Below are 72,089 nucleotides of genomic sequence, written 5' to 3'. Positions count from 1 at the left end.
TTATAGGATTACTCTATATAAAAAAAGCACTTTTGGCTTGAACTTTACAGATGGAGATAAGAGACGTCTTCTATAAACACAAACACAGCCACGCGTAATAGATGCCATGGCTCTGGACTCACAATCTCACTTCACCTATACTCATCAATCATAGAAAATAAAATAATACAAAAATTTACATTCAAACACACACACTGCCTAAAAATATACATTCAAACACACACACTGCCTAAATGGTATAACTATAAACTATCAAAGTAAATAAATATATAGTGTTAAAATCAAGTAATATTTATGCTTTTAGCTCATGCATATCTGTCCTTAAATACTACAGCATGTAATAGAGGGTTTTTTTATCAGAAGACTTACCCTTGAGAGTGTCTTTGGTCTAAACCCTTGCTCTTCAGATCAGCTAGCTTGTGTGTTTACGATAACGAGCTCAGTGGAAATGAGTTTAAGTGCATGGGTTGGACAATGCCTAAACAAACAAGAAAAAAATTCTTTGTTGAAAACTTGCCCGGCAAGTTGGCAGGTGACATCGATATAAAAAATTAGGATGCAAGCAGGAAGTTATAGGAAAGGCAAAGAAAGACTTGAAATGAATCATCATGATATGTAATAGAACTTCCTTGATTAAGTCAGTTGGGACTGTGCATGTGCTCAGCAATTTTTTTATAAAGTGTGTTAAAAATAGCACATGAGGAAATAAAATGGACGAAAAAAAGCTTGGGGAATGATTGACAGGGTACAGCATTTGTTGAAGGAAGATTTTCTACCTGGATAGCCAAGCTACCGAACGAGTTTGGCATTCATGTTTAATTGTTTGCAAACTTTCTTTACAAGAAAAATGGACAAGGTGCAACTGACCATTTTGGTTTTGTTGCCTCAAAGATTTCTTTAGCTATGCGTTTGACAATAATTTGTCTCTTTTAAATTTACTCTGTCCAAACATTATGTATTGTTGTGTTAGAGAAATTTAGATTTTTCTTTTGATTTATGCTGCTTTATTAAAACAACGAGTATTTATATAGCGCCTTTCTCCTATTTGATGGTACTCAGGTACTCATTTTATCCACCTTGGAAGGATGAAGGGCTGAACTGAGGCTTGAACAGGCTATGTCATCGAAGATCTATCAACTGAGCCATCTTAGCAGCCACAGAAAACAAGACCACCCTACAAAAGTATATGTTATGAAAATAGACAACTTTTTATGCAGCCATTTCCCCAGCAATCTCTGTCACAATTTGGTGAGGGGACGTGTCCACCCCAGGTACAGAGATGCTCCCCATACATTGGTGTGTCATGTCACGGGGAAGCTACAGGGTCTAAAAAGTAATATCTACAAAACCAAAAGAGGTTTACTGGGCTTATGTATCATTTGAGGCAGTTCAACATCCCCCAAATTAAAACAGCTAGAATATGTTTCTGAAAAACAAACACGCCAGATATATTTTAGTAGGGTCATTTTCTCCCAGCCATTTCACCACAAATTTCTTCCGACGTTTGAGACAAAACATGTGTTTTGCTTTTTGATATGAGCTTCCTATTAAGGGTTAAATGGATGAGGCATATAAAGCCTAACCCTTGCCTAGCATAGATATGTGGTTTCGAAGGCCAGTTGTTTAGTCCTAGCTTTGTAACACTGATTTTTACCCTCTCATCGTGCTTAGCTTATGTGATTTGGCCAAAATAAAGTACTAAAACCTTATTTATTTAAATTTTATATTTGCAGGTTTGGATTTGGGTGCTGCTGATTTGTTGTTCCTAAAATATGGCAAAATTCCTTTGTTACAACCAAGCACAATGTGATGCATAGATGTGATGCATATTCTGTCCATATGCAATGATTTAGATTACTGAAAGCACTGAGCCATGTAACTCTACATGGTGGTGACTCAATTAATGGTTTGAAACTTTTCATTAATGATAATTTTAAATCATGTATTTCTTCAGTCCGAGATGATTCATATTTTTTTAACACGAGGAGCATCTCTCTAAAGCAACAAATTAGCTGAACAACTGCGTGGGAGAACTTTTTGGTATAACCTCATATACAATTATGTCTTAATGCAATTTTACCTTAAATGAACCAACTGTCTACGTTGAAATTATTCAAACATTTATGTTGTTTATTATTATTATTTATTGTTTTATATAGTGCCATCAGATTCTGTAGTTTAATTAAATAGTATTAATAAAGTACTGGATTTCAAGAAATCGATGATAATAATGATATACATTTTAAAAAAACCTGCTCTGATCCAGACAGCATCATAACTACATCATCCAGTTTGGATGGCATTTTCATATGTTTGGATAGTAATTTCTATTTGCCATTTTATCTTTAAGCTAACGTCAGCAGGCTATATTACTATACTTAACAGGACAGTTTAAGAACCCCTGATACCACCTTTATAGTTTGCAAACACATCTCCTGCAAGCCAAGGAGCTAGGGGACAAGGAAAGAAGCAAATGCATGGATGGGATGTAGGGTATTCTACTGAATATCTCCATACACTTTTCTATCATGCATTATAGTGAATATTTTGGCTGCAGTGTCTATTTAATAAGGCAGGTTAATTTATCAACATAGAGAAGATGGATAAGAGTTATGAAAGCATCGGACTAAATATGCATATGCCATAAATAACTACTCTATAGAGTAAACATGTTTTGGCAAAGCATACAAGTGGCTTGACTGGTGCATTAAAGAAAAATTTTGCATTGCATAGCTCCTACCAATACTCCATATACCGTATTTGCTCGATTATAAGACGACCCTGATTATAAGACGACCCCCCAAATCTGAATATTAATTTAGGGAAAAAAAGAAAATGCCTGAATATAAGACGACCCTATAGGAAAAAAGTTTTACCAGTAAATGTTAATTCATTTAAACTATTTTTTTAATAAAAGCTATGATTGAGAAAAATATTTTGGTTTTATTTCCTTCTATTTTCCAACCTACCCCCCAGTTATGCACATCTGCCCCAGAAATGCCTTATACCCCCTATATGCCACTGTGCCCCATGATATGCCTTTTAACCCTCTAAATGCCACTGTGCCCCATGATATGCCTTTTAACCCTATATGCCACTGTGCCCCATGATATGCCTTTTAACCCTATATGCCACTCTGGCACTTAGAGGGTTAAAAGGCATATTATGGGGAAGAGTGGCATATAGGGAGGTTTAAGGCATTTCAGGTGGCAGAGTGGCGTATAGAGGGTTAAAAAGGCATTTCTGGAGGCAGAGTGGCATTAGGGGGGTTAAAAGGAATTTCACAGAGCACCCTGCCTCCAGAAATGCCTTATGCCCCCCATTTGACACTCCCCCTCCCCGTCCCACTTACCGGTACTTCTGAGTCTCCTGTCATGTAGCTGGGGCAGCGTGTAGACTCACGCTGCAGCCGGAAGGAGGTGTGGCTAGCAGCGGGGGTTGTCTGCGTGCATCGCGCATTCATTCCCCGGCTGTCAGAGATCAGAGTTCCCTGTGCCGGCGCTGGTGCCGCACCTGTGCGGGGAACTCTGATCTTTGACAGCCGGGGAAGGTCTGGGCGATGCACGCAGACAACCCCAGCTGCTAGCCACACCTCCTTCTGGCTGCAGCGTGAGTCTACACGCTGCCCCAGCTACATGACAGGAGACTCAGAAGTACCAGTAAGTGGGACGGGGGAGGGGGAGTGTCAAATGGGGGGGCATAAGGCATCCGTAGGTTCACCGTCAGGAGTTAAAGACCTCGCGGGAGACAAGCCAAGTTCCCAATTGGTTGATGCCAGAGGAGGCCCTTTAACTTCTGGCGGCGGAGTATTCTCTATTTGGTCGTTCGTATGGACCTTTAACTCTGGGAGCTGGGAGACCAGTCTCCCGCGGCAGTGGTCTCCCCTGGCCAAGTTGCGGCACCAGGATTTTAAAAGTCTGTACAAGCGACTCTATTGGTCGCCAGCAGGGGGCTCTTCTGTCGTCAATTAAGTGCAGGTACGGATGGACCTTTAAAATCCTGGCGCCAAAGCTGCTGCTGCAGAGTCAACTCCATTGATTCCAGAGTTCACAGGCAAATTCTGGAGAGTTCCCAGATATATTACTAACATTATGTACCACTGCTTCTTGTAACATTTTTCTGTTAGATCAATTCATAATCCACATATATTCTGTCATAATCTGTTGTTGGAGGTATGAGGGCAGTCCTACTATTTTATGTATGTTACATTACAGCATGCCCCCAGCTGTCCAGATTTAGGCAGGACAGTCCCGATTTTGGGTCTCTGTCCCGCCGTCCCGCCTATCCCTTCCTTTGCAGGGGCAGAGGAAGGGCGAGGCCAGGGCCGCACTGGCCCACCGGGATACCGGTGAAATTTCCCAGTGGGCCAACAGGTCCGTGGACCGGGCGCCCGGCAGACCAACATTCAAAACAGCCGCTGAACGGCTCTGAGCGGAATTGAAAGCCTCTTCCGGCCGCCGGCGTCTAATGAAATTAAAGGGGCTGGCGTGCACTCCCAATAGCCGTGCCTCAACTCTTCATCCCACCCCTTTTAAGACGTGGGACGAAGTGTTGAGGCACGGCCATTGGGCGGCGCGGTGTGTGGACGCCAGCCCCTTTAATTTCATGAACGCCGGCCTCCACCTGCTGCCCCCACCAGACACCAGGGAGTCAGAAGCAGTGGTACATCGGGGAGGGGGGTTTATATGGAGGGTATAAGGCTTTTATGGAGGCAGAGTGCCCCACGATATGCCTTTCAACCCCCTTTATGCCACTCTGCCTCCAGAAATGCCTTTTAACCCCCTAAATGCCACTCTGCCTCTAGAAATGCCTTTTAACCCCGTATATGCCACTCTGCCTCCAGAAATGCCTTATAACCCCTATATGCCACTCTGTCCCATGATATGCCTTTTAACAACTTATATATATAAGGCATTTCTGGAGGCAGAGTGGCATATAGGGGGTTAAAAGGCATATCATGGGGCAGAGTGGCATAAAAATGTGCAAAATAAGAAGTATAAATACACTCCTATATGCCACTCTGCCTCCAGAAATGCCTTATACCCCCTATATGCCACTCTTTGTAAAGGCAGTGTGTAGGGGTCCTGGGGGGAGGCTAACATTAGCCTTTTTTAATTAAAAAAAAAACTCTGTTGCTGTGGACTACTCTACAATGATGCTCAGCCAGCATTATGGTGGAAACCTGGCTGGCTGAGAATCATAGGAATTTTAGTTCACAGCTAGCATCTGCAGCTTTACTGTTGCTGCACTTCCCATGACACTCAGCCAGCATCATGGGAGTAGGCTGTCTGGCTGAGCCTTATGGAAATTCAATTCAATGTGTAGAAAGCCCCAGGCGAGAGCATGGAGCAAGAAGGGCGCATGACTGAGGGGACGACAGGCAGCCCTCTCCCCCTCCCGTTTTCCTGTTTTTAGTAAATTTGCTGAGTCAGCTAGGGGGGCCGGCGGGCAATGTTGATTGACGGCCCTGAGCTGACGATTGATAGGTGTGCATCACCTTACTGTGCTTGGGGGTGGGGGTCACTATATATATGGGAGCCCACCCCGTTTAGGTCACTTTTTCGATTGACCAGGAAAGCTTTCCCTCCCTCCCACCCCTCTTTTTCTGTTTCTTGGCGGTTGGTTATCAAGCTGGCATAGCGCAAGGGTTAACCACCTTAGGTGTGGTTTGACCCGTGGTGCACAGGCCCTTGGCCTAAGTGCAGGACACTCCTTGGGCTTGTGCCTTGGTGAATCCTAGCCGTGACAATGGCTGCCGTGCAGGGGACGCCGGTGGTCTCTACGTTTTTATGGTTTTACGCCTGTGCCAGCCGGTTCGGTTGTTTACAATTTAGGGTTACGATTTGTAGCCTTTATATTTGGTTTACAATTGTTAGTTTTAAGGCTTGCACGTGTCATAAGTAAGTCGGGTGGTGCGGCACGTGCATTGCTATATTATATACTATGTTATATGTGTTTACAAATAAAGTTAATTTTACTATGAATAAAGTTATTTATATCTGTGTCACGGTGTGGAAGGCGTAAAGCGGACTGCACCGTGGCCTTATTTTTCCATAGTTGACTATAATAAAGCATTATATTATTTACTTTGTGTTTGTGTATTTATTGTGGGAAGGGGGGTAAAGAGGGCGTCGCATTGGCGCTACCTCAGTCATGGTTATTTTCAATATGCATGACTGTGCTGATAAAAATGAAGCGTTTTTTAAGTGCATGCAAGCTCGACATTTTAAAGTGCATTTGCTTGTATTGGTGAGTTCTGCAAGATTTAAATAAAGTGTCCCTCTTCCACATTTTGAAATGTTGGAAGGTATGTTACAGTATTCAGGATTGCAGAGGCTAATGCATTAAACATGTATGGGTTATGCTTCTTTAGGCACTTAAAGCACCTGTTGGGTGTCAGCTTTTTACACTGGTTTACATTCCAGGCATTGCTAGGCATCCACAACACTGTAAAAATAACCACAATTTAAAATAGATGTATGCTTGAAAAAGAACACATAAGCAAGAATATGTGGTCCATTGGTGGAAAATTGGCAGTTTTTTTCCTTTCTTTAACAGAATGCCTTCAAGATCTTTTATTTGTCTTTATATATATATATATATATATATATATATATATATATATATATATATATATATACACATTACAATTATTTTGTGGGACATTTGTACCTTTGCCTCATTAGCATAAGGTTTAATATGATGTGCTATATATGTGGGCACAATGCCATCGTTTAGTACCCGATAAATCAATCAGACATTCCACAACGTAAACACAAATAATGCTAGGGTAATTTGAATACAATCTTAGGTGATTATTATGTACTGAGCATTCAAATTATAAAGTAAAATATTTGTTAAAATGTACTAATTATTTCACAGCCGCCTATAGTTTATCCTAGGGCATTGTAACAACTTAAAGAAGACATTCTTATCAAAATGTTTATCTAGATCCTCCAAATAACCTAGAACTTCCGATGACCCAGTGGAGCAATACCACATGCACTCTTGACCATACCTGGCAACTCTCCATATTTCATCCAGAGTTTCCCATGGGTCTGAGGGTAACTCTGCTCCTTTTGCCACTCCCATATATCTCTAAGCTATGAGGGGCTAGCCCCCATGTACACGAATAGGCCTTCCCCTCAACCAGTACCCTGAAAAGTTATCACATGTATGTTCATGGCCCTAATTGTGTGGGTTTTGGCTTACTAGGCAAGCCCAGCCAAGTAGCCCAGTAAAAGCCAATCCAAATATAACCAACAAGAAGTAGCTCAGGACAAGTATTCAACTGAGTTTCACGGCCATTCTTATAGCATGAGAGCACATTCTCGCAGTTCCTTCTTTCGGTTATCGGCCGTTTCATCACACAGATCCCCTGATTCTACTTAACAGGAAGTGAAATCACATCCTGGTGTTCAATACAGCGAAGGCAGAGTAAGGTCCCTGGTGCAACATTTTAACAAGCACACCAAGTTTTTAGAGCCCTGACCTGGAACCACTTCTCTCTGCTAAAACATTTCCACTTACATAATACAATTTTTTTTTTTAGATTTGTTATGGTAGGTTTTTAATTCTACTCCATTTAATTAACACATGAAAGTAAATTGCAGTTATGAGTTCAGATTTATTACTTAAGGATTGGGAAATAAGTGTATGACTTTGCAAAAAAATGTGTTAATATATCTGCTTCTTTTTCCTTTTGGTAAATGAGAATTGCAAAATCATATACAGATATTTCAACATCTTGGGAAACCTAACTTTGACCAAACTGCATGACTAAAATACTTATCAGACAAAAATAATATATGTGAATATACAGTGGGCATATAATATACGTGGATTATTTGGGGCACAGCATCATACATTACATTAATTAGATTATCTCTCAAGACTCAACAGTGGTAAGTATTTATATTCCATGGTTTATAATCACATGGAATATAAATACTTAATTATATAAACATGGTTTCGTAACTATTAGCCATGCCAACTGGTATGAGCCTGGATCTTTGTAACACGCAAGTTGGGGAGTAATTATTCTACTAGTCATTACCTTCCATGTCCCTACCACTGGTGTGAATAAACAAAATTATCTTTTTTTTTTTTTACAAGCAAATGTCATATAAAAAATAAATAGAAAGCAACTCTAACATAAAAGTAATTAGATCTGCATAAGTATAGCTGGTGATATGATCTATGATAGGATATGATGCCAAATTTACCACCTTCACCTGTTGTTTCAGAACTGTTTCAGCGATATGTGCCGTTTTAGGACCAGATTTTTTTAGTTCCTTACATTGAATGATCAAGGTGGATGGTTTAATGTGGCATCAGCAAACAGCACAATCTTTGACTCCTATAACCATGTCAATACCTTCTAATAATATAATAATGTAATAATGTAATACAATTCTAATAATATAATGTAAGCTATTTTATCATCACCAATGAAAAAAGCCAATGGATTGTGTGGGCAGTAATTCACCTAGAAATCCTCCTGGTTATAACCAATGTTCCATCTAATTTTTCTTAGTTGGCGTGCGCAGAAAATTTCTGTTGTGCAAAAAGTTTCACAGAGCAACAGTACGCACAATATCCGCGCCGCATAAAGTTTCCAATATATGGAAATTTTTTTCTTTTTCGGGGAAAAACTGTTGTGCGCACAATTTTTGGACATGTGCGCTCTCTATAAAAGCTATGTGCGCACGTACAAGCGCACAGCTTAGAGGGAACACTGGTTATAACCAAACCTTACTGTCGTAATGTTTTCATCTTACATGTCACCCTGGCATTTCTAATACCTGCTATATCTGGAACACCCAATCTGCATGCACTTGCTTGATGATATCAAGATCTTGGTCTTCCCCCAACAATGCAAGATTTTAAACAGCTGCCTCGACAAAAAGTATGATGACTCCCGACCATCACACTTACATGAGGTTGTTGGACATCTAATTCTAAAACCATTAATATGTAGTTTGGTCCCGCTTTGCTGCTATAATAGCCTCCACTTTTCTGGGAAGGCTTTCCAGAAGATTTTGAAGTGTGTCTGTGGGTATTTGTGCCCATTTAACCAAAAGAAAGGCCTAGCCGAAACCATGCAAATTAGCCCCAGACCATTATCACTCCTCCACCAAACTTTATAGCAGTCACTATGCATTCTGGTAGGTCACTTTCTCCAGGCATCTGTCAAACCCACATTTTATGTCCATCAGACTTACAGATATGTATGTGTGATTCTGCTTGTGTGTAGCTGGTAGGCCAATTTTTTTCAGCTCCTGCTTTTAGAGGCAGTTTGAAACTCTGTAATGTGAGTAATTCTACAGAAGGCAGGCAGTTTTTATGTGCTACATACATCAGCACTTGGCATTACCACTTCCATTATAGTGCAGTGGGTAGGGGCAGATTTAGCAGTAGGAGAGAATCCAAGGCAGTTACAGATCTCCCTGATGCTTAAAAAGGCTATATAAGTCCTAATGGACATCTTGACCCTGTTTTTCAGGACATATATGTAAGTCTGTTAAGGGGTTAAGGTATCAAGCCTAAATCCCATAGGTAGTACTGTATTTCATTATTAAGTCTTCCCACCGGAGTAAGCGCCAATGACGGCACTGGAATGTGAGGAAACAAAATGCTTTATTTACCTGATCCTAACCTGTTGTATACAACAGAGTTGAAAATATACACTGTATTTGGCAAAATGAAAAATAATTGTATAAATATACACTGTACAGCTATAATTTGCTAACACTTTGAATAGGACTAGTTCTATTTTAAGGGTAGTGTTCAATAACCAAACTAAGCAAACTAAAGAATTTTCCTTCTATATGGGACAAAAGAAAAGGGAGGTGACTCAAAACAGGAACAAATAGCTGTTCTAGCATTTGTTACAGTAGTGGCAGTCCCTAAGCAATACATGCAACTAAAGCTTATTTGTAATATTTGTATAGAGTAGAAGTTTGTAGGAAATCAATCCTAAGTATGAATTGCAACCATAACATTAATAGTACAAATATTCCCTGGCTGCACCCAACATGAGTTTCGCCTTATGAGTCTTCATCAGCGTCAAACCTGGGTTTATTTGGCTCCAAAGGATGATGTAATATGAACATATTAAATTGATCTGACATCTAGAGAGTAATAATATATAGGATTACACCTGGAGGGGAATAAGGCCACAAATATAAGTTACAGTTATAACCTTTTTATTCATAGTGATACATTGAAATGTATAAAAATAAATATAGTAAAATAAGTAAGGAAATATACAGTAAAAAGTAAAAGTCAAAGTTTAACTATGAGTGCACTGTGCAAACACAAATGACGAGAATAAATGTCACATAAAAAGAAAACATGTACCGTTAAGTAAATCTCTTAATTGGTTTAGTGATTGTATTGAGTAATGGAAATGATATCAGAATTAGAATAGGCTGTCTTCAGTGGTAAAGCATAAGAAAACGAATTAACTAACTACAGTAGAACAAGAAACACATTACACAATATAGTATTCTCATCCACAGGGAAGAGAACAACCATATGACTTACATTTTGAAATGCATTGAAGATGATGGTTATAGTTACATATGTGATAAATTATTTGGTGTATTCTGGCCTAAGGTGGCAGATCTAGGGGAGCAGCCCATGTTTATGGTTTGTGTTTATGCTAAACCAGGGGTAGATCTCCTTGTTTGGCAATCAAAAATTGTAAACTTGATTTTAATAGAAATCTCCATACTTATCAATTTGCATGAAAATATGTCAATACACTTTATAAAATCCAGTAACATAAAGTAAGGTTTTAGCATTAAGACTACCAACTACTTGTTAAATAATTGAGGATAGGGAAATAAAGTCACTTAGAAATGTCTCATGTGTACATTCAAACAACCCAAGACCTTTGATGATAACAAGGCGTGGTACTGCTTATTGGGTGCTCTCCATTTTTTCCATGATCACAGTGGACATACCTACCAAGTGTGCAGTTTTAAGTAGAACAGTCACCTTGCCCCTTAACAGAGGTGTAGCAGTTTTGGCATCTGATGTTTCTGCACTATGACAGTGTGTCCCATCTTGTCCTATTTTGCCACATATTTCATGCACCGTTGGCAGGTGTGAAAAATCCTTGTAAAATAGGGTGATTATATTTTATAATTGTGACGCAGGGACAGTGAAAGCAGCCTCAGTGGGTATGGTTGTGTATGCGTATGTGTATGCGTATTCTCCTATACATAAAACCTTCAAATATACATAAAAGTTTTTCATATTGTTTCAACATATCTTCAGAGGAGGATTCACTTGTTGAGCAGGCAGAGAGATCCGAGGGCAACTCACATGCTCCAGGAAGTTGCCTAAGAGTCCTCCCCGCCACATTGAGCTGCTTGCAGGGGTCATGGTTGAAATTAGAGCTTGACTCGGGCACTATCTATAACATACAGCTGAATACATAAATAAAACACGTGAGACATGAGGTCGTTGGAAAAAGTGTAAGGCCACAGCGCTTTATTACTGTGACAAATGCAAGAAATAAAAGAAGATATGAGATAGGTTATGCATACATCACATTTTAAAACCCAATAAAATTTTGTAGGGATATCCCGCCAAATACCATGCGGAGACCGCTGGGTCGGAACACCCTACCCTTTAAAGTTCCCCCAGGGACTGAACCCGTGGAGAAACTGAAATACACATAACTGGTGGTATAACAACCAATAAAACACAGCATACCTATCCCAAAACATCCGCCATAACTAAAAATAAAATTAAGAAAGACAATTAAAACAGGGGAGGGAGGGCGGGGATTCACTGCTTTAAGCGCTGGTCAAAGTATCTGACCAGTGGCGGGAAAAAGGGTCACCTAAATAGACACCCAAAAAACCCCACCCAACCAGCCGAGGAAACCCATAGGGTGTCCTTTATCTGACCCCCTAAGACCTGGCAACAAGCTTTCTGTTAGTCTAGGCCCAGTCATGCAGCCCTTCCTCCTAGTATCCAGGGCTTGACTTACTGAGCAATGGAATCTTAACTGCCAAGTGTCACGGTCAGGACTACTTGCCAAGCCGTGACTGTGTGGAGGGCGTGGGCATGAAGGGGTTAATAGCACCAGGCCTCTGGATTTACTAACTTCACCCCTTAACAAGGCATCAGTTATACCAAATTTACCCCCAAATCCTGCCTGTATCCCCCCCAGGTAGTCTGCCACCACTCACGATTTTGATACCGGATTCGTGAGAAATCCGAATTAGAACCTTTATCTCTATATATATATCAACCCACCCTGGGCAACCAACATATATATATATATATATATATATATATATCCTGTAGAACTTAATAACAATATGGTAACGTGTTATCCTCTCTTAGGGTTCGTGGATATCAATACTAGAGCCCAAAGACAGACTTAGATTTTGAATATTTTAATAACAAAAAGACAAAGATTACACAGTGCCACAATTACAAAAAACAAGACATACAAAAGAAAAATAAAACGGCAAACAGTTCTTAAAAGCAATAGGACTTGAACACAGGACCCTCACTCACGAGTTTCTCCAATAAGTAGGCCTGTGGGAACTCCTTAAGTCCAGATGGTTTCTTATGATGTTGTTCCGATCAGGGTATATCATGGAGTTCTGCTTTGCGGTCGCTGCATTGCCCCTAAATCAGATTCTGTTTCAAGAAAACACCCCTCTGACCACATGACCGATTATATGACACCATCCCCAAGAATCGGGTCCCATCTTTCATGTGCCAATAAGTTATGGTGGAGTAAAGGTGATGGAAACCCCTCCACTTAAGATAGGAATGGAATTCCTATAACTCAGGATCCTTATCTGTTAGGCCATGAATCACCACAGGGGTCCTTTGGGAAGATGACACCTCTAGTTAGAACAGACACAGAGGGCATGCACAAAGAAACACATTCAATCAACATCAGATTAACTCATTGAATGCTTAAACAAAGAAACTAACCACCTCTGCTGGGTTACCCTTCCATGCATCCACTACATTATATGAGTTAATCATGACACCAAGATTTACCCATGTCAATGTCATCTGCCTGCCCCCAGCAAAGGACAGCCTACACTCCCTTTATTTTATTCCCGGCTACAAGGTTGCCTAGGACACAAAACACCTCTTTTGATTTAGGGATGGTCCAAGATAATTCTGGACATGTTGTCACCTTATTTACCCTAAATGTATCTTAGATCCTAACAGAGTTTCAGGGGGAAAAAACAGACAAAAAGAAAGCAAGGACACAAGTCTTAATCAATGAGACAAAATATAATTAGCAAAATGTATAGATCTGATACAGATACAATCTAGAAATGATAAAGTTAAGTGTGCATTACATAAATTAATTTACAGAAAAGGTAAAACCTTTCCCTTCTTCTGCTCACGCCTTCAATTTTTGTGTCAAAGAGTAACAACTAAGCTGTTAAAACATTGCCTGACTAGGGTCACCTGTTAATCTTGTTGTTCTATATTGTACAGTTGTCCACGTGTTGTAACTGGAGATTAAGGTGCTATGTAAAGAACACAGGACTTTCAAAGCTGTGTGACCATGGTTCATATAGACAATTGGTCTGAAGTTGACAACAAAAAAGCATTGAAATACTAACATTTAAATGACATTTATTCTATTGTCAAAGGAATACCATGACAAGTCATATGAAGAAAAATCCATTGTGAAGCTCAGAACCATACAACTACCCACTCATTGTCCTGGAAAGAACCACGGCTATGCTGTGTGAATTTCAATGTAAGGTAATAACCAATTAATTCTGGTATTTTTTGGAGGGTTTTTCCTTTAAGACCTGACAATTATGAATAAGGGATACTGTAGGATTAAAAACAACTGTAGAATAAAACACAGGTCTACCTTGTAAATGCACTATCACAGACTGACAGTAGCATACCTAAGGGAGGGGCGGGAGGGCAGTCCGTCCGAGGTGGCACTCATCAGGGGGTGCCTGGTGGGTTGGGGCAGAGCAGATGTCTATGTGGCCCGACTGCAGCCTAATACGGGCCCACAGCTTACTACTATATGAGGATACTCTCTTTTTCCGCCCAGCTTCCTGATTCCCCTGGGCAGGAAAAGAGCATACAGGGATGATTTGGGGGTCTGGGAAATGTTTTTGAGGGAACATAATGGAAAAACTCTGCGGATAAAGGGCATGGTGTCTAACACGAAATTTAACGCTTCTGGGTCTATTGGATTTGGAGGTTATGTTTAGTGTGCGTGGTTTGCTGGGTTTTGGCCGGCAAAGTAGCGTGAATAAGGCAATACAAAAGAACTGTTTCTGATTGTTTTGGATACTGAAATATGGGGGGGACCGACTTTGCAACAAAAAGGTCACTTTTCACTGTAAACTACCTGGCAGTGGTTCAAGTGATCGATAGTCTATCCACCTCTTCCCCTCAGGTTATTGCCCTATTTCGGCACTTGGCGCTCTTGAGCTTACAAAGGAATGGTGGGAGTTTCCTTGTCTTGGACTCAGACCGCATTAAGGTCAGATGGTTTGGGTTTCCATGGTTTGTGCTGGATGGATTTTTACCCAGAGGCTGCTCACTGTGATGCTCATAAGCCGTCCCTAGTGTGTTTCTCCTACATGCTGGGGGGAATAAGTTATGCGTGACCCCCGTGAGAAAATTGATAAAGGATATAAAATGTCTTATATTTTTCCCTGAATGGTATGGAGTGGGCCATATCTTATCATGCCCTAAATCATGCACCGGTTAAACTGAACAAAGTAATTTCAAAATTGATTGTAAAATTTGGAGGTATGGTTGTTCTTTTAGAGGAGCTTGAGGATCATCTGAATGATGTGGGCTTAGACATACGGTGCCTCAAAGTTAGAGAAGCCTTGGAGAGGGCCATTATGGTATGGAGGGGGTCCAGTGCGCTGCCCAGTGGCGGGTGGCTCTCTGAAAAAAAGGTTATTTTGGGGGATCAGATTAGCCCACCTGGGGTGCAGGCAACTTTGATCTAAGAAGGGTTGTAGTTTGTTAGTTTGGTATGTAGTACTATGGATAATTACCCATGGTATGATGTAATGAAAAGTGTTCCTGACCCACCGTGTTTGATATATGGGTACAGAGGGTGATATTTGGCAGGACACCGAATAAAAACATTTTATTATTGTAACATGATGCAATTTTGGATAATTTTTTTTACCAAAGTTTGTTACTAAATTTGTTACTAAGTTATTAGTATCAATTTGAAAATGTCTTTGTTAATACTAAAATCATGTAGTGACATTTGTGAAGGTCCCGCGGACTTTATAATCCAGCTCACGGATAAATATTTTATTGTGTTTTTCTCCTATCATCAGTGGGGAGGTCATGCAATTAAAGAATAGGAGAAACTGCCAACAGACAGGTGCAAAAAGCTTATAGACAGTGTGCTAACTTTGCAGGATCTTCTTTTCTATCCATGTGCTTTTATTTAATAGGGCTTGTTTCATACCAACAAAATAAACCAAAAAACGAAATCCTAGCTCACACTTGAGGACTGATTAAACAATAGGTTTTGCTATCTACCCTAGTGGGACAACTTGTCTGTTCCAAACCACGTAATTTTGCTTCCCATTTTTTTACCATATGCTGGTTTAGTCAAGATTATTCATGTTTGTACTCACACAAATTATACACCCCTTTTTCAGGAATAATAGGGCTTTTGTTTGTAACTATAGAAATATTTAAAAAAGTACAAGTATGTAAAAAACAATTATACTAATATACTTTTTCGCAATTTTTCTTAGAATTTCTGCTACACAGTAGGTGCCATTGATGAACAGTGACACAATTTATGTTCTGCAACATTCCCTGATTACAGACATAACTTGCATACATTGTTTTTATGTTCTAGAGGGCCACACCCATCCCTTACAAAGTACCCTATAGGATTTTTAACCCCTTAATGACAAGACTGTTTCTTTTTCGTAGTACACTGTGGGACAAAGGCTCTTTTAACATTTTTCAGTGTTGCTGTTTAGCTGTAATTTTCCTCTCATTTTGTGCACCCACACATATTATATATATTTCTTTCAGGACAAGCAGGGCTTTCTTTAGATACCATTATTTTTATCATATCATCTAATTTACTTTAAAAATGATAAAATATGGTGATTTTTCTTTGAAAAATCTTTTACTCATCTGCAAAAAAATAATGAAAAAAATGCTAAATAGATTATACTATTTGTCCTGAGTTTAGAAATACCCATTTTTTTTTTTTTTGCTTTTTTCTTCAAGTTATTGGGCAATACTTACAAGTAGTGTTTTGCTACTTCAAGACCATTTTTTCCCGAAATCTGGTCATTCTGCCTCATGTTCTATTTTGGGGTATCTTTGAAGCCTGCCAATGCAATTTACCCCATCAAACCATATATTTTTTAGCATTTGGACATCTGGTCAGTCTGTGCCCATGTCCCATATTTGGGACATCCTTGAAGCCGGCCAATTTGTTTTACCCCATCAAATCATAATTTTTTTTTATTTCCATGCGACAAGTTTTGTGACGATAGTGAAGATATAGCGCTATTTGTAGGACGTGCTCATAAAACACTTTTTTGTGTATATATATATATATATATATATATATATATATATGGACTTTTTGTGACAGTGAGGGATTATTTTGACATGTTACCGTTTATTTTTTTTTTAAATGAATTTGTTTATTTTAATTTACTAATCGCATTGTGATTAGTGAGCTGGGATCCATTGACCTGCATGGTTGAATGCAGTAATTGCTTGAGAGTTCTCAAGAGGGTCTGGATATCCCCTCTGTCAACTCTGACTTTTGTTGTGACATTTGGCATCGCCATCTTGCGAATGGCAGCAGTGATGGTCCTTGTGGTTGCTCTTCGGAGCATAGTGTAGTCTTGCCACAGCTTATGTGGACATACCTGTACATCTATAGGGTAGTTAAGGGGTGAATTAGCTGCAGGTGAGGCTAATGGACACAGCCCTAAAAACATGCTGAATCCAAAATACCTTCCTTTTTTTGTATACCTTTGAACGTCCAATTACAATATTCAGATAATGCAAAGTAGCTATATTTCCAATTATTTGTTAATATATAGTGCATAATGTCCAATCTTGGTTTCCAATAATGTTTGCCCGGCGTTCTTGTGATATATTTGTATGTACAAGCAGCAATGGTAATAAAATGAAAGAACAGTGTTTAAAAAACGTAACAAAACTAAATATAATCTATTTAGGATTGGTCAAAAAGAAAGATAAACAAATCTGGATCTGGATTTACTGGATGCCAAGGACGTTTATGTTGCCAAAGCCTTAAAAGTAATTGCAGCTGTAGGTTGTTCCTGAGACAGGAACTCCCTCTAGTGGTAAGCCATTTGACAAAGCATACAAATAATGTGAATATAGAATTCTCGAAGTAGGTTGGTGTCCTCCTAATTACACTAGAAACAAACTCTAAAGGAGTAAAGACAATGAAGGAACTCGACCAAGCAATGGACACGGCAGAAAAGACTCCAACTGCAAGAGAAAATAAATTGACTACAGCAACAAGTCTTGAAAACTTAAATAAATATAATAAATAAATATATACTGTGAATAGTTAAATCAAAACAGATGTCACTTAAGTATATTACAATTTCATAAAGATGAATTTTGTAAGAAATATTGAGTTTAGGTGTTTCAGCCACACATTTTGCAAACAGGTGCATAAAATCAAGCAAGTAAAATGGGCCATACCGAAGAGCTCAGTGACATGGCACTGTTAAAGGCTACCTTTGCCTCGAGTCAGTTGGTGAAATTTCCACCTTGCTAGATCTGCCCTATAAGTGCTATTATTGGTAAGTGGAAGTTTACCAATGGAGTAACAACAGCTTAGCCACAAAGCGATAGACCGCACATGCATAGAGTGGGTCCTGTAGAGTAAAAATCACCTGTGCTGTGTAGCATAACAAAGTTCCAAATTTGCTATGGAAGCAACATAACCACAATCACTGTGTATCAGGAGCTTCATGGCCGAGCAGCTGCACACAAGCTGAAGATCATTATGCACAATGCTAAGCTTCGTCCAACCACTGGACTCTGGAGCAGTGGAAATGTGTTCTTTGGAGTGATGAATCATGCTTCACTATATGGAAGTCTGGTGGACTAATATAAGTTGGCTGATGCCATGAGAATGCACAGTGCCTAGAGTAAAGTGTTTTGGAGGATTGATAATGGTCAAGGACCTTTAGTTCCATTGAAGGGTAAGGTTAATTCTGCAGCATACAAATAGATTTTAGACAATTTTAAGCTTCCAGCTTTGTGGCACCAGTTTGGGAAAGGCCTGTTCCAGCATGCCCTATAAAGACATGGTTTAATGAGTTTGGTGTGGAGGAACTTAAGTGGCTTGCACAGAGTCCCAACCTTAACCCGTGGAACACTTTTGTGATTAATTGGAATGACGATTAAGAGCCAGGCCTTCTTGTCACAACTACTAAATGGGTGCAAATTCCCACACACAAAACACACTCAAAAATGTGGGAAGCCTCCCCAGAAGAGTGGAGGTTATTATAGCCACAAAGTGTCGGGGTGCATCTCCATATTGATGCCCATGATTTTCAATATAATATAATTATAACATACATGTATAATTATTGTATGTATATTTAATGGTGGGTACTAAATGTATTAGTGCTTCAATATTTTCACTTATGAAAGTCTGCAACCTTAAATTCTTTTTTTTAAGTTTTCAGGTGGGGGCATGTTGGGGAATGCATTAAACTTACAAAAATAAAAAAAAACAGCGGCCCCAGGACCCTGATGATTAACCAGCCTCCCTGCATCCTGTGCAAGGTGAGACGGGAGGTACCTTCAATCCCATTCTCTGTTCAGAGGGGTGTGACGGTTGTTTTAAAATGTTTTCAAATACCCTAGGTAAGGATTAAAGATAAGTAAAATACCCTTTGGGGACATATATCAAAGCCATCTATCACCTTTCCAGAGGGGTAAGGGGGTTCAAATATGAGAAGAAAAAAAAACGTTGGGAAAGGCATGGGTCTCATCCTCATTCAAAGGGAGCATAGTCTGTTGGAATGAAGAGCATCACTTATTCTTTAAGGGCCCATTCAAGCCATCATTCCTCGGTTTTGGCAATCCGAAAATAAACAAGAAATAAGTACCAGATGATAAGGAAACAAAAACATGCAAAAATAAAATCAGTCTGTTCTGTACCCAATGGCACTAGATTGGATGCTGGTTGCACGGACACATGTGTGTATATATTTGTTGGCTCAGGAGAGGGGTTTTCTGGTGGGAGGCAATTGTTAGTTACCCATTAATAAGAAAAATTATATGACCACAGTGGTAGTGACTAACAGACCGCATGTACCTGCGCAACGCAAGAACTTTACAATAGCTAGGGTGGTAAAGATTAGCCCAGTCTACAATTCCTATGGTGTTCATTCAATAAAGGCTGACTGTAAATCATAGGAGCTGCAGTAAACAACAACAAAAATTAGTATGTAGTGTAGGCCACCACAATCCTAGTCTAGACTACACTTCCCGTGAAGTTCAGCTAGTGTTATGGCTGGCTGAATATTATTGTAGATGCAGTCAACAAAAATTGGTCTTTGGACTGTGTGTAGCCCCAATCCACAGTTACTAGCTACTATTCCCATAATAATCAACTAGCAATGTTTCTTGCTTAACTTCATAGGAGTTGCAGTCAAGAAAAGTTAATGTTGTGTAGTGTAGCTCTGAGGTGCAGAAGTGGCACAGGCAGGCTAATTGGGGGGCAGAGGTGGTACAGGCACACTGATTGGGGCAGAGGTGGGATATGCAGGCTGATTAAGGGGCAGATGTGGCACAGACAGGTTGTTTCAGGGGCAGACTTGGCCCAGGCAGGTTGTTTCAGGGGCAGATTTGGCCCAGGCAGACTGTTTCAGGGGCAGAGGTGGCCCAGGCAGGCTCTTTCAAGGGCAGAGATGGCCCAGGCAGGCTGTTTCAAGGGCAGAGGTGGCACAGACAGGTTGTTTCAGGGGCAGACTTGGCACAGACAGGTTGTTTCAGGGGCAGATTTGGCCCAGGCAGACTGCTTCAGGGGCAGTGGTGACAGAGGCGGGCTGCTTCAGGGTCAGCAGTGGCACAGTTAGGCTTCTAAAGGTGCAGCGGTGGCACATGCAGGCTGTTTTAGGGGCAGAGACCTACCACATCAATGTCTAGCTTAGTATATAGTAATAGGGGTTATGCTGCCCTATCGTCAATGTCTGGCTCAGTATATAGTGGTGGGAATTATGGTGTAACATATCTGTTCAGTAAATGTTATTTATTTAAATTAATAATTTAATTAATAATTTATTTTTCCAGTTGACATATAGTAAAAAAATCAGTGAAATAAATATTCTTGCCAACATTATTTTTTTTTTGTGAGGGGCCGCTACATACAGGATTCGCCCCGGGTGCCAAATACTGCGTGCACAAGTCTATTATATATTGTATGGTACAGTTTATCCCCCCCCAAAAAAATGTTCCAAGTTATTACAAAAATGGGTAATTGGAGGGCGGTAAAAAAGCGACATAAAGTCTTCGCGCCACAATAACCTACATGTTTGAAATAAACTTGTGTCTGCAGTGTGCCAACTGTGTCTCTGCCCAATGTGTGAGCAGCGATAAAGGAAATCTATGGTCTAGCAAGGTAAGGGTGTGAAGTGTGATGTGCGGTAACGTGTCATAGAGTGAGGTGTGATTGAGAACTTTGCTTTGTTGTGTGTTTTAGAGTGAGTGTGTATCTGTGTGTCTGCATGTGTAAGAATGTGTATTTAAGTATTTAACAGCACCAGCCCTCCCCTGACAAAGGTCTGTGCCAAAGGACACTAGCCAGACTAAATGTAGCAAAGTCCCCTCATATAGATCGCCCTAAGGTACCACAGGTACCACCCTCCATCTAGTGTTACCTCACAAACTTTATTAAATGTAGGTAAACCCAGGGTGTATTCCAGTTTTTAAGGATGAAGTTGTCTCCCCAGAAGGGGAGCAATTAAAGTGATACACAGAGTTCCCGACAGAGCTATTTCCAGTGTCAGTCAGAGTTTTACGCACACGCAACCAAAACCAAATAACCAAAAGTTGGTATATCAGAAAATCCTTTGCCACTTTTGGGTTCATGCACATAACTGTGCACTTTCCACTTTGTGATTTTGACTGCCACATATCTAATGGATACTATGGATTCAGTTATTTTAAATATAGAAAACCATCAAGAAATACAAATAGACACTTCTATTAATTTCTTTCATGGGAATAGTGAATATAAATAAACAGTTAATTAGCATAACAAGATGCACCAGAGGCTACCGTTCACTTTGTTCACTTTCTATTCATTGTTCTGTCCTTCATTTGCATTAAATCTACATATATCCATGTTTTACATTTCTTTATACCTTTTGTTATGTGAATTGTGATATATATCAGGAAATTCAAAGGAGCCCTGTTTTCCCCTGATGATGTATAATGAATGTTGTTTGTGATTAGATTATTTCTCACTTGTTTTGAGGGACTTACTTTTATATGCTTTTTTCATGCATAGCGACTGTATGTGTACACATTTGACAGATACTTGAGAATTCATGATGTGAAACAAATTCATGTTAATACTGTACTTTTAATCTCACAGGTTTTTTTAACCGATTTTATGTAAATACTGTAGCTGTTTATGTTTATTCTTCAGATACCTTTTTGTCTTTTTTTTCTTTGCAATTTTCCTCTGACAATAATGCATCAGCACTATTAGAAATCCTAGTTGATAAAGTGTTTAAACATATTCTTTATTATACTTTGCCATTTTTTTTCCCACTGAACCTATGCTATCTTCCACCCTCCAACCTTACAAGAGAAATCTCTGACCCCTCAACCTGCCTATGGAGCAGTGGTGCACAGAGGACTCTAATCCTCATTGGCCTAGGCTAGAGCACACCGCTTGGCAAGTCATTATAAAAACAAATAAAATATTTCTGTTCTGTGTGGATAACATAATACACACAACAAAGCTATGATGTAGGGAAATACCACAGTACTAGGCAAATGTAAAAAAACATTTATTTACATAAAAATATTAATTAACTATTATTTCCTTTGTTCTGACAATCTGTGAATCTCACAGCACCACTTGAGCAAGCCACAACTGCAATATGAACTACCCCAGATGCTCATGTCTTCAGAGTCAGTGTTGTGTTCTGCGTAACTTTCATTAGAATAGGTTAGTTGTCCATTTGAGGAGAATGCCACATTTGTGAAATACCCACCCATTCTGTTAGGTAGTGAATCAGAATAAAATCTATGGCGGTTGCAGTACCATTTCAATAACCCACAGCTACAGTAGGAGCTACCCCACGTGTCAGTCTGTCCACAGCAACATAATCTTCCAAAACAATGTTCCTGCTCTTGGAATTCATCATTGATGATGTTGTATGGAGACATGAATAGAATGTCCTGTGACAGTTGATTCCACTGGAGGTGGTCCATCTCTTCCCCATAGGTAATTAAATTATTCCTTATTTCAAATTCCTGCTGACAATACTCACTGTTGGGTTCCTCGAATGTCTCTGTCTCGGTAAAGCATTCATCTGAAATGACAAAATTCATTAATACTTATGTTATAAAATGTATATATTTCAAAACAATTTATTTATATTTAAACATTGAAATTGTACGTGAACTAAATGACACTTACCTCTTGACATTTGACCCTCATATGGTTTGTCCTCAGGTTGCTGGTTTACATTGTTTGCTTCAGTAGATGTGGAAGGATTGATTTCTGGACTTTCATCATCAATGTAAGGGTTTTCCTGACACAGTATATGCTCCTGTGAAGAAAGTATATGCTCCTTGTCTTCACAGGAGTCGTCACTGGATTGATACCAAGAACCAGAAGACAAGAAATCATAAGATGGAAGAGCAAAATCCTTTTCAAAATCTGAAGACTCTCTCTCATATGTTAACCCCAGTTTTAAGATGGAATATTCATCCAGTTCATCCTCATTCTCTTCCATTCCTTGAAAAGCAAACCCCCCTGTGCTCAAATAGATTTGCTGTTCTTCATTCACTACACAAATAATGAATTCTGGAAAAATAAATAAGAAAATAGAAATTTTTCTATTATCTGCTAAAATAATGGTTTTCTCCATGATTTGTTTCTTATCAAGCAAAAAATGAACTGTGGTTTAGACAGGTTACCAACTCCTTTTATTTCGCAAAAGTGGGTGGAGACCTCAGGTATAGCCAATCAGATAAATAATTACAGATGCATTCTTTTATTATGTTAATTTTGGTTTTAAAAGTGAGCTTCTCTTTTGAGATACTTTAAGATCTTCAAATCTTTTGAGATTGAACTAGTTTTTCCTATTCTAGTTTTTTTCCAATCTTTAAGTCATCATTTGATTTTTTTAGAGTAGAAAAAAATAAAAAAAATAATTAAAAAAAAAATATATATATATATATATATATATCTTATACTTACTATCTTTTTTTCTGGTCATACCCATCTAATCTGTTACCATTCTTTAAATATTCATTATATTATTTTGCATAAAAAAACTAAACATTATTAAATGTAAAATTAGGCTACAGTTTAGAGGGTATTAAATGGTATATATGTGTTGTATTAATTACCTAATGTACACAGCTCCTTGCATTTATTTTTTAATTTAATAAAATCACTGTTTGTATTTTTTTTTTTTTTTATTAGTGTACTTGTTTGTGGCATATTTGGTTTAAAAGTGAAGGAATATGTTCTCTGTGGATAGCAAAGTTCAATGGGAAAAATAGGGAACAAAATAGAAAAATATTAGTTTCTTGCTGGAAGCTCTCCTAATTCTTGTCCCCCATTTTTATAATGGCTGCTAGAAACTATGTAAGAACTATGGAAAGGAAGGTCACTGCTGTCATAAACTGGTTCTAATATGTATATTGTAAGAACATTAAACATAGATTCATTACGCATACTAAAGATGGCAGCAATTAATTCATATATGTAGAGTTGAGACATTAGGAAACTCGAAATTAGTTACCAAAACAAATGATGTTTATGATTATGGTGAATCATAATCATATTTAGCTATGCTGAACAATGTAAAAAGAAGGAATTTTATATCTAATTAAAAGTGGCATTGTATGTTTTTTTACCTTAACTAGCTCCTCATAGGAGGATTCTAGCATTACAGCAGGAGAACCTCAGGGTCATTCAAAATATAGGGTGTGTTTGACACCGTTGTTTGTTTGTTTTTTGAGGATTAAAACCCAACAAACAGGAGGAAGACGGGATTAGAAGGGATTAATTAAATATTTTAAAAACAGGAACAGACATTAGCATTGCAAAATGTACAGAACATAGACACTAGCTACAAAGTGACTCGTAACCTTATCTAACTTGAGTTTGTATTAATTCTATCTATATACTACCTATATACTATGTACTTGTTTTATGTTGGATGGGTATTTATCATGTGCAAGGTTACATAGTTACTTAGTTAGGCTGAAAAAAGACATGTCCATCAAGTTCGGCCTTTCCCATATCTGTTTATTTCTTGCTGTTGATCCAAAAGAAGACGAAAAAACAGTTGGAGAACTAGGGAAAAAATCCTTCTTGACCCCAGAATGCCAGTCAGATCTCTCCTTGGATCCTGAAGCTGTTTCCCCATAATTTAAAAATGATATCTCTGAATATTATGTTTTTGCAAGTATACATCCAATTGTTGTTTAAATGTCTCTACAGACTCTGATAAAACTACCTCTGCAGGCAGAGAATTCCACAGCCTTATTGTCCAAACTGTAAAAAACCCTTTCCTCTGCTTTAGACTAAATCTCCTTTCTTCCAGTCTGAACGCATGACCGCGTGTCCTATGCATAGTCCTGTTTATGAACAGATTTCCACACAATGGTTTGTATTGGCCCCGAATATATTTATATCATATGCCCTCTGAGGTGCCGTTTTTTTCTAAACTAAACAGATTTACATTAATTAACCTTTCTTCATAACTAAAGTGTTCCATTTCTTTTATTAATATTGTAGCCTGTCCCTGCACTTTTTTTTCAGTGCTATAATATCCTTCTTTAGAATACGTGCCCAAAATTGCACAGCATATTCAAGGTGCGGTCTTACCATTGATTTATACAGAGGCAAAATTAATTAATAATTGATGCCCCTTTTTATACATGACAATACCTTACGGGCCTTAGCAACTGCTGACTGACATTGCACATTCCTAGTTTGTTGTCTATAACAATTCCCAAATCCTTCTCATTTGTTGTTATCCCTAATTCACTACCATTTAGGGTATACATTGCTTGTGCATTCCTTACCCTGAAGTGCATTACTTTGCATTTATCTACAAGAAGCCATGTTATAAACATATAAATATAGCAATAATATTTTATTTCCTATGCCAAGAATCTAACCCTATAAGTTTAGAATGTGGCCTAAATCCATATTGTTCCTTTTAAAATATGCATCATGGTAGCCCAAACCAGGGGTGTTGAACTCCTAGACTGGACATCCAAAAACAAACCAGGATTGGGGTTAATTTTTGCTTTGAAGTAAGAGTTGGGGTTTAATCTTGTTTGAATTTACGATGAATAGTACATAGTTCAACCGGTGAAGTTCAAGAATCTCACTGATTAAGTTATGTTTGATATGGGTCATCCAAGCTTTTCTTGGAGCACTGTGGTTGACTTTTCATAATGTATAGTGAAGTCAGTAATATGAAGCTGCAACTCTCCTTCAAAACCTCATGTTAATTCCATAATCAGTGAATATACCCATTTGCCACTAGGTGGTTTCAAGTATAGGTAGGCTGCTGAGCACTTAATGCTGCTGTACGGTTTGAGGTAGGATTAAGTACATTAATCTTCATTATCTGCTTTCCTGTAATATCCATGGATGTCCTTGTCTGGCAACCTATATTGTCTTTTATCTTGTGTAGTTATTATTTGTTGAATTATATAGCGCCACCCATATTCCTCTGTACAATGGGTAAAAAAGAACATTAAAAATAGTGCAGCACATAACACTTTGGATTTACAGAAACAAAAGGTAAGGCAGGCCCTATTTATACAATCTTACAGTCTAGATGGAGGTGAATGTAAATTACACAAAAGAAGAAAGTTCAAATTAATGAGATGGCCTAGCCACACAAAAGTAACTTGGCATAAACACAGATTAACCTGTTGGTTGATAGACGTTTCCAAATAAGTATTAAAGAATTGGAGACACAGGGGGAATTAGATAAAGTGGAGTAGAACCATAGGACCATTGTCCACATTGAGCACCAGGAGGCAGCAATCACACTTTATTCCAGTATTTGTCGCTGCTTAAACAACATGTGCATAGTCAGTTTGGAAGCTGAGAATTATTTGAGAGAAAGAAATAGGGTCATATTGTATGTGGCTATTTTTGAGTTTGTAGCATAATACACATAGGATTCTAAGGTAGAACTGATCACCATCATTTTACAGACTTGGTATGTGGCCTTAATCTTTCATATGACTACATTGTGAAATAAATCTGGTGTCTGTTTGGGAAGTGCAAATAGGAATGTTTAATAAACAATTACTTAAATGAATAAATTAGAATTCAATACTGTATTGTATCATATGTCATATCTAAGCTTTTTTATCTCAATATTAGTCACCCCTTTATTAGTCTTATCTTACATGTCTGTGCTCTCCCATTTTATTTTTACACAAAGTATAGAAATGTTATGTATGTAGATCTCCAAATTTAAATAAATATGACATCATTTGCATTCATTTAAGAACAGAATGTTTCTCTTCTGTACAAATTTGGTAATACAAATACACATGCTACAATTTAGACTATAATTTAGACTACTACAATTTATACTACCCCCCAGGTTGGTTCAACTTGGATTGGGGCACATGTGGAGGCAGGAGAACGGTGGGGTCATAGAATGGACCATTATGTGAACCTGCAGTAATAGTACAGGTGTTCGCACAGTGTGGGAGCAGCTTTGAAGAAATACTCCAAGCAAGTTAAAGGTGTGATTGAGTATATGTAAGAGTCTGTGTTAAGAGTCAGTGCGTGAGTGCACATATTAGTTACAGGGGGAAGCAATGGCCTGGGGGGACTACTCAGCTTTACCTGCCCCGGGTCAGAAAGTGAGAGCCCATCCCTGATACTACCATCCAAAAAAAACACTTCCAATCTACTTACATGAAATCAGTTTATTAAACACTATTTTTAATTAGTTTGCTCTCACCACATGGGACTCTAACAGCACCACAACTGGAATATGAACTACCCCAAAGGTCTATGTTTTCAGTGAATTCTGGATACCAGTTTGATGCAGATAATCAGTCTATGTGTCATCATAGTGGGTAGCCATCCCACACACAATTTTTTTAGCGGAAGTCTCTGCTATCATGTAATAATTTTGATTTCATTTTCCTATCACATAGTTTTTTTTCTCTGGCCAATGCATTTGTTTCCTTTATAAGTATACTATACAGTATGTTTTTACTATTAGATGTGTGCATGAAAAAGCAAGAAATGTTGTTAATATAGCTATTAAATTGGAGGAAGATAACAATCTGACAACAGCTTGTTGATATTAAAATAAATATAAAATGTCAATATATTGCATATATTCTATTCATGAATGGAAATCCTTGAATATTTTGGAAAACTCTATGGGTTTACAACTCAGCTAGAAATAATCACAGATGTGTCTTTTTCTGTAGAATTTTATGGCACATCAACTAATATTTAAACACCTTTATTATTGGTATGAGTATTGGAACCTGAATAAACTGGTAAACTAGGTAAATTAATCCATGCAAAATTATGCCTTATTTACCGTATTGGCTCGGATATAGGCCGCCCCCGTATATAGGTCGCACCCTAAAAGTTTGGTGCTTTTTTAAAGAAAAAGTTTTTTTCTTTAAAAAAGCACCATAAAAACATGCTGCCACTCTGTCTCCCCCCCCCCGAGATATGCTGCCACTCTGTCTCTCCCCCCCGAGATATGCTGCCACTGTCCTCCCCCCCAAGATATGCTGCCACTGTCCTCCTCCCCCCTCGAGATATGCTGCCACTGTCCTCCTCCTCCCCCCCCGAGATATGCTGCCACTCTGCCCCCCCGACTTACCAGAGGAGACTCCCGGGTGTCTTGTGGGGCCGGCAGGGGACATCTACGCAATACGCGTACACAACTTCCGGTGCCGGCACTCAGCTGATGTGCCGGCACCGGAAGTTGTATATGCGTATTGCGTAGATGTCCCCCGCCGGCCCCGCAAGACACCCGGGAGTCTCCTCTGGTAAGTCTTGGGGGAAGAGGTAAAACGCATCGTGCGGACGGTCACCGGCTGCGGCGATGCGGGTAAACAACCTTCGCAGCTGGTGACCGTCCGCACGATGCGCTTAGACAACCTCCTGTGCCCGCACCCCCCCCCCCCGTGGAAAGTGCTGGCAGGGGAGGCTGTCTAAGCGTATCGGGGAGTAGGATGCAGGTCCCGGGCGTCGGGCGCTAGACCCCGAATATAGGCCGCACCCCCACTTTAAAGACTTAAAGTGGGGGGGAAAAGTGCGGCCTATATTCGAGCCAATACGGTACTTTTAAGCGGTATTCTGGATATTGATATTTTTTATCAAAAGAGTAGCTCTAATGAAATATCTGGTTTCCGAAAACACAAAACAACCTGATGGACAGCTTCACTGTATTTCCAAGAGTGTAAAGAGTAGTTTTTTAATACATATATTGTGAAATTGTCACCCCGTTCATTCTACTAGTCAAAATAGTGATTACGTTAAATTTATTTATAAAGCGCTGGCAGATTCCGCAGCGCTGTTACAGTCAGTAGAACAATTTCACATATAAAAACACATATAATAACAAACTGGTGAAAAAGAGGGCCCTGCTCTTGCGAGCTTACAATCTAGTCGGTGGTTGAGGGGGAAGTGGGACAATAGGAGAGGACTGCTGGGATGGGGATGAGTTGATCTGGTTCCGATAAATGACAATGAAACGGAGAACAGAATGTGTGACTAGACTGATTTACCCATTCATCCAGTAAAATAGCCCTCATTTGCATTAAAATGGATTCTTGCATGTTTAATGTTAGTGAATCAAATGTTTTGTGAATTGTGATTTAATTCAGGAAATCCCCCAAAAAATCTCAAGTGAAACTTTTCTTCATGCTTTCCACTGCTGATTTCTGAGGAACACTTCCTGTAGTTTCATTATTTTGGTAATATTAGAATTGTTTGTGAATCATGTAAGATAAACAAGTAAATTACACTCAAGGGCACATAATATTGTTCTGAGATATAGCTAGTGAGGGAATATATAGGTTTGGTGGGCCTCAGTTTAGATGTGCAAAAAAAACCACACGCTGACCTGGATCAGCATGTTTGTTCAGTGAGACCAAGGAAAGAATAGTGAAAGTTACTGTATGTGTCACATACATAATGAGCAACTAAAAAAGCCGCTATGCCATGAGGAGGCAGGTAAGTGACACTTTTCCCCACTAGTCGCAGAGAGGGCAGTTTGCTAAGGTAACCCCTATGAACATTGGCATAGAAGAAGCATGGAAATCCTACACGTTTTATTATCCAAAGCCACTCCAGTCCAAAAGGCTATCTCAAATACCTTGTGTTCCTGAAAGAAAATGGGATTACAAGTCCAAGCAGAGGAGAAAAAAACCCACAAAACAATTAACCACAAAACACTAGCTGCACATTTTCTGTGATTGTGACACAGATCCAGTCAGGTTTAGTATTATGTGCACCAGGTTTAAACATCATAACATAATTTTTTTTTTTGACTGGGTAACTAAAATCATAGAATAGGAAAGATCAGTAGATGCTCTATCTAGACCGAGCCCTGGCCAAAAGAGACTGGAGACACTGAAAGGAGACCGTTGTGGGTGCAATCTTTGTGCTGGGTAAATACTGTGGATGCAATCTGGGCAAATCTTGTGGGTGTAATCTGAGTGCTGGGGCTAGTCCATATGTACATATTATATTGAAAAAATGGGAAGTCTAAAGCAGATAGACTTGGTTACATATTTCACAAAGGCTGCTGGAAATAAAGTTGGGGTACCCCAAGGATCTGTTTTAGGACCCCTTCTGTTCTCTCTTTACACTTCCTCACTTGGCAAGCTAATCTCATCCTTTAGCTTTCAATACCATCTGTATGCTGATGACTCCCAGATCTATCTATCCCCTCCCTCTAACTGTCTCGCCTCTGTCTCTACCTGGATGTCCGCACGTTTCCTGAAACTCAATCTCTCCAAAACTGAACTTTTCATCTTTCCTCCCTCCAGTGCTAAGATTCCCTCATCAGTTTCCCTCAATGTTAATGGTGCTATCATCTCCCCGTCTCCTCATGCCCGCTGTCTTAGTGTCACCCTTGACTCCGACCTTTCGTTCACCGCCCCACTTTCAGTCTGTCTGTAAAAACTGCTGTCTCCATCTTAAAAACATTGCCCGCATCAGCCCCTTCCTAACACAGCATGCCACTAATGCTCTTGTCCATGGCCTTATTAGCTGGTCTCCCTCTCAACCGTCTCACCGCTCTACAGTCCTCCATGAATGCTGCTGCCAGACTTATCTTCCTCTCCCATCACTTCACTAACACCTCTCTTCACTGTCTGCCTGTGTGCTTCAGGATTCATTTCAAAATCCTGACTCTTACTTTCAAAGCCCTTCACAGCAGTTCCCCTACCTATATTTCCTAACTCATCTCTAAATACACTTCTCATCGGTCTCACCGCTCATCCAATGACTTTCTTCTATCTTCTGGAATGCCCTCCCCCGGCCTATCTGTCTTTCCCTTGCCCACTTCTTTAAGGACGCTTACAACATTGCACATTAACGCCCTCCCATATTCCTTTAGCTCACCTTTCCTAGTCCCTCTCATGCAATATATATATTAGTGTGGCTGGTCCATCCCTAACAATGGCACTTTACCTATTGTGTAATACACCCTAAATCCCTCTAGATTGTAAAATCGTTTGAGCAGGGCCCTCCTCACCTGTTGTTTCTGTAAGTCAAATTGTTATGTTACATACTACTTGTTATGTCCTGTCCACCCATTGTACAGTGCTACTGAATTTGATGGCACTATATAAAACAATAAATAATAATAATATATATACACACACACATATCGATCAGCATTTTGTTCTCAAAATTTGATGTGTTAGGAGCAGGAAAAATGTGCCTCGGTCCACAAACAGTTCCCCCCTGTACACCTGTTGAAACATCAGCTGAGGGCACACTGTAGCTTTTACTAGCACCCACCAAATGGCAAGAGATAGCCCTCTCTCCTTGTTCCTCTATCAGACTTCTAGCCCAGCTCATCCTCTGGTCCTTTCTGTCAGCCTAGGCGGGAAGAGAATGAATGACAAGTTCAGAACACCAAGCGGTTCAACAGACGTGAGCAGATCCAAGATGGCCACTCTGCCATACTCCACACCGTGCCTGGGCCAGGTCAGTCACCCACCCTGGGCACTTATCATGCATTCGTGCTCCTTTCATGAAGCCCAAACCATAAGCCGTTTTTGTTTCCATAATTTGTATGCAATCACACAGCATTGGTTGTTTTTTTTATCAAGGCTTTGAAACACTACACGCTATAAATGTTCTCAAAGTTACTTAACATCATACTTTACTTAACTGATTGGTTTGTGTCTCCTAAACTGAATAGAACAGCTGTGCTTGGTACTAAGATTTCATCTGGCCATGAACGCTCCACATTATGTATACCTGCCATGGAAAAGTCACAGTGACACAAGGCTCATGGTCATAAGACTGACGTCAGAAAGATGATTAAGGACTTTTTTGCATTTTAGGGCAAAATTACTTCAGCTGATAGAAACAGAATCCACAACTAGAATTATAATTCAAATCGATTTGTTTAGTCAAAATGGGACACAACACTAATTGTTGCATTATGTTCAATAACAGTCTTGTCTTGAACATAGGTGCTCCTGATATCCCTTGCCTGACTGTTTCAGGCAAAATTAGAGCATGCATAACTTTCCTGTTATTTTTTGTTTCTGCCATTTTAAATGGGTCTTTTCTGTTAAAGCTACAGCGAAGACAAGCGAAACATGGAAAGAAATCATCAAAAATGAAAATCCTTCTGAAGAATTTGATGCTGGCCAACATGTTGGAGACCCTGGTGATCATGCCCTTGGATGGGGCCTGGAACCTTACAATTCAATGGCATGCTGGGAACGTCCTCTGCAAGGTTCTCAGTTTCTTCAAACTCTTTTCCATGTATGCTGCTGCATTCATTGTGGTTGTCATCAGCCTCGATCGCTGCATAGCTGTTACTTTGCCTCTGTCTATGAAGAAAAATTCTAGTCTTGGAAAGTACATGTTGTGTTTGGTCTGGATTCTTAGCATGCTCTTTGCGGTACCACAGGTAAATTAAACTATACGATTATTCAATTTCTTTCTACGTTAAATACTGCATAATGTTTTTTTTAAAAAAAAGCTTAAATGCACTATAATATTATAACAATTCTTAAAATGTGTTTTTTTCATAAATACTATTTGGGAATTTAGTAGGTAAGCAAATTATCAATTTCCAGATATAATGAAATAACAATTCTGTCATAAACTGCGATGAATCTAAAGAAAAATACATAACAAAACAGATATTTGGGCCCAGATTCATTAACTGAGATAATATACTCTATCACTTTTTTTATCTCTTTTTGTTCTGAAAATATTGTGAAATATTTTATCTATGGCTATTAGGAGTTATCTTCACAGCACATTGGGGAGTTGAAAGTTGGATCTCTCCAATTAAAATATGATTTATGAAAGTTTTTCATTGATAAATTAATCTTGCATGAAGGAATAATTTTGCCTTGTATAATGTATAGTTAAAGCTGCGTGCTAAGTCAGTGAGATGAAAGGAAAGTTAACCCAACTAATACAATCAATAATTTACTCTTTACTAGTATATTTTGTTATATAATAAATCAAAAAATGACCTAAATTCCAAGTGTTAAATTTACAATACTTTTCTTAAGGTACTGGCAGACTAAAGTTTCAAGACTAGAGATTGATGATATCCTGAAGGCCACCAGAAAAGTAATTCAGTTAACCTCAGCCTCATCATACCATAGAGACAGCACTAAAGATTGAGCTCGTTGCCCACTGGTCCCCAGACGACAGGCTGAAGCCCAATTATAGGTGCCCAAAATGTGGGACTGGGGAAGCAGACTTGTGGCACTGTCTATGGAAAGCTAATTCAATTCCGTTAAGGGGCGCTCATGCAAGATAAGGGAAGAAAACAAACAAACAATAATAGTGTAGAGTGTTTACAAAAAAACATAAATATACGGTGTTGATTGCACTCACAATAATGCCATAACTATTTTCGTGTTTCTTGAAATGTGTTATAGCTGAATATATATATATATATATATATATATATAATATTGTAAAGTAAGAGCTTATAAAATGAGAAACAGATTGCACTCACAGGATTCCATGCACATCCATATATGTGAAAAATGTGTTCAGGGAGGGACGCTCAGGGACGTCCAGGAGTGGTCTTCCCAATGTAGAGTTTCCAAAAGTCTACTGCAGCTTAATATATATAGACTTCAAAGGTAATAGTGGTACAAATTTATTGGGGGAACTAGCCCCTAAAAAGATCAAATTACGCTATTAAAACGTTAAAAATATCTGAAAATATAATAAAATAAAAGTCCTTCCTCAAAAAAGGTAAAAGTCCTTCCTTGACGTGTTTCGCCTCTATTGGCTTCCTCAGGAGGTGAAAAAGTTCTATGGAAAGCTATACAGGGAGACAAACCACATTTGTAGACCGCCACAACTGCAACTGCAGACGTGCATAACAAGCCATTAGACTTTGCAATGGGATGGCAGAGTTAGGATAGCTTTAAGTTTTCTTTGTGGTTGGGGGTTAATGCATTGCATCACAGGCACGCCGCATGCTTTTGTTGTTGTGGCATAAATATGGGTTGTCTGTTGAGAGCCACACGTTTTGGATCTTGGTTGATAAATATGCGGTTTGATGTGGCTTGTGATGGTTGCAACAAACTAGTTAGAAGAAGAGAGCGTGCTGGAAGAGTCAAGGAAGGAAATGAGTTAAATTAATAAGACCTCAAGGTCTTCAATTCTTTCATGGGCTTGATGTGACTCATCTTGTAAAGAAAACAAGTAAATGTGTACATGTATGAGAGTTTCTATTGTACACTCAATCTACGTATGTAATTTACGTTGGAAAATTTGAATTAACAACTTTAAAATGTAAATGGCTAAAATTAATTGTAACAGAACTTATTACGGTATTGTTATTTAACCCCTGAAGGACTAAGAGTATTGTTTTGTGCTTGTTTTGAAGCATAATTTTCCTCTCTCTCTCCTTTAATTAGTTTAACCACACAAATTATATATATATATATATATATATTTTATTTTATTTTTTTTATACCTTATAAACTATAATTTACTATGAATAAAATATTATTGTGAAAATGTAGAAAATAATTCCTAAAATTTACATGGATGTACATAAAAAATTATACATAGGCAGTGTAGATGAAAAACTTTTGTCAGCAGAGTTGTAGTTTTCAGTTTTCCTTGTCATTATGAAGGGCCAACACTGGCAAGTTTCACATGCAAGAAGGACTGAGCTGACCCTTTATAATGCATAATCAATTGGGTGAGCAGACTTGTTTGATGTAACTATGCATTATACGGGGCCAGACAAGGTCTCTTGCAAATCTACCTTTGATGAATACACCACAATGACCTTGTCCTCTATTTATTCACAGATCTTAAACCATCTAGTCGTATTGATAAATAGTCAACAAACACTTCACTTCATTCCTACCTTCGCTTTATCTTTTATCACTGTTGATTTATATTAGTTGAGTCAGTTTCTTTATTATGAAATTGCACTCTTGTCTATAGAAATCTGTGTTGCTGATGATGTCATCAGCATGACAACAACATTTTGGATCCAATGGGTATTGGTTACCAGACAGTGAAGTGACATGTAGTAAAGTGAAATATACACCCCACTGATTGTGGAGCAAACAATATGGTGCAAATATTGTGGTACAAACTCAACTCCAATAAAATCAGCCGTATCACTATAACAACCATTTCACTGGATTTTTTTAGCGAGAAAACCCCTTTTTTAAACTTTGCATCCTAATCACTTGTTATACGTAATTCTGTAGCACTTAGCCTGTTGCTGACATGTTCAAATTCTTTTAAAATGACTGGAATTGGTAGTTCTACAAATGCTGGACAGGTAATTGTTGCATATCACAGTTTAATATAGATAAGATATGAATATTTAAACAATATAAATATTTGATAACTCCAGACTCAGTTATTTATTTTCAGGGTGATATCCATCGATGATGCAGCAAGTGTAGGAGGATCCTTTTCGCAGTGTGTCACGCATGGAAGCTTCCCAAAATGGTGGCAACAGACTGTATACAACTTGTTCACTTTTGGCTGCCTTTTTATTATTCCTCTAGTCCTCATGCTGGTATGCAACACCATCATTATTCTCACAATGACACAAGTGTTACAACACGACAATAAAAGTGAGTATCAATAGAAATTGCACAAATAAATAGATTTGTCCCATTTTGTCATCTCTAATTTGGACCTTTAGTATCTGTTAACATTTTTGTATCAGTTTCTCTCATTTTTATATGGGGCTATTGGATTTTACCTTTGTGATTGTTTTAATGTAATGAAATTCATTTCATATTGACAGCTTAATAAGGAAAATGGATAAAGCTATATTAGCTCAAGAGAACATTAAGTGTTTAATGATACTTTATCGGGCCAACATAGAAAAATACGTTAGGTAACATATGGACTTGGAATGCACAAATACCAAAAACTAAATTTATGTCACCATACATGAGATTAACAACATATGATACAATCAAATAATATTTTGTTAGCATTATTAAGTCAGGGCCCAAATTGAAGGCATCAGTGGACCTACTGTAAGTACTGTAATGTAGATTTTTTACGCCAGGACCGGACTGGAAATAAAACCAAAAAACCAGTCCTGGCACTTTTAGGCCAGTAACCAATAAAATACAGATGTCTCCCTACCTTCTGGATACACAAAACGCATGCTCAGGGCCGGCCTTAGGGGTGTGCGACCTGTGCGACCGCACAGGGCGCCATGGTAGCAGGGGCGTCTGCCTGGGACTTAACCCCTTAACAACAATCCACGTACATGTACGGGGATGCCGTGCAACGAGATAACGACAATGCCCGTACATGTACGGGCTGCCGTTAAATAGCTGCATCGCCGAGATCGTGGCATTTCCGCCGCGATCGGCGGCTTTGCAGCATCCACGGAAGCCTCACAAGTGAGGTTGACCGTGGATCCGGGGAGGAAAGCCCTCCCCGGAAGAAAAATGGCCGCCGCCGCACCGCTCATCAAAGATCGCGGCGGCGCCCGGCTAAAACAGCTTAGGAAGCAATCGGAATCGCTTCCTAAGCATAAACTGTGTTGCTGACATGCCTCGATATCGAGGCATGCAGCAACACAACCCCCCTACCCCGATAGCCTTGTGATTGCTCCGTGGAGCAACCACAAGTGCCATCCTGTAAATGACGTTGCCGTCATTCACAGGATGGCATTAACAATAGAAAATTAGTTCACAGAGGGTCTATACAGACCCTCTTGAGAACTCTCCAGCTCCTCCTGCAGGTTGAATGTAGGTACTGCATCCAACCATGCAAGGTCAATGGAGCCCAGCTCAATAATGAGAGTAAAAAAAAAAAAAAAAAAAAAATTAAAAATAAATTATTGTTCAAAAATGTTTAAAAAATAAAATAAAATATGGTAACATGTAAAAAGCCCCACTGTCACCAAAAAAATTAAATAAATTAATAAGTCCTAAAAATTCTTTATCTTTACAAAAATTCCAGCATGGAAAGAGTTAAAATATTGGCATTGGTGTCTCGTATTAAAAAATGCATGAGTGGATGGGGTAAATTGAATTGGCCGGGTTCAAAAATGTCCCAAATATGGGACATGGGGGCAGTAGGATCAGATGTCTAAATGGCATAAAAATACACACCTCACAAAGGCGGCCTTTTACCTCCCAAATAACCCAACAAACCCATGCATGGGGGGTATCACTGCGCTCAGGAGATGTTACTGAACACATATTGGGGTGTTGTTTGACACAGACATATACCAGGAGCGATAAATTTATACCTGAAGTACAACATGTGTGAAAAAAATTAAAAAAAAATGTACTACCATAAAGTTTCACAAAGGCTGGTGGTAAAATTAGTGCATGGAAAGGGTTAAAATACCAGCATTTCAAATACCTTGGGGTGTCTAGTTTTTAAAAATATATGATTTGATGGGGTAAATTGCATTGGCCGGCTTCAAAGATACCCGAAATGGCACATGGGGGGAAGAATTACCAGATTTGGAAAAAAAGTTTTGAAATAGCAAAACGCTACCTGTACTTATTGCCCCATAATGTGCATAAAAAAGCAAAAAAACATAAAAACATTGGGTATTTCTAAACTCAAGACAAATAGTAGAATCTATTTAGCAGGTTTTTTCATTACCTTTTATAGATGAGTAAAAGATTTTTCAACTAAAGGTTAGAAACATTTTTTTCAAAATGTTTCACCATATTTTATACTTTTTTAATAGTCTAATGTGTGTGGGTTCAGTAAACGGGAAAGAAGAAAATTACAGCTAAACACGAGCAGCGCAGAAATGTTAAAAAGGCCATTGTCACGAAGGGTACAAAAAGTAAAATCAGCCTTTGTCACGAAGGGGTTAATGTAGTTGTGCTAGCTGTAAATTGGGCAGGCTATTTTCTCCTTGGTTCACCTGCCGTACATTTTTACATGGATTTACAATCTACCACACAAAGGCAGTATGAGTGCTACTATTATAGTAGACAGCAAAATTTAATGTTAGTTAGTGAATACACCTAATATTAAATACCGTATTTCCCCCATGTATAAGACCATGTATGCAATCTACAGTCTACAACCACTGTATAAGACGCACCCAGTTCTTAGACCACAAATTTTTCGAACAAAGGTGCGTCTTATACATGGGGATATACGGTACCTCTTATATTCTTTAACATGAGTCGATTAACACTCATTAGAAAACATGCTCTATGTATTGGTAATGATCTTTTTTTTTTTTTAGAGCTGGAACTGAATCGCACAAAGAACAACATTCCTCAAGCTCGTCTTAAAACCTTAAAAATGACTGTAGCTTTTGCAACTTTGTTCATCGTTTGTTGGACGCCGTACTACGTCCTAGGTATTTGGTACTGGTTTGAGCCAGAGATGATGAGCAGAGTGTCAGAGCCTGTCAACCATTTCCTCTACCTATTTGGTTTGTTGAACCCTTGCTTGGATCCATTAATATATGGTTATTTCTCCTTATGATATGGAAATGCTAAGGAACTGGTAAATAAAATACCACAATGAAAGACTATATATATATACATAAATACATAATCCATTTATTACAAGAAAAGTATGTGGTAGACTATGTATAAAATACTGGGTCACCAGTTATCACTATGTAGTTAACATCCAATGTCTGCTGCAACAGAAGATCCAGAGAACATAAAGCTAAAATGGCTGCTTTAATGGTATACATATAAGGTATATTTTTAATATGTATGTAAATTGCTATTTTTTTTTTTAAAATACCATTACATAGGCTTATTTAGTTTATAGCAGTACAACACCCGAGCAATTATGTTAGCACAGCTAGAAAGTCACTTATTTTTAATGAAAACAGCTTTGTGACCCCAAACATTTGAACTGTAGTGTATAGATATATCATATATAAACGCCAACTTGTTATTAAACCGACATGCACTTTTTCCTTTCTTTTTTTCCTCTTCTTTCTTCCACTTATTTTTGATCCGACACATTATCCAACAGCCCTCACCCGCCACCCAACCGTATTCAACAGCCCCTCACACATCCTCATACACATAACACTATACAGCAGCCCAATACACCTCTACCCTACATGCAGCAGCATCCAGCAGCCCCTTACACCCCCCACACAACACTATCCAACAGTCCTCCCACCTGCACACAACACTATACAGCAACCACTTACACTGACACACAACACAGCCTCTCGCAGCCCTCCCCTCAAACTACTGGGCAGTCCCAGCCCCACATGTACAACACTATCAAGCACCCCCTCACTCCCTCCACAGCACACATCACTAAATTGACGCCCTTTACTCCCAACACAACAACATTGTAAGGAAGCTCCTTTGCAGTGCACACGGAAGCTTTTTACCACACCAAACTACATAATATTCCGTTCTTTACCCTAGCATACAAGACAATATCCTCATTTTTCTCATCAGCAATTGCTAGTCAGAGTAGGTGGACTCCAAACACCAGACTCTGCATCACCTGCATTTTGATATGGCTCTGTGAAAGAATTGCTCTTGAATAAAAAATTTTGTTAATTTTATATTGTGATACAGTTTGGCATTACTTCCTGTAATTATATAAATGTTTATATTGAAAGAAAAGTGGTTCTTAATGTTACTGTTATATAGAAATATATATATATTTCAATCCAGCTGTTGTATTAGTTATTTTTTCTAGTAGTAGTCATTTTAAGTATATTCTTCGATGTCCTGCCAAAGTGATAACTTTCATTGGGTAAAAGATACAGTCAGATAAGCTTTCGGGAGCTCAGAGGTCTCTTATTCAGATGTAACAGCAGACTAAGGAGAAGGAAATCTTTAACCCACAACCCAAGTCACACACAAGATAACTATAAACATTTATGGATCATTCACTTCAAAACCAACAACGGTATACCCCATACTCTGCAGTATAAATATGTGGAGGGGGGCATGAAATCTTGCCAAAAAAGACACAACAACCCATTGATATTCTATATTTAACCCAGATAGAGGAACTGACATTTATCTGTGGTAGGTTACACCAAAGGCAACTGCATTAAAACTTTAGCTTGTAAGCTTGCGAGCAGGGCCTTCTTAACCTAATGTATCGGTTTCTCTTAGTCTATAAATCTTAGTTTTGGGTATATTGAATAATAATGAGAGTTTTAGAGCCACTTGGCATGAGTAATAGAACACAGTTTCTTCTTTTGTGTTTTTTCTTTTAGAATGTAATAGCTTCAATGCAGAGTAAAGAACCTTCAACCTAGGAGACAATCCCAGCTAAGTGTCCTTGATAAATTGTGGGCCAAAGGTATCTATCTATGTGTTACATCATTTACCATTAAACTTCATAAAATGATTATAGGAAGGATTCCCCTCCTCCCTTTACCAAAACCTTCATTGAAGTGCAGAGAAGGGATTTTCACAGGTATGAACTGGCCTAAAGAAATGGTTTCAATTGCAGAAAAAATAGCAGTAAGGAGAATTAAGGTTTCTACGCCACCTATTGTTACCTATAAGGAAAATGTATTTTACTGCATGCAAACCAGTGCTCCCTCTAATTAAAGTAGATGGCATAAGTAGGAAGTGTAGTTCCTGCACATGCTCAGTAGTAATCTCACTAAAGTCATTGACCTAGTGTATTTCTGTTCACCCAGCATGCACACAGTTGGCTGCATCTATTCCGATTCATTTCAGTGGGAGCTCATGTCCCATTGAGCAGAATAGGAGTGCTGCTGAGTATGGGCAGGAAGCATATACAAGTACTCCTCCGCCTTTCAATAGATGCTGCCAGAACCGTAGCTAGCTCCTTTTGCGCCTGAGGCAAGAATGGAAAATTATGCCCCCCAGTTATTTTTTTTTTACAGAGGTTATTTTATTTGCACTCCCCTTACACATTGCCTTTACACACACCCATCAATAAACACACATATGCACATACACACTGCCTTTACACACACCTGCCCATTAACACTCATATACGCCGGGTAACAGCGGAGGTTGCGCCCAGACATTCACCGGCTGCCAGAAAGGAGGATCCAGGTCCCAAGGAAGAGATGGCAGGCATGGATGAATATAATCCAAAAAAAGATTAAAGATATGGCAGTCATGGAGGAATTTAAGACCTAAAGGGGAAAGTGATGGAAAGCATTGAGGAATATAATACATAAAAGGAAAAAAAAGATGGCAGGCATGGAGGAAGATAAAACAGTCTTATATACAGTACCTCCACACCTGCCATCTCTTTCAGACCTTTATGTCTTATATTAACCGGGGCTTAACCGCCGGGGCTACCTCTGCTGCTTCTCGCCACTTCCTCCGGGGCTTCTATGCCAACGATCAGTCAAAGAAGCCCCGGCGCAAGTGCCAGCAGCAGTGGAGGCTGTCTGAGCGCAGACGTTCACCGACTGGCACCGCAGCCGGTGAACGTCTGTGTGATACGAGCAGATAACCTCCGCTGCTGCCGGCACTTCCGCCGGGGCTTCTTTGACTGAGCGTCGGCATAGAAGCCCCGTAGGAAGTGGCGAGAAGCAGCAGAGGTTGTCGAGGCGCATCGTGCAGACGTCCACAGGCTGCCCGCGCTAGACACCATGGAGTCTGGGGATGCATTGGTAGGCCTGGGGGAGGGGGCAGAGCAGTATATCAAGGTGCTTTATGAATTAAGGGGAGGACCTTAAAATGGTTATCGGCTTCCCAAATTTCTGTTCGTATATAACCATACCTGGGAACTTCTGGGCTCCGGCTACCCGGAGCCTTCCCTTGTGGGATGCGGCCAGGGCTGTCCGCTGACGTCAGGGGGCGGTCCCGTGAGGTCGGTGGGAAAGACGTGTCAAGACCCTGCTTCCACGACCTGGTCAAACCCGGAGAGTTCCCAGGTATGTATATAACCTATGCTGACTAACGGCATAATAGAGACTAAAAATGATAAAATACATGTATTACTGTTCATTAAAGAAAATATAATTTTTTGTGATTAAATCACGATTTCATCTGAAATTCCTTGTATTACTAAAAAAATCTATCAACTTTACTAATATAACCCTTTTTTAAAGACACAAACAAAATTGGGAACAATTAATTTGACAATATGTCTTCCTGAAAGAATAGATCTATGACACTATTGATACACTTCACAAGAGATAAGCTGCTCCTTTTAAATAAAGCTTTGTTATTAGGTTTACAGCAGTTAAACGAACAGAGACCAGGAATATCTGGTGCAAACGAACTTTGTTATTTTGAATAAAGCTTTTGAAAAAAAAACCCGTGTGCTTTCTTCCGCCCTGAGCAGCGCAAGGCATGCCGGGACTTGTAGTTTTCCATTCCTCTCCCCCTCACATTTTCCTCTCCCGGCCGACACGGAACTGAAGGGGGGTACCAGCCTTGGTTAGTATTATATTCATCATTCGTCTTATACTGTTATATTCCATGTGGGGTTTTATGACACAAGGATGGGGCTTTCGCGGGTAAAGCTTTATCTCCCTCCTGCTCTTATTATCCTCATTATAGCCTTGGGTTGTGCTAAAGCAGAAACCTGCTGACACATATCAATGGGGGGTGTATTTCCTTACAGAGAAATAGTGGAGCTGTCTGACTTGTATCCTTTCATAAGTATTAAATTATTCACCTTCATTGTCCTGTGTAATGTTAACTTATGTCACCCATTAAATTGTGAACCCGGCCCTATATGACATAGTTATACAGTGGAATTGTTATTGTATTTAGAATTTTTAATGTAATGACATTTTATTCTGAGACCCCCTCAAATATTCCCATACTTCCTGATATTGTCTTTTCCTGTTTCATTGCCATTGCCCCAATGTTTGTCCCGATCATATTTTTATTTTAAGAATATAAAGTGGCACAAGATCCCTGGCTTGTGCTTTCGGTCTAATAATTTACCTATACTGTGCCAATAATTTATGCAGTGCTTGGGTTGTGATAACCCCCCCAAATTAAGACATATATAGGGATATTCATTGTGAATTTAATTTAACAACAGTCAGAAATAACTCCGCCCTTGAAGGTTTATGGGAGTTGGTCCTCCACTGTGTTCCGGGGGTCTTTAAAATATTAGGGTCCTTAGTAATCCTCCAGATTACTGAATTAAACCCAAGCGGCAAACCGATGAAGAAGTCACATTTTCTTTACAATGGTTTATCTCCACAAAAAATGACCATGATGAAACAAGAACTTTGTGTGAAACGGATGTATGTAGATGTATGACATCCCCAAACAAATCAAAAATATTAATTTTTCAGAGCCCAACAAAGCAAATAGATATATCTACATTGGTATTGGTCCTAGAGTCTTTAGTTGAAGTTGACACCTCTTATTGGAACAATATGAAAAAGATGTAGAGTCACATAAGCTTTAGATGGAATGAAAACATCAGAGGATGCCTGTAACCCAATAATAATTTAGCGAAACTATCCGTCTATGTCAGGGGCGTCCAACCTGCGGCCCTCCAGCTGCTGCAGCACTATATCTCCCATCCTCCCCAGCCAGCTCCTTAGCTGAAAGAGTGTCTTACCATATGAGATAACATTTATGCATATTCTAATATGACCAGTAGAAAATCAACTCAAGAATGGTTGTTGATTATCTTCATAGGGTTTAGGTAGATAATTTTTTTCAAATTTTGTAGGCATATTTTAGAGTACAGACACCTAAACTACTTTAAATCTGCTATAGACTTTAGTAGCGGAAAGTTATTGTTATCTCTGCAAACAAAATTACGTTTGTTTCTTTATAATCCGTGTGATTATTAGCTGCACAAATATATTTTAAATTACTGTGTAATGGTTTCCATTCATTAAATCCAATGTGTTATAGGAGACAGAGACCGGTTCCCTCAGAATGGCTGCAGACTCCATGGAAATCGACGATGGACTGTATAGGTTAGTAAGCTTTTAATTTCATATTAAAGAGAAGGTTGTGTTGGGTAAAGGTCAATGATTTTCAAAGGAGGTAGTGACTTTGCTGCTGATCTTTTTATACTACACGTTTTCAAGCTTTAACAAACAACCTGATTTCTTTTACATTTGAATTTGCTTACCAAGCTGTTGGAGTCTGTTCTTGGATGTTTTTTTATAATTTTTTTCATTCTGTACTCCTTTGTATGTAAGTATAACTTGTTTGTGTTTTCTCATCCAGTCGGCAAAGATATGTTCTGGGCGATACAGCCATGCAAAAGATGGCGCAATCTCATGTTTTCCTTAGTGGAATGGGTGGCCTTGGCGTGGAAATAGGCAAGTATCTGTTCAAATTAAGTATGCATGTGTCTTTTTTTTGCACAGACTTTCTTATTTGGGATAGTTCAACAGCATACTAACTACATAATTGCTTATATGAAGCATCGCTATTTTTTTAGAGACTCATTATAAAGTAAGACGTAATAAATTGGCTTTGCTAGAAAATTGCCATTGACAAGCTACTTTGTATTTTTCGGTTATTCCAGTTTAATTGGTTCAATGTCTTAGAAATCACACTTTTTTGTGAATAATTTGACACAAACACACATTTTTATGTCATCCAAAAGAACAACCTCATTTTAAAGATCTGTCTGCGTAAACCGAGTACCTTGCTGTAAAATTTATGTTCCAGCAAAGTTGAATAATTTATATGCATTCCACAGCTTATAGTATGCCATGATTGAGTTAAGTAGCTTAAATCGGATCTATCATTTTTCGCACATCCTACATTTGATAGTTTTGTACAATAACTAAACCCACGTAGAATAATGCATGGTTTAAGAAATCCAGGTGCCTGGTGGCTATGGTGACTAGGAACTGCATCACCTGCTGGATAAAGGGCCAATTAGAGTATCCGGCAACTGGCTGTAGACAGAGCCATATTTTATGTTATGTACTGATGGGAGGTGGAAGCTCAGCCAGGTCACATGACTCGGTAGTATTGAGGTGCCAGCTATTGGCGTTTGTGACAGAGGAGCAAATTTGGCAAGCCTTAGGGTTTGTATAAATCATGGGGTGTTAAAATTTTAAGTGTGTGGTTGTGAAATTCAACAGAGACATAAATTACATTTTAGATATTAATTTCTCAATAGTAAAGCAGTTTTCCTTTTATATTTTGCACCTTTGTCCTAATCTTGTGTTTAATTATTTGTTCCAACTATGTCTTGTAGCCAAGAACATTGTGCTAGCTGGAATAAAGGTAAACACCATATACATTCTATATTGTATGTTATATTTATGGTTAGCATTTTTAGCTGTGAACAGTGAAATTTATAATGTTACTGTAGAAATTGTAATTGTACTTTGTCTTACTTCGCATCTACCATATTGGCTCGGATATAGGCCGCCCCCGTGCATAGGCCGCACCCTAAAAGTTTGGTGCTTTTTTAAAGAAAAAGTTTTTTTTAATAGATATGCTGCCACTCCCCCCCCCCCCCCGACTTACCGGAGCAGACTCCCGGGTGTCTTGCGGGGCTGGCGGGGGACATCTACGCAATACGCGTACACAACTTCCGGTGCCGGCACTCAGCGGATGTCTGGTAAGTCTTGGGGGCAGAGGTAAAACGCATCGTGCGGATGGTCACCGGCTGCGGCGATGCGAGTAAACAACCTCCGCTGCTGGCACGTCTGCACGATGCGCTTTAACAATCTCCCTGGCCGGGACTCCCACCGTGGGAATTCCCGGCAAGGGAGATTGTTAAAGCACATCGTGCAGACGTGCCGGCAGTGGGGGCTGTTTACGCACATCGCCGCTGCCGGTGAACGTCCGCACGATGCGCTTAGACAATATCCCGTGCCGGTGCTCCCCCCGTGGGAAGTGCTGGCAGGGGAGGCTGTCTGAGCGTATCGGAGAGTAGGATACCGGTCCCCTGCACCGCTGCGGGGGATCTGTATCCTAACACCGCTGCCTGCCCGGCCCCGGGACTGCATGTCCCAGGCACTAGACCCCAAATATAGGCCGCACCCCCACTTTAAAGACTTAAAGTGGGGGGAAAAAGTGCGGCCTATATTCGAGCCAATACGGTATATTGTATTTTTGGATTAACAATGTATCAGTAAGAAAATGTATGGCATTGTGCATTTCTTGATTAGAATCAGTAACACAAGAAAGCAAATTTCTACTTCAGAATTTTTGTTTTGCATTGCAGGCTCTGACAATCCATGATACCAGGAAGTGTGAAATTTGGGATCTTGGAACTAATTTCTTTATTCGGGAAGAAGATGTGAAAAATCATAGAAATCGGTTAGTGCGCTAAACAATATTGTTCTCTTTAAACTGAAATGTAACCAAAAATCTGACATTGAATTGGTGTTGGTTGTGGGTTGAAATGCTGCAGTTTATTCTATTATTGTCCTTATGAAAAACGAACGATTGAGTGGCTGGCATTCATTCAGTAAACCTGGAATGAGCTACTCTGTTTGAGGTGGATTGCTAGAGAGTACCTTAACTGCAGGAGAAATGAGAGCTGTCAGATGCAGAAAGCATGGTGTTTCTTAAAACGATATTGAGGACCCCATTGTGTGCAAAATAATGTTTAATATTTACAAATTCTCCCCATTTATCACAGAGCGGAAGCATGTCTTCAACACATTGCGGAACTAAACCCGTATGTCCAGGTCACATTATCGACAGAGCCACTGGATGAAACCTCCAGCCTCTTGTTCCTAAAACAGTTCCAGGTATTTGTTCTGTAGCTGGTATGCCGTGAATATGTATTTTTTTTTTTGGCCTGCATTAAGAAATTTACCTGTTTGGGATTTTGGGATTGTATGGACGTTTTAGGTTCTTTTTCCCAAGTGCTTTAGAAGTATCCAGACTCTGATCTGTCAGTTATATCCTAAGCAGCCTTTTGATCTTTCTTGGTCCTTAATCTTTTATGGCAGCTTTGCAGTATTTAATGGAGAAGCACAATTGGGTGTAAAACACCATTTCTTTATTGACTGAAACTTGTTTTGTAACTGTTTTTGTTGTTTAGTGTGTGATATTGACTGAGACAAGACTCTCGATGCGCAAGATGATCAACAACTTTTGCCACTCTCAGCACCCACCTATAAAGGTAAGAAATAAAGAGTTTCATCCACAGCTTTTTTTTCTAGCACTGTGATTATTTTTTTTGACATTTTGACTTTTTTGTTTTATATGAACAGTTCATCAGCTCAGACTGTTACGGTATATGTGCGTGTCTGTTTTGTGACTTTGGGGATGATTTTGAAGTGCTGGACACAACTGGTGAAGAAACAAAAGAGATATTTATTTCTAACATAACACAGGTATGTTGAGAAAACCCTATCATCGAACAATACAATGTGAAAAATATGTGGAAGTAATAAAATGACCTTGTCTTTGCAGTCAGCATTTCCTAATATTATTATAAAGGTTTCCTACGTGTATGAGGATTCTCTGCCAGTTCTTTTCCAGCCACAAAGTTTCATTCCATCTTTTATGTACACCTGTTTCCTTTGGCTTCACACTCTATCAGTGCTATAAGTTATTGTGCAGTTTTCTGAGTTCGATGGTAGTTTTATTTCTCAGCAACCATGTTATAGTAAACAGAAACATATAATTTGACCCACGATGTCTGCCCAATGTTTCCTGCTGTAAGAATGACCAAACCTTATTTGATCCATCAAACTTTACTTTATTAAGGATAGCCTTATGTCTACTCTGTCACTTTATAAAATGTTGCCGGTTCTGCGGGGAGCCTGTTCTATAAATCTACCACTGTTAGCAGTAAAGTACAACTTGTGTTAGCGTATTTTTCAAATATCATTTTATTCTTTGTTAAAAATGATTTAATTGGACAAGCCATACTAAGTCATACAAAATATCACACGAATGACAGCAATGGTAGCCACTAAATCTACAGATAAAGGAGATTTTGAATGCAATACAAACTATATTACTGTATACAGCAATGTATATTATGCTCAACAAGAAAAAAAGTACTTTTCCACATGGGATTTCCCTTTTACATTGGTGCATAGTTCATGAGAGTGGTGAACATGTCTAAAAATACAGTATTCATTTTGCAGCTATGTAGTCTTCTCTTCTATGAACACTTAATGTGCACGCCTTAAAGTATAATTGCTGTATTTTCAGATTGTAGCATGATCTAAAGTGTTTTTTTTTGTATCATTGCAAGTCTTCTAACGGAGAGGTGACCTGCTTTGAAAACCGGCCACACAAACTTGAATCAGGACAGTTTGTGACTTTCCGGGAAGTTCATGGAATGACGGCATTAGATGGATCGGTGCACAAAATCTCAGGTTAATTGCCTTTTCTTCACTTTTGTGCATTTCTCTTCATTCTAGTATTGTCCAATCCAGGTGTATAGCATACTTGCCAGGATAATGTGAACTCGCTCAATAGCAACAAAATGTTGATGTCAGTATTAGCAAAAGTGCATCAATGGTCAAATTGTATTTCCTCATACTAGAGAAAAGGCCAGCCTACATGGAAATAAAATTGATAAAAAATATTATTGCTATTTTTTACTCAATTACACTGCTAAAATCTGTGATTTTCTTTTTTTTGCTGAAAATTCTTCTTATTTAGCTTTTTTTTATGTAAAATAATGTTCAGACAGAGTAGCAAATAAAGTTCCAGGTCAGTAGTATGGGAAATCTAGCATTCATGCATCTATATTTAATATTTCATTAATATTTTTGTTTGCAGTTTTGTCCCCCTACTCATTCAGCATTGGAGATACATCAGACATGGAACCCTATCAGCATGGAGGAATAGCTGTACAGATTAAAATGCCAAAATCCTTTTTGTTTGTAAGTAGCATTACTATTTGATGAAATTAAACTCACAGGTGAGAATTTAAGTTTTTTTTAATGGTTTTTAAAATATATTGTGAGGCTTATGTGGCTATGCTTTAAAGCCTTTATGATTTTAAGACCATTTGCCTGCTTATAATAATATAGCTCACCCCTCAAACATGCCTGGGTAATCAGTGGTTCTGTCATATGGACAGACTCAACTGTAGATTAATCGTTACACAGTAATATGAATGCAAATTCTTTCTTCTTTTTTTTTTCTTTCTATCCAGGAGAGACTAGAAAAGCAATTGTTGGAGCCAAAGTATCTTACTCCAGATTTCAGCAAGCCAGAGGTACCCTTTATAGAGAAATTTTATTTCTTACAGCCGGAAGCTGGAGGAGGGTCTTCCTCATGTCCGCAGTGGTGGCTGTGACTGATGGGAGTTAGATGGAGGCCTCCCTCTCCGTGGAATCGGGTATGTAACACCTGGTCATTTAAATTGACCAGGTGTTACATACCCAATTCAAATTCTCACTCCAGACATTTGTTTATCTCTCTGTGGAAATGCTATTACATGTTTTGTTCACATTACAGTTTCAATATAAAAATGTATTGCATTACATGTCTTGGGGTTTCTCATTTGTAGACCACCAATGTGTTGCTACTCTCCTTTGCCATCAGAAAATGGTTTTTTTTTGAGTTGGCAGGAGATATTGCTGGAGAATTGTGGTTTCACCTCTTTGATGTCATTGAATAGGTCTGACCGGAATAAACTTCTGCAGGAAGAGCTTGGTTAGCCCTGTACAATACATTGTTAAATCAAAGATTTCATCAAAGTCTCGTCACCTGATGAACTAAATATTGTGCAGGCCCAGCTCAGTCCTTCTTCTGGAGAAACCTGCTAGTGTTTCATAAATGTTTTATAATGAATAGTGAAAACCACAACTCTCCTTTTAATGAACAAACCCTTTGTCTACCTTTTTTGTTCTTTTTGCTATTTGTCAAACATTTTCTCTTCCTTGCAGGCACCGTTGAATATTCACACTGCAATGCTGGCTTTAGATCACTTTCAAGAGAAACACAGCCGACTACCAAATATAGGGTATTTCTGCTTTCTCTCTAAATAAATAGTGAATATTATTTAATAAAGCATATTATAACCAGCAACGTATTCTGGCCTAAGATGGCAGGTTCAGGGGGCAGCAGTCTCCCCACCACAAAAACTCTGTCCCTACGCTGTGCTGCTTAATGAGCCAGTTACATTGATCATTGATTACAATACATTTATCTTCCTAACACTATAGAAGCAATGCCGAGCAGCCACACCCTTCATAGAATGCATTGCTCATTTAAGACAGGAAGCACAAGGGTATGATGTCATATCCTAGCACTCCGCAGTGCAGATGGTGGCCATGGAATGTTCGGCTGAGGGTGCTAACCTGGGTCAGGCCTAGGGCAGCAGCCCAAAGTAAATACGTTGCTTCACATGTATCAAAATTGTAAAAAAAAATACTATATTCCTATAAAACTATTTGTTTTCTAATTTTTTGTAGGTTTTTATTTTTTAACCCCTACCTAACCCTATCTAATTACCCATTAACTAACTAAAAAAAAAAAAGAACCTTGGGAATCAGTTTCTCTTTTCTATTTTTCTGTTTCGCTCCAGCTCACAATCACAGTGAGAAGGAGAGAAGCAGAGAACAGAGACAAAAGTGTAGGACTCTTTTTGACCAATGAATTACCAGGTACGTCATTGGTCTTCTAGGGACATCTTTTCACAACGTACCCGGTATGTCATTAGTCGCAAGGGGGTTAAACACTGGTGTTGAAGACTGTATTATTTCAGTGCTTGCCTGTTTGAAGTACAACTGAAAAGACAAGTACACCTTGACTACTTAGTAACGTTTTAGCTGATAATATCTGTAAAAACAGTAAAATCCATGAAGTTTGTGATCTGCACAAAAAAGAGTGCATTCAATTCAATTTGTGTCTTTCAATAGGTGCCTTCAAGATGCTGAAGAGATGCGGATATTATCAGAATCTGTCATTGAAACTCTTCATAGCAAAGTGAGTTTTGCCACTGTAATAATCATTTGCTTCTTTTTCTTAGTGTTTCTATTCAGTTGTTTAAAAAAAAATTAACTGGGTTTTATATCCAGTGTACTTGATGTGTTGCAGAGAATGTAAGTTTATAACGTTACAACTGTAGTATGTATCTCATTCCTCCTCAATCTGCTTATATATTGGATGCTTCAGGGTTCTCTTCTCCTTCTGTACCAGTATGTCTTAACAATATAAACTTTGACGCTATTTAATATTCATTTGTCTTTTTCATTTGCCTCACATATATATATATATATATATATAGATATATATATAGATATATATATATATATATATCTCAGTTCCTGCTCCATAAATTAATCTGAATCATATATAAAACACCACCAAGCTATGTTTGCAAAGTGTCAGTTGAATTGTGAAAAGTTATCCAAGAGACTACCACGTGGAGATATATTTTACCTAGATATGCATTCGCTAAATGGATTGTTTTATTAATATCACTAAATAGGGTTTGTGTAGGCAACAGACTCGATGTATTGAAATTGTCACTGTTTAGTTGTATGTATGCTCTTATAAAATGAGGAGAAATGGATTAAACGTTATAAAAAGTTGACAATACATTAACTGAATATAGTTCAAAATACGTTAATAATGACGCGTATGCACTCTATTTTTATAGTCAGATTCTACCAGGCAAGCATCTGCATGTCAACATCTTATACAAGCTGCATATATGTTTAATTCCTAGCGGCTTTTAGTAAAAACAATGGTCTGCATGCTTTGGCAATGTCTTTGATCTAGCAGGTACATAGTGGGTGAATAATGGTAGCAGAACTCAATTTAAGAAATATAAGCCCTCTACAGCAGAGGCGTCCAACCTGCCATCCCCCAGCTGCTGCAGGACTACATCTCCCATAATGCTCTTTCAGCTAAGGGGCTGGCTGAGGAGGGTGGGAGATGTAGTCCTGCAGCAGCTGGATGGCCGCAGGTTGGACACCCCTGCTCTACAGCTTCAGAATAACTTTATGGTTTATTTAGTATATGGGTGAACAGGCACATATGTGTACATTACTATTTGTACATATTTTGATAACATATTGTTTTGCGCTACAGCCACAGCTGGATGAAGTACTGGTGAGGTGGCTGTCCTGGACGGCAAGAGGGTTTTTGGCTCCCCTTGCAGCAGCCGTTGGTGGAATTGTTAGCCAAGAAGTTCTAAAGGCAGTTACTGGGAAGTTTTCTCCTTTGCAGCAATGGGTATGTATATTACCATCTTTTTATATTTTTACCATTTCTATTTCATTATTTTTTTATGTTTTTACTAAATAACCAACCTGCCATGTCGAAACCATTTTAGGTTATTTAATTATTTGTTGTTATTTGTTTAACCCTTTTGTACCCAATGTTTCTTTGTACCCCAACACTCATGCCATGTTATATTTCAATGAAAATCTGTTCCAGTCTATTTTATTTATTGATAATTATAAGGCACACAGGGTAAAGCAAAATGTGTATTAAGCTATATCACTGCATTATTTTATTTTTCCTAGCTCTTTGTGGATGTTATGGATGTTGTGGTTCCATTGGAAACCATCAGTCGTGAAGAGTTCCAACCAAGGTGCAGTTATACCTAAATTCAACAATTGAGAATGTCTTTCCAATGTTTGTCTACAGAATTGATTGTATGCACTTCAGAGCAGCTTTTAGGATTTCCACATTTTCATCTTATGACACTAGTGCAACAAGTCAGTGCTTTGATTCCATCGATATATTGAGGTCTATTCACTAAAATATGAGCGTGTTTGATTGGGGAAAAACTTTTGAGTTTGCAGCGCCAAGCTTGCATAAGTTAAATTAAAGACCCCATAAATTAATACTCGACACACATCCACTCGACTACAATCAAGTTGATGGAAGTTGAAAAGAGCAAGCATCTCAGTAACCTACACGTTTCAAATGCGAGTAACCCCTCTCTTAGGTAACACATATATGTGGAGGTGGTTAAGTTATTAATATATACCTTAATGTCCTGGTTATAGGTCGCACTTTTCCCCCTTAATTTAAATCATTCAATTAGGGGTACTATCTTTAATCTAGGTTTCGATATTCAGGATGGTGAGCGGTGCGTTTTTACCTCTCCTGTGCTGTCTATTCGCGCTACCAGCAATGCAAGCTGATAAAATTAGTTCCGCCCGTGTTCTGCGTTACCGATGGACCGTGCTATCGGACGTTGCTCCGTTTCACACACCTGACAGAATAGTTGAGTCTTCTCCAGGTCAAGTTTTGTGAAGAAGGAGGGAGCCTCCTACCTTAAATTAAAAAAAACAAAACACAGTCCTAATCATAAAGGGCCTGCCTTTCTATGGGAACCGTGAAGCCCTTCAAAATGGATCCTTAGTTGAAATGTGCATCATGAATTAAGGGGTGAACTTAAAAAGGCTATAAAATATTGTAACCCCATACTTTAAAGCAGGGGTGTCCAACATGAGGCCAGCCAGACATTCAGGTGTGGGCTGCATGATATCTGCAGCGGTAACCACATGTCCAACCATTGCTGGATCAAGGAGGGGGCACAGGGCAATTGCCCCTTCCAAAATAGACGGAGGCATGCTGCAAGAGTGGAGGTAAAAGTCCAGACATCCGGACCTGCCTCTTTATCTCCCTAGTTTCCAGGAGGAGGCAGGCTTGGGCGGGGGTCACTCAACGTTGCATTGCTTAACCCTGCCAGAATAGTAGCGCGCTTAGCGAGTTGCATCGAAGACAGGCTTTGCTAGGTAAGTTGTGTGTTTGTGTATGGATGTATGTATGTCTGGGTATGTAAGTGTGTATGTCTATGTATGTTTGTGTCTCTGGGTATGGTAGTGTGTATGTCTGGGCGTGTAGGTATGTGTCTGGATATGTTAGTGTGTGTGTCTGGATATGTTAATGTGTGTGTCACAGCTTAAAGCTTAAAGGTCCACAGAGATGCCGGGTATGTTAGCATGTGTCTTTGGGTATTTTAGTACGTGTGTTTGGGGTTAAGTCAATGTGTGAAGATGTGTCTTTGGGTATGCTTGTGTGTCTAGGTTAGTTAGTTTATGTGGGTATTTTAGTTTGTAAATGTGTTTTTGTCTGGGTGTGTTATTGTGAGTGGGTATATTAGTGAAAGTGTGTCTGGTTTGTGAGTGTGAACATGTGTCTTTGGGGATGTTAGTGTGTTTGTCTGGGTACGTCAGTGTGTGTCTAGGTATGTTATTGAAAGCGTGCATTTGGGTATGCTAGTATGTAAGTATGTGTGTGTGTGTGTCTGGGAATGCTAGTGTGTGAACATGTATATTTTGTAATTAGTGTGTGTGTCTCTGATTATGTTAGTTTGAGTATCTGGGTATGTTTATGTGGCGTGAGTGTCTGGGCTATTGCTAAGTGCCTGTATGCGTGTGTGTCTGAATGTGTATTTGTCAACTGCTTTTGCATTTTTGCAAAAGGAACCCCCAATATTAACCTGCATTACACAGCTAAAAGGCCATATTTTCTTTCAATAAAAATGAGGGCCCACATACACATAAATTTCTGGACACCCCTGCTTTTATAGTCTTCTGTATTTATTCTACTAATGTGTATTTTTTTCTTTAAATTTTCTTTAAAGTGGAGCAGCCTATAAATCCGTGAAAACGATAGCACACCCTCTTTGAATTCTATAGTTTTACATATCAGGACCTAATAACTGGTCATCTGTTCCTTAGCAGGTCTAAAAATGAGGTAAATACAACATCAGATGAATAACAGATGACATATTACACCGTGTCATGATTTATTCAACAAAAGTAAAGCCAAAATGGAGAAGTCATATGTGAAAAATGTTGTTATGTTGTGCTTGATCTACAGAATATATGTGTATAGTGCACCCTTTTCGTGGTTTTTTTTATGTTTAAATCTTACCTTCGATATAATGCATCTTGTTTAATTTCTGGGTACAATTTATGTTTCTGTGACGTTCAGTCATAGTATTGATACATATTCTATTATCCACAGAGGAGATCGATATGATGCCCTCAGGGCTTGTATTGGAGATACATTTTGTCAGAAGATTCACAGTCTGAATGTTTTCCTGGTGAGTACCTTAGCTTGAAATGTATTCAGGCTTTTACCTTTTTTTTCTGTAGGTGTTTTGTGTTTTCTCTACTAACCATGAATTGAAATTGCGATTGAATTGAATGTGTGCCAAGGAGTGGATAGTTAATGTGTCCCTGATAATCATACCTGGGAAAGAGGTTCTCCGGGTCGAGACCCGAATCCTCCGGGTCACGGGTTCTTGACACGACCCCCGCCCATTTTTCTATTAAATGGGAGTGCTTCCCGCTGCCGTCAGCGGGAACGTCAGGGGTCTCCAGATGTCAGGACACCATGACAAGCATCTGCTGGAAAGAATGGTGTGCTTGTTACTATTTCTGGTTTGGACTCCACTCTGGTTATTTTTTAATTAATCCACATATATCAGGCTTAAATGAATCTGGATATAGGAATGGAGAAACTGAATTCCTTCTGTTTCATTTTGCAGGTTGGATGTGGTGCCATAGGTTGCGAAATGTTAAAAAACTTTGCACTACTTGGGGTCGGCTGTGGCACTCAAAATGGCCTGGTGAGTGGTGAAAATCCATCGATGGTTACTAGAGAAGTTACACACTGAGTAGACAAGAGGGTCGCATGTTCTATTTATTACGATCAAAATATATGTTGCCTTTGTCAGAAAATGTAACAACATCTTTGCCAAACTCAGCAGCAAAATAGGGGATTCTCTGAATGTACTTTTTCTGTGTGTTTAATCATCTCTGATCACAGGGAATACTAATATAGTTATCATGTTGTATCATACAGTATATGTGGCTTTAGTCGTTTGAGTATATGATTATATGTGTGTATATTTATGGACTTTTATTAGCTTATTACTTGGCAAAGTTCATATACCATAAACCTCTAGTTCATTCAGGATGATTTGTGTTCCAGAGTTTGACATCACGAAACATTCTTTCTAGTATCAGAGACTGCATACATATATAAATAGTAATTTACTTTTTTTGTATAAATTTAGATAACAGTCACTGATCCCGACTTGATCGAAAAATCAAACTTGAACAGACAGTTCCTCTTCCGACCTCATCATATTCAGGTATCCGGATATTTTATTCATATTTATCAGTAATACAATACCAACATGTGGTGTTTTTAGGATATTTAACTTCTACTTTTCTTATGTATATATTTTTCTTTTTTTCTATAACCACATTTATAGGTCTCCAAGCTGGATTCAGTTATGGTTTTATGTCAGATGTGACAATTCCACTTAATGCGGAATGCGTCTTTTGCTTAGGGATGAGCTTTGTGTTTTCTCTCAGCATCTGTTTTAATGAATGAGCACTAAAGTGATCATGTCCATTTTTTTTAGATGCCTTTTCTCTAGTATAAACAAATCCAGCCGTTCTTCAAACAGAATCTTCTTTTCGCCATTCCTTTTACTGTCTCTTTACATGTTTCATGTTGTGAGAGAATGTGGACTAAGGGTTGCAACGGGCCAGACTGCGTGGGAAAAATTGAATTGGCTTATTTTTCACAATATTAGTGTCGCTTTAATCATCGACAGGGCTAAATCTCTGCCAATGCATGGGAAATCATGCTATCAGTTGAGGGTGTCCCTCTGCTTGCCGGGACCCAAATATATGGCCCTAAGCTTAGCGATCTAATGTGAGATCACCCAAAATGAACTTCTTTTTGGGCATTCACTTTGAGCACTGCACGCTTTTTAGCAAATGGAAACCCATGATGACATCACAAGGGTTTCCCCTGTTTCAGAAGAGGTCCATAGGGTCTGAAAAGCCATATTGGATTACTTGATATGGTGCACTCTTTATCATCTAGCGAGCAGTGCAGAAGGATTTACTGCTACTTTACATTGTAGCAGAGTGTCATTTCTTCAGTGTTGTCACATGAAAAGACATAATAAAATATTTACAAAAATGGGAGGGACGTACTCACTTTTGTGTTTTCTGTTTGATTTACCTTCTCCCCAGAAACCGAAAAGCTGTACTGCTGCTGCTGCAACCCTTAGCATAAACCCTCAGTTGAAAATTGACCCCCGGTTGGATAAAGTGTGTCCTGCCACAGAGAACATTTACAATGATGAATTCTACACCAGACAGGACATTGTAGTGACTGCACTGGACAATGTGGAGGCAAGAAGATACATAGACAGGTAAGCATAATAAGTATGTTTAAAATTAAACAGCCACAGCTTTTTAGAACTAATAGTCAATGTCCACTAAACACCTTTTAAACAGGATCTATCACCTACTTCAGTTGTTATATTTTAGGTGTTTGGTTTAAGTGTAGAAATAATTAGAAATAACTGTAATCCATCAACGGGCTGCACGCCAACAATCCTCCAGTGTTTCCAGTTGGCAACCGCACAGGGAACAGGTGCTGATGACCAACTGCACCTCCACAAAACGCCCTTAACTCAAGCAAATAAATATTCACGCTTCGCAGTTCCAAGAATACATATAAAGTGCTTTAATGTGCAACAAAGTTCTGGTGTACACACATATAAATGGGAGAGAAGGGGACACAGCTTAACGCGTTTTGTGCCTTAAACCACGCTTACTCATAAGTTGTTATGAGTAAGTCTAAGTGCTAAACACTTAGTCTGTTCCAAATATTCATATGTGTTAAGTTTAATACACCATTGAAGGAGTTATTAAGTATACTATGGCAGATCCTCTTCAAATGGGAAACTCCCACAATACTTACAATGCTAGATACACTACCGACAATTTAACTATGCCACATACGGAAAGAACAAAACATGGGAGATCCTATTTAAGTTCCAAAGTGGAGAGCAGTAAGTTTGCTATGCAATACAAGACCAAGCTCAGAAATGGATATATGACAGATTTCCTATGCATGATGGAAGCATCTTTTAATTATTTTTTCCTTTCAAATCTTTTTTGTTTATCTGTTAATAGTCGTTCTGTGTCAAACATCCGTCCTCTTTTGGATTCTGGAACCATGGGGACAAAGGGCCACACAGAAGTGATTGTGCCTCGCTTAACTGAATCATACAACAGCTACGTAAGTGCTGCCATGAAAGAAGCAGTGACTCAGTGTGTGTGATGTTCTTTACACATTAACCCCTTCAGTCCCCTATGGCCATACCAGTACGTCCATAAAACACATCGCAAGAACCCTTATGGACGTAGTGGTACGTCCTGAACTTCTTGCAGTGGCAGGGACACATCCCTGCTGCTACACGGGAGATCAGGTTATTGTTTGAGAGCCTGGGCTCCCCCCTGTCAGCAGAAGCTGGCATCGCTGGCTCTCTGCTTCGCGATCTTCTGTAATGGTTGCTGACGCGAGCGCCGGAAAGCCGTTAAAGTTTTTTAAATGCCCAACGCGCAATCGGGCATTCCCTTCAGGGTCGCGTCACTACTGACGTCACCCGGAAGGTCATTGGAGGACAGGATATCCCTGTCTTTGTAGACCCTGCTGGGATATCCGATCGCTCTGATGATACACTGATTACAGACAGCGTGACCAGTGCAGGGCGATCGCAGGGAGGAGAGTGAAAACTCTTCTCACATGCTGAAAAACGAAACAAAAGAAAAGCGTTAGTGATTTTTTTTTTTTAACAATAAAAAAATCACTAAAGTAATACAATAAATAAAAAAGGGGGCTAAGTGATGTCATTGTGACATCACTGGCATTAATAACATGTTAAAGAGGTCCCTAACCATACTGCACCGATAACAGTGCAAATGGGAAAAAAAATAGAAGAAAATACAAAAGATAAAAAAAAAATAATAATAAAAAAAGAAATAACCCTTACATCTCATTGCCCTAGCACAACATCTAAAACGTATAACCCCATAAGTATGAAAAATACTAGGGTACTATATGGTATGAATGGATATGGCCCTCTAGAAAGAAAAAAAACTAAGGATGCGGGGTATTTCCATAATCAGGAGATGCAGCTAAACAAGTTTGGCTGGGTTTTTCCTGTCGTAACACATACCCTGTGCAAAAAAAATACAGGAGTGTTGGTGAAAAATAATTTCTGCGGCCACCTTTTGACAGTGATTGGTGGCCAAATAGGTGCATGAAGAATGCCCAAATATCCCTGATACGATAGCTTTTGTGGGTATTTTTGGCTTAGAATTAGAGTTGCAATCATACCTAATGTAAAAATTCTATGGCTTTGTAAAAAACTAATGTACACCTTATAGTATGTTCCCTACAAGTGCTGGGAAAGTAGGGAAATTCTATATAAATTTGATATTCCTGAAATCAGGACACCTGAATTGATAAATTTGGGGGGTCACTTTACCTAATTTTGAGAATATTCAGAGGTGAATATAAATAATTAGTTTTTTTTCTAATTTTCACTAGTTTTTGCCAAATTTCTCATCCTAAATGTTCAGCTAATTATCTAACTACGGTATCAAAAGAAAGCTTTCGCTCTCCTTGAAAAAAACAATATGTAGTTTACATGGGTACGCTATTCACAGGAAAAGAGAATAATCACTGAACATACTGCAAAATTGTTCCGGGGCTTGAGCTACCAAAAACCCCTGGGACTGAAGGGGTTAATGTAGTTTCAAGCGGATAGTATGTTTCCAAAACAATAAGAATATCTCTAATAACACGGTAATAATTACAGTTTGATACACAACCCTTTTTTTTTTTTTTTTGCCTGCATGTAGCGTGACCCTCCAGATGAGGAAATTCCATTTTGCACATTGAAGTCATTTCCAGCAACTATTGAGCATACTATACAATGGGCAAGAGATAAGGTAAACAAACATTTGGTACATGCTTATTAACTCAATATTGTAGGGTTTTTTAACCTTGTTCCCTTTTTTCTTTTCTTTTATCCTATTTGCAGTTTGAGAGTTCGTTTACCCATAAACCTTCCATCTACAACAAATTTTGGCAAACACATGTATCGCCTGAAGACGTTCTAGAGGTATGACTAGAGCATAGTGAACAGCATGCTTGGCAGGTTTTGTTGGATAACATAGCTACGCATGGCCATTCATTAGCAGCCTCCTTGGTGAAAACCTATTGGTTGATTGGTCATTACTAAAGTATGATGTTAGAGCATGCTCAGTTTACACAGGGTGCATCTTGAAATATCTGGTGAGTTGTAGCATCCTCACAAAAAAACTTCTCTGTTGAATATCCTTGATGTAGTGATTATTTGCTCTAGGAAGGGGAATAGTAACATTTTTCGATTTCCTGTTTTCATTTTGGGCTTCATGTTTAGTTAAATAATTTTCTAAAATGATTAGGTACTAGACATGTGCAAATGGGCCAACATTTTTCAGTTAATTTTTTGGCCCATTCATTTTGGAGCAATGTTTTTTGTTCCCTGCCCATTTGGCCCATTTAGCAAAAAATTCTGTGGCATTTTTAAATTTGTTGCCCGGTGCCCACATTCATTCTCTCACACTCTTATTCACTCTCGCGCTCTCTAAATGTTTCCTTACCTTTTCTACTGACCATTTCCACATCTTCTTCTTCATCTTCTTTCTTCAATCCTTAATCTATCTTCTTCGTCCACATCTCCGTGGACATAACCCAGCAACTTCCCCCAAAATGGCAGCGCTGCAGTGACTTCCTCTCCCCAATCCCCCAATCGGAGGGAAATATGGTGGCTCTTGCAGTGACAACCTCTTCCCCGATCATGAGAGGGTGTCAGCGCACGCACCGCCGTATTGCCCTTAATTGGCACTCTCGGTGACATCCTCTTCCCCGATTGGATGATCTGGGAGGACGTCACCTCAGCTCTGCCATTTTGGTGGAAGTTTCCGGGTTATGTCCACAGAGATGCAGACAAATAAAGAAGATTAAGGATAGAATATTAAGGAGAAGATAGAAGATGTGGAAGTGGTCGACAGAGAAGGTAGGAAAACATTTAGAAAGTGTGTGTGAGAGAGTGAATGAGAGTGTGAGTGACACTGCGTAAGAGCGTTAGTGAATGTGGACCAACATATGATAGATGAAAATTCAGAGCTTTTTGCTTTGTTTTTTTCCCATTCGTGGGGGAAATGGTAAATTTGCAATTCGTATGAATCCAAATCCACAAGTCTATTAGTTATTGCAAGAAGAAACGTCAAATGAAAACTGTCCAAAATTAGAACTTTTTTTTATTTTTGTTCTGTTTGATTCTACCGCGTAGCAAAAGGATGTGCTTTTATTTGTGATTGCATGAATGTGTTATTTATATATAATATATATATATATATATATATATATATATATAAGAATAGCAATGCAGTGTGCAATTCTCAGAAGATGTGTTACTTCGCTCACTGTGGGCTTTTCCCCCCCAGAGGATAAAATCAGACGAGAGTCTAGAAGGCTGTTTTCACGTTGTAAAACTCCTGAGCCGAAAACCTAGGAACTGGACCCAGTGTGTAGAACTTGCAAGACTAAAGTTTGAAAAGTATTTCAATCACAAGGTTAGTAGATAATGTTACCACCAAGGGGGTTATGGAAGTGATTCTGTTACAATGTGTGAAATGTGTTTAAAAATAATTATAGTGAATTATTACTAGTCATGATTTTCTTAAAATACCCATTCTGTAATGTGCTGTGTCAGTAAAGCATTGCAAATAACACTGCTAGTACTTAAATGCCCAAACCTTGACTGAGTGTGATTATTTGACCACATAACAATTCTCCATAAATGTTTTTTCCAGGGAATCCTTAATTGTAGCTGTTTTGTCACTTAACAACTCTAGTCAGCAGATTGCAGATAGGCTTTGTGGTCACAACAGCAAAAGTAAAATGAAATGCTTAAAAGTTGTCTATAACCTTTGAGGAAAGAATTAAGTATTAGCTCTCCTTAAGTTTCTATAAATAATGCACTAGAGTGCTCAGTCTTTTGTCTGGGTGGATCAGCACTCTTTGCATGACACAAATGCACAAAGGAATTAACATGAGTGTCCAATAAAAATCAATGTTATCACGAAAGAAATTCTGTTTGGCGACATATTGCTGATATTTAGTGTTTTTCTGTGTTGAATCCCAGGCGAAGCAACTATTACATTCCTTCCCGCTGGATACACGATTAAAAGATGGAAGTGAGTACAGTTTTAATATGACATGAGGATGAGCTATATAAATGTTGGTAACCAAACAAAATAATAAGTCATGTTATAATTCACCACTGAGATTTAAGTTCACATGCATTGCTATTACATATAATATAGATCAGTATTAATACTGGGTTTCAATTACTGCTTTTAAGGTGTTCAGGTTAAAATCATCAGAGAATCAAAATAGTCTGTACACGTTGGCAGCAGGCTCACTCACCAGCGCTCTGAGCATTTATCAAATAATGACATAAGATGGTTATTTATGGTGGTTTATCTGAAAATGATCCCCCATTGAATGCACTAGGGATAAATCAAAAGAAGTAGAATATACGAATAACCACTGGTTCTTTTGGAAGAGGTACAAGGCAGGAGATTATAGGAAAGGTGGAGTGACAATGCGTGCGCCATATTTTAGAGCAGCACAAAACATGCATATCAATGAGTTTCAATAAACGCGGGAGAAACAGCTGGTTATATTGGTTATTTTACGTTCTTATAATTAGACACAAATCGTCTGTTATCTTGTGACCACCTCATTTAATGTGTTCTTCAGATTCTTTGTTGTCGTTTAAGTTGTTCACATTGTTTTCCAGGTTTGTTCTGGCAGTCTCCCAAGCGGCCACCTATTCCAGTAGTGTTTGACGTAAAGGACCCTGTGTAAGTATGGTTTCCTGTGTCGGCTATTATTGGTTTGGAGGTAGCTGGGGGAATGAGCCGCTAAAGCTATGTTTAAAATTTGCTGAATTTGCTATTAATAGTCTTGAGGTAGCTATAAGGGAGTGTATTACCTAAAGTGTGTTTAAAATTTGCTGAATTTGCTATTAATAGTCTTGAGGTAGCTATAAGGGAGTGTATTACCTAAAGTGTGTTTAAAATTTGCTGAAAGGTGTAAAGAAAACAATCCCTACACTTTGGTTGAAGAATTGCAAAAAAAAAAACTACTCAAAAGATAAAAACTACTGCAGCTAACATGAGTCTGTGTATTGGTATCGTTTGGGCTATTTCTTTCTTTTCTATTCTATTTTATTTTTTATAGTTTGCTTTTTTGAGCTATGTCACTCTTTTGTTCTCCCTTTAGTTTTAGATTTGGTAGCAATTATTCATCACGGAACATAGGTTTTATAACAAGTTCCAGGTTCTAGTGTTTTCGGGTCAGCATATTAAAAGGGACAGTTTAGTGCAGGCGCGTCCAACCTGCGGCCCTCCAGTTGCTGCAGGACTACATCTCCCATAAAGCTTCCATTCAGCTAATGGGGCTGGCTGAGGAGGATAGGAGATGTAGTCCTGCAGCAGCTGGAGGGCCGCAGGTTGGACACCCCTGGTTTGGTGCATCAACGTGCTTTCTTGTAAAAAAATAAATACATGTACTTACCTTATAGAAGAAGCTGCAGCTTTGGAGATGCAGTGTTCCGCCCCTTCCGTGCTCTGCTTTTAATTCTTGTTTTGGCTGCTAAAATGCATAGGGCAGATTCTGGGGAATCACTTTATGCTTTTACATTGGGGGAAAAGGTCAAGTTAAAGGTGGCACATCAATCATGTCCATATCAAGTGCATATGATAGCTGGAGTGTCACTTTAAATAGGCCAATCTAATCTAAAGATTAATATAAATCACATGTATTCATGTTACATGATTTGCCTTTCCTCAGTCCAAACAAATGAGCTTGTGCAAGATGTTTAGCCCAATCTTTATTAACATGTATTTGCTTTTTGTGTGTTAAAAATTGCATCCTAATGTAGAGTTGGTTTTTTTTTCCTTGCTAGGCATTTCGCCTTTATAAAAAGTGCGGCCAAGTTGTTTGCAGAAGTTCATAATATTCATTTCACAGAAAAGGTAAGAACTTCATCGTACAAGAGAAATCACAAAAAAAGGGTTCAGGTCCCTTAGGAAACTTCCATGTTTGTGTTGCATATGCGATACAGAGCATTACTACTTTTAATGATGTTTGGAGTGGTGATGCTAGTTTATCAAAAACCTCCATATACGTGTCATGAGGGGGCATGTCGCAAAAGTGAACTTTATTAGTTATATTACTAGTATGAGATTAAAAATAACATTTTGAAAATATTGTGCTGTTTGGGTTTAAAAAAAACCCACCTTTATTTGAATGCAGACTGTATTCCCCGTCTTTAACAGAAAGTTGAATGCTCTATAACTTGCAGGTACTTTTTTGTATAAGTTGCAGGTACTTTTTTGTATAAGTTGCAGGTACTTTTTTGTATAAGTTTCAGGTACTTTTTTGTATGGCCTCTCTAAACAAGATCTGTTGGTTCAACTGCCTTAATTTAATGTTGTCCAGTTGCCCACACTTTGCTTCCTATTGCATTACAAAAGGTAGCTGTGTACCCAAGGCCAGTTTTAAGAGTTGGACTGTGGAGCAATTATACAAGAAGGGTCCATTCTCTTTCTTTCCTGCCTTTAGCAGCATATTTTCCTCCCCATTTCTCTGTTTTCCTCCCTCTTGCAGTCCCTTTTAATTCTCTCTTCTGTTCTTTCCCCCCTCTTTAGCATTTTTTTGCCCAATCTCTCTTTTTCTTGTAACTTGGTGACATATTTTCTTCGCTTTTATTCTTTTACCTTGCTTGCCTCTCGTTTAGATTTGTCCATCCCATCCATCTTTCTAGCTTCTTTTCTGCATCCCCTATATATGCACACACACACATACATACACACAAATACACATGCACACATATATACATTTATACACACCGTAATTACTGCATCCCTCGCTTCTCTCCTGTATGTTTCTTTTAGCCTCATCTCCGTTGCGATCAGTTCCCGCAATGCTTGGCAATGGTCCTCCCTCTCTTGATTCATGCGCGCAGAGAAATTATGTCATTTCTTGGTGCACAGTGAGGGAGCATGATTGCCAACCTTGTGGGGCCCGATCAGAAGGCTCCTTCAAAGCACAGGTGAGTGGTGTGGAGCTGTCAGAAGCCAGAAGCTCGAAGCAATTCTTCTATCTGCCCCGCTGTCAATCAGGCCCTTTGTGTACTAGATCATTTGTACCTTTTCAGTTCTGCATACATTTGTCTGTTGCTTATGTTAACAGGACTTGTCTCAGGATGACATCATGGAGATAACATCTAGAATGATCCTGAAGGATTTTGCACCATCCAGCAAAGTACGTTTTTTTTTTTTTATGTTTGTTAACTATACTGTTATGCTGCCTTGCTTTTTAAGGCTCTTACACCAACACGTTCTTTATAGTATTTACTTAGTTGATGTGTTCACTATTAATCTGTAGCTGTAGTGTTTGTGCTTAGACATTTGGCATGTAAATGACCCCTGAACAAATTCACTGTCTTGCTAACCTAAGAACCTTCATACTGGCACTGTTTCAGATAACGTACACAGCAAACTTACTTTGAGAGCCTGCATTCTGTTACATTTCCAATAGAGTTTGTGGTTTGTATAAAAATTTTGAAAACACCACACAAGTACATTTTCTTTCAGATACTTCTTTATTGTCTTTGGCAGTGAAAATACATATTCAAAATGTTTTATGTTCTTGGAAAAAACATCTCTTCAATAACAGGTCATAAAACTGTCATTCTGCTCTTCTATATTTAGTCTTAGATCTAGAAGCATCTGATAGTTATTAAAAGTCGTCCATAGAAAAATCCATCCAATAAAATCCATCATTTACTGCGTTTACCAAGTGGCCTGCATTTTAGCATAGAGAAAAATATATAGAGATTGACTCACCTGATTTCAAATGTAAAAAACAAGCTACAGGTAGAGTTTTGTTTACCTTTGTTTGCTTTTGCATTTTCAATCTTGGACAGGGTAAAGCACACAGCCTACTCCCCAGAAGAGAACGAGGGAATCCCATTAATTACATAACAATGTGGGTAGTACATTAACCCCTTGATGACACGGGGGGGGGGGATGGCCACACATCTAATTTCCAATTAGAAAAATGCACACGTACCAAATGTGGCCTTTTAGTTCCCCCCAAAAAATGAGAAACCCATGCATGTGGAGTATCACTGTACTCAAGAGATGTTGCTGAACACATATTGGGGTGTTGTGTGACAGCGGCATATACCAGGAGCTGTAAATTCATACATAAAGTAGGTGTGTGGGGGAAAAATACACACAAAAAAATACTACTGCAACTTTGAAAAAATTCTGGTGGTAAAATGTGTGCATGCAAAGAGTTAAAATACCAGCATTTAAAATACTCTGGGGTGTCTAGTTTTCAAAAATATATGGCTTTATTGGGCACACTGAAATGGCCCGGCTCAAAGATGTACCAAATAGGGCATGGGCAGTGGATCCCCAAATGCCAAAGTTCAACATTGAAAATGCACATGCCCCAAATGTGGCGTTTTTGCCCCCAAACAGCCAGGCAAAATCATTCATGTGAGGTATTGCTGTACTCAGGAGATGTTGCTGAACACATATTGGGGTGTTTTATGACAGTGACATATACCAGAACCTGTTTATTCATACCTAAAGTAAAATGCGTGTGAAAAAACAAATGCAAAAAAATGACTACCACAAAGTTTGACAAAGACTGGTGGTAGATATGGTTAATGGAAAGAGTTAAAATACTAGCATCTGAAATACCCTGGGGTGTCTAGTTTGATGTCTAGTATGATTTGATGGGGTAAATTGCATTGGCCGGGTTCAAAGATACCCAAAATGGCACATGGGGGGAAGAATTACTAGATTTGGAAAAAATGGCTTTGAAATAGCAAAACGCTACCTGTACTTATTGCCCCATAACGTGTAGAAAAAAGCAAAAAAGCAAAAAAACATTGGGTATTTCTAAACTCAGGACAAATAGTAGAATCTATTTAGCAGGTTTTTTTCATTACATTTTATAAATGAGTAAAAGATTTTTCAACTAAAAGTTTCACCATATTTTATACTTTTTTAATAGTAAATAATATGATACAATCAAAACAATGCCATCTAAAGAAAGCCCTTCTTGCCCTGAAAAAAACAATATCTAATGTGTGTGGGTTCAGTAAACGGGAAAGAAGAAAATTACAGCTAAACACGAGCAGCGCAGAAATGTTAAAACGGCCATTGTCCCAAAGGGTACAAAAAGTTAAATCAGCCTTTGTCACGAAGGGGTTAATGAAAGGAGTCTAAGCCTTTTGCGTTGCATAATGTATTTTCTAAAATACATCTTTCTCCAGGGCCGTATTTGTTTTTACCATGTTTCACTAAAGGACCAGACCAGTTTTTGTGCTTTTTGCTATGACTTTTTATTTAACTCTGATTGCCCACTAACTCATTTAGTGCACCCCAACACAATATATATTGGGTTTTTTCAGCACAAGTAGGACTTTCTTTTGAAATAATAATTATTATAAATAACGCAATCGCTGGTAGCAGCAGTGCCCCCGCGATCACCATGTCCACATAAATTTTCAGGTACGTCTGTGGTCGCGAAGGGGTTAAATAGCTTGCCTATTGTATTGTTGCCCTCTTGTACTATGCAGTTAAATATGTTATGGATTAACTTTTATCTGTACTAACTTATTATCATGTATTGGGAGGTATGATATGAATGAAAAGTTATATTGTGAATTAAATGGTCTACAGCCAATGGGCTTTGCTGTGCACGCAGTTCTAAAGATCTGTAACTGCCTTGTTGTAGATTGTTGAAACGGATGAGACCGTGGAAAAACCCGATCAAATCACAGTGAGCAGCGAGGATGAGCGAATAGCACTTATTCAACTGGGAAATGTCATATCAGCTGGCCAGGCCACTAAATGTAAGATCCTCCAGAAGCATTTCCTTTACAGGCTTTTGATGCATAGTTTTTCCCATTCACAGTAAAGAATGTGGTTAGGTGTGTGTGCGCATTTTTGGAATGTATGTCGTTCGACTCTTCTACTGCCCAAAGTGGTTGACCCAATTTGGTTAATAAATACTTAGTATTTATTATAAGTCATATATTAAGCACTCCCTTGAGGAGCATAGAAACATAGAATGTGCCAGTAGATAAGAACCATTTGGCTCATCCGATCTGCCCAATTTCTGAATACTTAGTCCCTGGCCTTATCTTATATCTAGGATAGCTTAAATTAGAGGGGCAAAGGTTTAAGAAGTAATATCAGTAAACTAGTCTATCCCATGCTTGCCCCTCTAATTTAAGACTATGTCCTCTTGTTGTGGTAGTATTTCTCCTTTTAAATAAACTCTCTTCCTTTATCATGTTGACTCGCTTTAAGTATTTAAATGTTTCTATCGTATTGCCCACCATTATGTCTTTCTTCCAACCCATACATGTTAAGATCATTTAACCTTTCCTGGTAAATTTCATCATGTAATCCATGAACTATTTTAGTAGCCCTTCTCTGAACTCTTTCCAAAGTATCTATATCCTTCTGGAGATACAGTCTCCGGTACTGTACACAATACTCCAAGTGAGGTCTCACCAGTGATCTGTACAACGGCATGAGCACTTCCCTCTTTCTACTGCTAATACCTCTCGCTATACAACCAAGCATTCTGCTAGCATTACCTGCTGCTCTACTGCATTGTCTGCCTACCTTTAAATCCTCGGAAATAATTACCCCTAAATCCCTTTCCTTGCACGTTGAGGTTAGGCCAGTATCAAATATTCTATACTGTGCCCTTGGGTTTTTATGCCCCAAGTGCATTACTTTGCATTTATGATCTTAGTATCCACATCAAGGGGTGCTTCCCTCTGTTTTTGTTGAAATGTTTCTCTGTTGGTAGGTGACCTTCAAGTGAAGCCACTCTCATTTGAAAAGGACGATGACAGCAATGAGCACATCAATTTCATTACAGCAGCATCCAACTTGAGAGCCAAAATGTACAACATTGAGCCTGCTGACAGACTAAAGACCAAGCGCATTGCTGGGAAAATCATTCCTGCTATAGCGACAGCCACTGCTGCAGTGTCAGGACTGGTTAGTAGTTGTATTTTCATAAAATAAAAAATCAACTTTTTGTTGATTAAATCATGACACACGGTGTAATATGTCTTGTGTTGTCGATCATCTGAGGTTGTTTTTTTTTTTCCAAAATTTTTAAACCTGCTAAGGAACTTGGAACACAACCGGTGGGAGGGTTGAGCAATTTCTAGAAATGTGGGTCCCCACCACTGTATTTGCTATGAGTGTTTGGTAGATTAAAAAGCCTCAAACACAGAAGCAGATTGTTAAAATTATGAGATTGGGCTTCCTCTTTTGGATAGTGAATGTATTTCACACATGTCCTATAACCCCTCTAAATTCCCAGGTTGCACTGGAGTTGTTAAAGGTCATAGGAGGCTATCCTTTTGAAGCCTACAAGAACTGCTTTTTCAATCTAGCCATTCCAATCATTGTATTCACCGAGGCTGCTGAAGTCAGAAGAACACAAATAAGGTAGGACATGACCTCCTGTGCTAAAACTATTTTTATGTACACAATTTATCAGTTTCATTTATGACAACACACTGGGGCATTATACATAAAGGTTGATTCCTGATCTTGTCCAGTTTGCGGGAGGGAGGGAGAGAGTTCTCGGTGATGCATTGTTAGATGACCCTGTTGAAAATCACAGAAAGTAGTAACTCTTTTAAAGGCTGCTGTGTTTTACTCTGTTTTTACAGAAATGACATTTCATTTACCATCTGGGACAGGTGGACAATATATGGCAAGGAGGACTTTACACTTCTAGATTTTATTAATGCTGTCAAAGTAAGAATTTTATTGTATATTTTACTAGAATTATTATGGTTGTTATCTCTGGGTGACACTTATCACTTTATGTACACACCTTCTTTAAGGAAAGTTGGTATACTAAAACTAATGGATGATAATTTGCCGGTAATCCTGGTTGTCGCCATGTATGTGCTAACTTCCATACAAGATGCACTCCGATGTGCATTAAGAAAATTCAATAATGGGGTCTGTGCCGTCCCTTTAAGAGCTAATCATAAGGCGTTCCTGATTTCTTCTTGTCTGCAAGAATGTCTCCATAATGTTTTCTTTTATTAGGAACAGTATGGAATAGAGCCAACAATGGTGGTACAAGGAGTGAAAATGCTTTATGTTCCTGTAATGCCTGGGCATGCAAAAAGATTAAAACTTACGTAAGTTCCTTGCATTTGCTATTCATGCATTCTTCTTGCTTTAAAAAATAGCATTATTGGAACTATTATACATGTTTTGTTTGTGTATACAAGGAGTAGCGAAATGTATGTAGTTTGAAAGCATTGGTTTCAAACCCAGTCCTCATGGCACAATAACAGTGCAGGATTTAGTAATTACCACCATCTGTTTTATTAAACAATATGGACCAATAGTGTGCCTTGATAAGTCGGGAACCACTGTTCTAGAGTGCTATTATGCCACAGTTCTAGAAAGTAAAGTGGAGTTTATTCATTTCACCTCCCTGATATTATTATGCATTAGGAAGGTCCAGCTCCAGTGATCTTCTCCTCAAGAAGTGGCTGAGCTGGCCCTAGGTCAAATTGTGAACTTTCCCACGTTAACTATCCCGGAGGGAATCAATAAGGTTTTGCCCTTAGAGAGACACTCCAGGCATCATATGCGCTTTAATGCATGATAGGTGCAGGATCCCTGCAGGAGATGCATTTGGCCAGTGTTTAGACCTCAGTGTGCATGTGTAAAGTCTTCCCATTTCAATTGGAGAACTTTCCTACCACTGATTGGCTGCTTAAGCTGTCAATCAGTGACTGGACATACGCTAATTTATTTAATTGGCTCTTGGAGAAGCAAGGATGTTTTTGTAGCATGGCTACAACTGGGTTTTTTTCCAGCTTTAGAAGAATGTAATCAAAGTATGCACTATTAATATGCGTGTTCATTAACCCCTTCACGTCCAATGACGTACTACGTACATCATGCCCAAGTGGGCTCATTGGTTCTGTTATGTACCTGGTACGTCATGCAAAAAAAATGCCCTCACGTCGCCACAATTGTGGTGATCGGGGGGGCATTGCTGCAGCAGACCACCACAGCCACCTCGAGCCCCTCCCCAAGCCCTTGATCCGGTGATTGTGTTCCAGCTGCCACAGGCAGCTTCAGGGAAGGAAGCTCTTTGCTGCTTGGGTCCCCTGACAAGAATGGAGACTAGCCACAACATTCCCCTGCTGCCTGATTGCTCCATGAGACATGGCTCCAGTAAATCAGTCCCTGTGCGATGAAACCCTGAATGTGTGCATTACAGCTCTGGCCACGTCGCTACCCTGTAGCGTGAAACAGCCCTGATTCTAAAGAGGTTTCATATTCACTTGGTTTCTCTACCAATTTCTCCACTTTAATTTTTCAGAATACAAAGTCTATCTACTGAGCATGCTCATGTCAGTTAATGGCTTTGGAAACCCTCTATAGAAGCAAACCCATAAAAAATAAAACTTTTAGCATAGAGGAAGTGTAGAGGGGTTTATTATTATAGATCACTGTGAAACATTTAGATTCACAAACATTTTTGTTTTGTGGTCGTGTCCCTCCAATAGTAGCCCTCAATTAAGATTAAGCATATCTAGAATGTTAGGCAATGCTGATTATGCTTAATTACAATGTCTCCTCCTCCGTTCTTCTTCATACAGAATGCACAAACTTGTGAAACCTGGAGCAGGCAAAACATACGTAGACCTGACCGTGTCTTTCGCACCAGAAGCAGATGAAGCCGAAGACTTACCAGGGCCTCCTGTGAGATACTACTTCAGACAGCAGAACAATTAACAGCCTCACCAGTGTTAACCCAGTGTGTCTGTGTCGATATTAGATGTCACAGCTCGGTGAAGCCTTAATTAAGAGGAAAACATGAAAGTAGTGAATTGCACTAATGTTTTGCATAACAGAAAACCGGGTTTATAGTGTCCCTAGTGCTTACCTTATTTGTTTACCAGGATACCTAGTTATGGAGCTGTTTGGGATGCAATATAGTTTGTGTTACAACTCAAAATAGTCAAGAAAACAGAATGCAGGGCGAGGACCAAGAAGATTTTTGATGTTCAGTTTGTTGCGTCTGCAAGAATATTGTCTATATACAATAATCTGTGCCTTGCGGTAGAAGTATGTTGAAATTATGTCCCAAGAAGCTCTGTGTGCATAGTATAAATATTTATGTTTTTGTAGCTACATATGTTTTCCAGTGTTTATAGTATATCTACCTTTGGTGCAGATCATGGCTAAACAGAAGCAGTAGCGGTTATGTATAAACGGCAATTGTGGAACAAAGTGATAACATTGGTACAGTTTCCATAGCCAATG

The 72,089-nt window shown here is 38.9% G+C and overlaps 2 protein-coding genes across 4 annotated transcripts; both read left to right on the top strand.

The window, feature by feature from the left end:
* Positions 1-31,904: 31,904 nt before the first annotated feature.
* GNRHR (gonadotropin releasing hormone receptor) lies at positions 31,905-38,440 on the top strand. Its single transcript, XM_089496898.1, has 3 exons — positions 31,905-32,408; positions 35,364-35,583; positions 38,196-38,440. The coding sequence occupies exons 1-3, from the start codon at positions 31,905-31,907 to the stop codon at positions 38,438-38,440; spliced, it is 969 nt and encodes a 322-aa protein (XP_089353024.1).
* A 5,357-nt stretch (positions 38,441-43,797) lies between these two features.
* Positions 43,798-71,558, top strand: LOC149284323 (ubiquitin-like modifier-activating enzyme 6). Of its 3 annotated transcripts, none has more exons than XM_089496858.1 (32): positions 43,798-43,838; positions 44,095-44,189; positions 45,083-45,111; positions 46,061-46,155; positions 46,481-46,592; positions 46,889-46,969; positions 47,061-47,183; positions 48,056-48,179; positions 48,589-48,692; positions 48,968-49,030; positions 49,704-49,780; positions 50,679-50,745; positions 51,856-51,999; positions 52,293-52,360; positions 54,754-54,832; positions 55,280-55,360; positions 55,811-55,888; positions 56,787-56,968; positions 57,738-57,843; positions 59,472-59,561; positions 59,654-59,734; positions 61,104-61,232; positions 61,805-61,856; positions 62,465-62,528; positions 63,635-63,704; positions 64,924-64,995; positions 67,489-67,606; positions 68,578-68,771; positions 69,103-69,230; positions 69,458-69,545; positions 69,846-69,940; positions 71,423-71,558. In XM_089496858.1, exons 1-32 carry the CDS (start codon positions 43,798-43,800, stop codon positions 71,556-71,558), a joined length of 3,066 nt encoding a protein of 1,021 aa, XP_089352984.1. The 3 variants fall into 3 exon arrangements, with proteins under 3 accessions (XP_089352984.1, XP_089352985.1, XP_089352983.1); XM_089496859.1 differs by having other exon boundaries at positions 55,280-55,367; positions 55,818-55,888; XM_089496857.1 differs by having other exon boundaries at positions 44,095-44,210; positions 55,280-55,367; positions 55,818-55,888.
* Positions 71,559-72,089: the final 531 nt, after the last annotated feature.

The sequence above is a fragment of the Sceloporus occidentalis genome, unplaced genomic scaffold (genome assembly GCF_023333645.1).
Source record: "Sceloporus occidentalis isolate IW3139 unplaced genomic scaffold, rSceOcc1.0.p SCAF_95, whole genome shotgun sequence".
Taxonomy (NCBI): domain Eukaryota; kingdom Metazoa; phylum Chordata; class Lepidosauria; order Squamata; family Phrynosomatidae; genus Sceloporus; species Sceloporus occidentalis.
This window is presented reverse-complemented; position numbering and strand designations above follow the sequence as displayed.

Excerpts from the sequence above, each read along its gene's own strand:
- LOC149284323 (XM_089496857.1), top strand. The coding sequence starts at position 43,798 with ATGGCTGCAGACTCCATGGAAATCGACGATGGACTGTATAG. Across the intron at positions 49,031-49,703 it reads CAGATTTCAGCAAGCCAGAG|GCACCGTTGAATATTCACAC; the intron begins GTACCCTTTATA and ends TCTTCCTTGCAG. Across the intron at positions 57,844-59,471 it reads CTGAATCATACAACAGCTAC|CGTGACCCTCCAGATGAGGA; the intron begins GTAAGTGCTGCC and ends GCCTGCATGTAG.
- GNRHR (XM_089496898.1), top strand. The coding sequence starts at position 31,905 with ATGGGACACAACACTAATTGTTGCATTATGTTCAATAACAGTCTTGTC. Across the intron at positions 32,409-35,363 it reads TGCTCTTTGCGGTACCACAG|TTATTTATTTTCAGGGTGAT; the intron begins GTAAATTAAACT and ends CTCCAGACTCAG. Across the intron at positions 35,584-38,195 it reads GTTACAACACGACAATAAAA|AGCTGGAACTGAATCGCACA; the intron begins GTGAGTATCAAT and ends TTTTTTTTTTAG.